The 68,344-nt window shown below is 47.0% G+C and overlaps 5 protein-coding genes across 14 annotated transcripts in view; 3 read left to right on the top strand and 2 right to left on the bottom strand.

The window, feature by feature from the left end:
* LOC117400912 (coatomer subunit zeta-1) overlaps window positions 1–4,602 on the bottom strand; it is a 5,637-nt gene extending 1,035 nt beyond the window's left edge. The window contains exons 1-7 of the mRNA XM_034001267.3: window positions 4,496–4,602; window positions 3,138–3,206; window positions 1,924–2,005; window positions 1,413–1,504; window positions 1,048–1,103; window positions 694–771; window positions 355–406 (exon numbers count right to left, since the gene is read on the bottom strand). Coding sequence (XP_033857158.1) covers window positions 355–406; window positions 694–771; window positions 1,048–1,103; window positions 1,413–1,504; window positions 1,924–2,005; window positions 3,138–3,206; window positions 4,496–4,513 — 447 coding nt within the window. The 5' untranslated portion in view covers window positions 4,514–4,602. The remainder of the gene's footprint in view (window positions 1–354; window positions 407–693; window positions 772–1,047; window positions 1,104–1,412; window positions 1,505–1,923; window positions 2,006–3,137; window positions 3,207–4,495) is intronic.
* A 9,735-nt stretch (window positions 4,603–14,337) lies between these two features.
* Window positions 14,338–22,808, top strand: LOC117400867 (transcription factor NF-E2 45 kDa subunit). 2 transcript variants are annotated; one of them, XM_034001208.3, is made up of 4 exons: window positions 14,339–14,656; window positions 17,943–18,021; window positions 18,526–18,678; window positions 19,864–22,808. In XM_034001208.3, exons 2-4 carry the CDS (start codon window positions 17,974–17,976, stop codon window positions 21,094–21,096), a joined length of 1,434 nt encoding a protein of 477 aa, XP_033857099.3. In that variant the 5' UTR covers window positions 14,339–14,656; window positions 17,943–17,973; the 3' UTR covers window positions 21,097–22,808. The 2 variants fall into 2 exon arrangements, with proteins under 2 accessions (XP_058867601.1, XP_033857099.3); XM_059011618.1 differs by lacking the exon at window positions 17,943–18,021 and having other exon boundaries at window positions 14,338–14,656.
* Window positions 22,809–22,941: 133 nt separating this feature from the next.
* Window positions 22,942–32,765, bottom strand: LOC131709260 (heterogeneous nuclear ribonucleoprotein A1-like). Of its 7 annotated transcripts, XR_009311441.1 has the most exons (13): window positions 32,635–32,765; window positions 31,480–31,596; window positions 30,925–31,071; window positions 30,173–30,383; window positions 29,268–29,363; window positions 29,057–29,149; window positions 28,858–28,929; window positions 28,286–28,339; window positions 27,981–28,139; window positions 27,332–27,469; window positions 26,912–26,987; window positions 23,417–23,490; window positions 22,942–23,060 (listed from the first exon to the last, which is right to left on the bottom strand). XR_009311441.1 is itself a non-coding variant. In XM_059011619.1 (12 exons), the coding sequence occupies exons 1-11, from the start codon at window positions 32,647–32,649 to the stop codon at window positions 26,923–26,925; spliced, it is 1,167 nt and encodes a 388-aa protein (XP_058867602.1). In that variant the 5' UTR covers window positions 32,650–32,765; the 3' UTR covers window positions 25,605–26,040; window positions 26,912–26,922. The 7 variants fall into 7 exon arrangements, 6 of the variants coding, with proteins under 6 accessions (XP_058867602.1, XP_058867603.1, XP_058867604.1 ...); XM_059011619.1 differs by lacking the exons at window positions 22,942–23,060; window positions 23,417–23,490 and adding an exon at window positions 25,605–26,040; XM_059011620.1 differs by lacking the exons at window positions 22,942–23,060; window positions 23,417–23,490 and adding an exon at window positions 25,605–26,040 and having other exon boundaries at window positions 28,864–28,929.
* A 706-nt stretch (window positions 32,766–33,471) lies between these two features.
* LOC117401121 (chromobox protein homolog 5) lies at window positions 33,472–41,893 on the top strand. Its single transcript, XM_034001608.3, has 5 exons — window positions 33,472–33,629; window positions 37,746–37,945; window positions 38,720–38,924; window positions 39,530–39,630; window positions 40,014–41,893. The coding sequence occupies exons 2-5, from the start codon at window positions 37,794–37,796 to the stop codon at window positions 40,171–40,173; spliced, it is 618 nt and encodes a 205-aa protein (XP_033857499.3). The 5' UTR covers window positions 33,472–33,629; window positions 37,746–37,793; the 3' UTR covers window positions 40,174–41,893.
* A 15,624-nt stretch (window positions 41,894–57,517) lies between these two features.
* On the top strand, window positions 57,518–62,349 carry LOC117400999 (single-strand selective monofunctional uracil DNA glycosylase). 3 transcript variants are annotated; one of them, XM_059011625.1, is made up of 3 exons: window positions 57,554–57,646; window positions 58,226–58,701; window positions 60,096–62,345. In XM_059011625.1, the coding sequence occupies exons 2-3, from the start codon at window positions 58,390–58,392 to the stop codon at window positions 60,624–60,626; spliced, it is 843 nt and encodes a 280-aa protein (XP_058867608.1). In that variant the 5' UTR covers window positions 57,554–57,646; window positions 58,226–58,389; the 3' UTR covers window positions 60,627–62,345. The 3 variants fall into 3 exon arrangements, with proteins under 3 accessions (XP_058867610.1, XP_058867608.1, XP_058867609.1); XM_059011626.1 differs by having other exon boundaries at window positions 57,591–57,646; window positions 58,340–58,701; window positions 60,096–62,346; XM_059011627.1 differs by lacking the exon at window positions 58,226–58,701 and having other exon boundaries at window positions 57,518–57,646; window positions 60,096–62,349.
* The last annotated feature ends 5,995 nt before the right edge of the window (window positions 62,350–68,344 follow it).

The raw sequence follows: 68,344 nt of genomic DNA, 5'->3' as shown, positions 1-68,344 counted from the left end.
GTGTGACTGTAATGTGAAGCTGATTGAAGTCACTGTTTGTTAGTCAATGAAAGCAGCTGAACCCTCACAACAACTATTACGTCTGTAAAATATTCAATTTTCAATTGTGTGTCAGTGCCTGTGTGTGTGTGTGTCTCTGTGTTGCAGGCAGTGTGTGTGTGTGTAGCAGTGTGTGTGTGTGTGTCTCTGTGTTACAGGCAGTGTGTGTGTGTGTGTAGCAGTGTGTGAGTGTGTGTCTGTGTTGCAGGCAGTGTGTGTGTGTGTGTGTGTGTTGCAGTCAGTGTGTGTGTGTGTAGCAGTGTGTGTGTGTGAGTGTGTATCTCTGTTGCAGGCAGTCATTGCTTCCTCTCTTACCCTCAGTGCCACGCGATGCACCACCTGCTGAGGATCACTCTCCAGAATCACCCTGCGAGAGACAGAGAGAGGAGAGAGATTCAATCACAGTGTTGGAATAAAGACTCCTGTTTGATAGCAGTTTCACCCAGTCCAGGTTTTACTACAAGCCTGATTAGCCCCAGTGTGATGGTAACAAGCTCAGGCGTGTGTCTTATTAAAAGCAGGAATGGCTCACACTGCTATGCAACGGGGGGTGTCTTATTTCCATCCCTGGATACACATTGGATGGTCACTAAGCAGCCACACATTCACAGCTCCTCTGGCCCATGAGAAAGAATTCCCTCCCCGGTGACTCACCCTCCATCCACGATCTCGTCCACAGCGAGAAACAGCCCCTCCATGTTCTCCAGCAGAGCCCTCTTCTCAACGTTCTTCCTGCGGGACACAAGACAGGGCTGGGAATGAGACAGTGTCACCCAGTCCAGGTTTTACTACCAGCTCAATTAGCCACAGCGCGTATCGCTAACAAGCTCAGGGGTGTGTCTTGTTAAACTCTCAGTGAAGCCAGGAATGGATCACACCGCTCTGCAGCGGGAGTCTTACTTTCATCCTTGTGATCATGGAAACTGTTTTCAATAGAAGTTTATTCTCTTAAATAAACAAACGCATTCCCTGTAACAGCCATTATTACAAAACATCCGAGTCTCTTACCTTAACATCTGACTGAGCGAGTCAAACAGGCAGTTCAGCACCGACATCAGCATCAGCTGAGAGGGGAGGAGGAATGGGGAGGGTTAGAGCACACAAATAAAACCAGCCCCGCACAGTGCATCACACGAGGAGTGAACACCATGCAAAGCACCCCCTGGTGACTCCTGGGTTAACTTAGTGAAACTACAAGACAATTCAGCAGCATATCTGTGAAAAAAAAAAAAAAGCTGCAATACTGTGAACTGGTAAATCTACACAATTACCAAACAAGACTGCCTGTCAAACTAACACTCCTTCATTGAGATTTGTATTTTTTAAACACATTGTGTTCCCTGTTTGATTCCTCTCTGATGGTCTTGCTTTACCTCGTTCTCGTATGAGCTGCCAATCACATAGAAGTACAGATCGATGCTGCTCTTATAGATGACAGTCAGCCCCTCCAGGAGAGCTATCTCACCTGAGAGAGAGAGGGAGGACGGACACACAGTTCTGTTTAATAAAGACCGCGGGGCTGATGTTTGTATTCTATAGTGTTTTGATGCATTTGCTTTGTCTCCCTGCAGGAGGGCAGGCTTGCTTGCAGGGTCGGGATCAATCCTTGTTTTTCAATTCCAATTCCTTTGATAAGATCGTGGTGATTATTATTCAACTGCTTTCATCTGAAGCCCGTTTAACTGACTGAGAAAACAGCGACTTCGGCTGAAGTCATTTGGTTGTCTGCGAGAAGCTCATTTAAACAGAATACCGCCAAAGTGCAATTCTGATCAGTGCGGTGTTGTAACAGATTCATACGGAATGGGAATGGCAATCCTTTTCAAAAGGAATTGGAATTGAAAAAGCAGGAATTGAGACGACCCTGCCTGCTCGCTCCCTTACTGTCTGTGCGGTGCGTCTTGTTGAAGATGTTCTTCTCGAAGGCTTTCTGCTCCTTCACCGTGGGGTAAGTGTCATCATAGTACTGCAGACACAGAGCACAGCGAGGGGGGGTGAGAGAGGGCAGGGCAGGGGGTAAGTGTCATCATAGTACTGCAGACACAGAGCACAGCGAGGGGGGGTGAGAGAGGGCAGGGCAGGGGGTAAGTGTCATCATAGTACTGCAGACACAGAGCACAGCGAGGGGGGGTGAGAGAGGGCAGGGCAGGGGGTAAGTGTCATCATAGTACTGCAGACACAGAGCACAGCGAGGGGGGGTGAGAGAGGGCAGGGCAGGGGGTAAGTGTCATCATAGTACTGCAGACACAGAGCACAGCGAGGGGGGGTGAGAGAGGGCAGGGCAGGGGGTAAGTGTCATCATAGTACTGCAGACACAGAGCACAGCGAGGGGGGGTGAGAGAGGGCAGGGCAGGGGGTAAGTGTCATCATAGTACTGCAGACACAGAGCACAGCGAGGGGGGGTGAGAGAGGGCAGGGCAGGGGGTAAGTGTCATCATAGTACTGCAGACACAGAGCACAGCGAGGGGGGGTGAGAGAGAGGGCAGGGCAGGGGGTAAGTGTCATCATAGTACTGCAGACACAGAGCACAGCGAGGGGGGGTGAGAGAGGGCAGGGCAGGGGTTATGTGTCATCATAGTACTGCAGACACAGAGCACAGCGAGGGGGGGTGAGAGAGGGCAGGGCAGGGGGTAAGTGTCATCATAGTACTGCAGACACAGAGCACAGCGAGGGGGGGTGAGAGAGGGCAGGGCAGGGGGTAAGTGTCATCATAGTACTGCAGTTTCAAAAAGGTGCAGGAACTGACATTTCTAAATCAATTGTGGCACCTGCAAAATTCTCCATAACTCATTGTATTCTGCTACCTAATTGTGAAATGACTCTTAATTTCTAATATATATATATATATATATATATATATATATATTTACATTGGAAAGTTTGGGCTCAGCCTGTGTAATAACATTAAACAAGCCACTGAGCACAACGTGCTGTTAAAATGGAGAGGGTTATGTTTTAAACGAAGGTATCACTGACTGCTCAACACTGAAGAGCAGCCCTCTCTCCTGCATGCTGGTCCACAGTCACTACAGCCCCCCACCCCAGAGTGATAAACTGTGCACCCGGGCACTCTGACACACAAGCCCTGGACTCTGTACCTTTGCATAAAGCCTCTCGCCATCATTGTCAAGGATCAGAACAGCCTTCACTGTGTACAGAGAGGGTTCCTGTTGATAAAAGGGGACACATTATTATTAATTAGCAGACGCTTTTATCCAAAGCGACTTACAGAGACTTGGGGGGGAGCTATGCATCATCAACAACTGCTGCTGCTGCTGCAGAGTCACTTCCAATAGGACCAAGTTTGTTTTACTTCTCATCTGAACCCAGAACCTCCTGGTATCGAGCCCCTTTCTCTAACCACTGGACCACCAGACCTCCTGTGATAAAAGGGGACGCTGTCACTGGCATCTATCATATATATTTTATACACACACACACACAGTACATAGCCTCTCCTCGCTCTCCTGTGCTGGTCAGATCGGTCCCCTCGCTCGAGTCCCATGCAGCTGCAGCACCTGAGCTCCCGAGACAAAGTTCTGTGATGCACTGACTTCCCCAGAGTCACAGTCCGAGTGTATAACAGAACTCCACCTCAAACGCCCGCTCCGCTACGAGGAGGAGGGAGGCAAGACCAAGACCACACACTTTTTATTATAATTTATTTAATATGCGCGCCTTGCGGGGGTTTCCTTGACTTTATTTTGATCTTGTTTTTAACCCTACGCACAACAGTAGTATTTTGATGAAGCTATACATTTTGATGATGATGATTATTATTGTCATTATCATGTTCGACACGGCAAATGCGCTGTGCAGGGATCTGTACACACAGTTCAGGGAAAGTCCACGGTTCAGGTATTCCTGCCACACGATGTCACCTGCAATTTAAAAGCACCCTCGTTTATAAGAATTATTATTACTGTTATTGATACAGGACGTGTTTTAAACACGTAGGACGGCGGCAGGCTATGCCCGGTCACAGCGCTGGATCCTAAGCATCGAGAAACAGAGGACTCCTGCTTTTATATAATAACATTAATACACAAACACATCACGTTTGTGACTCCCATTCATTCCATACAATCCATACAATCGAATCATCCTCGACTTCGGACTTGTGTCGGACATTTCCTCCCTCGGATCATCAGTCTAAGATGATTTTTTTTTTTTTTTTTACAACACCGAAAATTAAACAAAACGACTCCCAAGGAAAAGCGCGACCCTGTTAATCGGTTTCCGAGCACTTCCTCCCCATTTCTCTCCTTGCCTAGCGCCACTTTAGCCGGAGGCTTTACTTAGCGTGCAGGCCACGTATCGAAACAGCGCGCCGTTTGGACCGAACCGAGACATAAACCCGGAGTCAAACCAAGGTGCTTCGACTCCTCGTCCCGGTTATTTTAATAACCTCGAAACCCCGTTTCCTTTCCCCCTTCAGATCCCACAGTTACCCTACCAGTATAAGCGAGTCCATCTTCGAGCAATGCCGACGTGTAGCTGGTCCAAAAGGTAACTTGCTTCCGATTGGGTAGGGTGGCCTGCCAATCACACATTTGTTCTTTGCTATTGGCTGATAGTGGAAGTCAGTCACTATTCCGAACCCGCCTATAAAATACAAGACCCGGCCTTTTCGGGATTGAATCTGGAACACCCGCCCAAGAACCCGAATCCCATCCTTTATTGGATAATATCGCTGTCAGTTAACTGAAAGTGTTATATGATTGGTTGAAGTAGGGTGCAGTGGAACGGCGTACCACCCACCATACGGTTGCCAGGTAACAATACTGTGCGTTCAACGGTGGAAATCTGAACGGTAAAATATTATAATATATATTTGGAAGGTATTTCCGTTCAAATAGCTATAAATACTAACAGACAGTGGCAACGAGTTACTTCAGATGAAGTCTCTGTCAGTCAATTAAATTGGTTTCAAATGAAAGCAGTTGAACGATCATAGCGATCACGTCGCTAAAATATCAATTACAATTCCTTCAGATTGGGGATTGATTTTGGAAATGGAACTGGAACATGGAATATATGGAATCCAGCATGCCAGCCCCATACATTGAGCACACAGCGAGATCAATCAGGGTACACAGATCGCAGGCGCACAGACATGAATTGCTTGTCAATGCTATAGCAGCGATGTTATCAATGTTTTCCATTGGAGGAATCTTTCTGAAGAGAGTTTAAACCCCTCTTCCGTTCGGAGGTCCTGTTTTTTGTGTCCCGTGTCTCCTTGTTTTAGCCAACTGGTCTAAAGGGTCTTATATTGATCAAAGCGTTTACTCCAGGCTTAATTAACTGCTGTTTATTTTATTTATTAAAGAGATGAAACGGCTGTGGATTTTTACAAAACTAGAACCAAACAACTAAGTGATGTCATCAGAGCTCTCATGCCGGTTTTGTTTTTCATTTTGTAACATGTAAATATTTTTTTTCTCCTTTCTAAAAAGAGGAGTGAATTATGGAATGGAGTAAACGCTCTGAAGATAGGTCCCTTGTCAGCCCCCCTCTTCCCCCCCTCCTCTCCTCCTCCGCACACGCACACACCTAGTTTTCTCTGAAAAGGGGATGTTTCTCTTTCAGGAAAAGGCAGGCGACCTACTCTGGTTTTTACGAGACAGTTTGGCGTTGTGAAATCGGACAGGAAGCTCAACAGGCTTCGGAAACTAGCATTTCACAAGAGAGAGAGAGAGAGAGAGCGAGAGAGAGAGAGAGAGAGAGAGAGACAGAGGGAGAGAGAGAGAGAGAGAGAGAGAGGGAGAGTGAGAGTGAGAGCGAGAGCGAGAGTGAGAGAGAGAGAGAGAGAGAGAGAGAGAGAGAGAGAGAGAGAGGGGGGCATGACTTCAGGGAGAGTGTGCAGAGGATCCTGGGATACAGGAGGTCTTACCATGGAAGCTGGTGTTTTGTTACCATTGTCTAGTGTTCTTGTTTCCAGGCTTACGTACTTGTGTTCAAACCACAAAACTGGCCCATCAGCTAGCAGCAGTGAATGTCAGAGAGCAGTTTGCGTTTAAGATGTTGTCTTATAAAAGGTTCCTGCAAAGTGTGATAAAGCACAGTGAAACCATGGTAAAGCATAGGGAAGCATTGTAAGCACAGAGAGGCATGGTATAGCATAGGGAAGCATTGTAAAGCACAGAGAGGTCTGGTAAAGCATAGGGAAGCATTGTAAAGCACAGAGAGGTGTGGTAAAGCATAGGGAAGCATTGCAAAGCACAGAGAGGCATGGTAAAGCATAGGGAAGCCTTGTAAAGCACAGAGAGGTCTGGTAAAGCATAGGGAAGCATTGTAAATACAGAGAGGTGTGGTAAAGCATAGGGAAGCATTGTAAAGCACAGAGGTCTGGTGAAGCATAGGGAAGCATTGTAAAGCACAGAGAGGTCTGGTAAAGCATAGGGAAGCATTGCATAGCACAGAGAGGTGTGGTAAAGCATAGGGAAGCATTGTAAAGCACAGAGAGGTCTGGTGAAGCATTGTAAAGCACAGAGAAGTCTGGTAAAGCATATTCCCATATTGCATAACAATGGGAAAAACATGTGTGCATGCACAGTGGCGATCATTTGATTACAATTTGGCTGCTGATGAGAAAATGTCTTGTGCTTGTCATATCAGATTGTTTGTGCGTTCCTCAAGTGCGTTTCGAAATGGGTGCAGATGGAGGATTGTGAAAGGGCTCCCTGGCATTGCAGCAGGCTCTGGTTAGCCACAGTGCTGCTGTGTTGAAAGGGAGGGGGGGGGGGGGGGGGGGGGGGAGGGAAAGAGCAACTTGATAAAAATAAGACTTACAATTTCTGTTATCAGTTTGCACTGACCACCTCTATCAGTGTTAAAGGAGTGATGATAACTGAGACTTCTAATTCTCTCTCTTGTAATTCTCTCTCTTGTAATTCTCTCTCGTAATTCTCTCTTGTAATTCTCTCTCTTGTAATTCTCTCTTGTAATTCTCTCTCTTGTAATTCTCTCTCTTGTAATTCTCTCTTGTAATTCTCTCTCTTGTAATTCTCTCTTGTAATTCTCTCTCTTGTAATTCTCTCTCTTGTAATTCTCTCTCTCTTTAGCTGCAGTTCAGCTCTCGATTGGTAGCAGTATAAGTGCAGCAGCTTCGAATGCCGTCTGCTTTTTGTTCCACTTGCTTTACTATTTCTTGGTGTTTTGAGTTATTATCGGGGTCCAGTTTGTGCCGGATCACACCGGATTCCAGATCCGGTACCTTTTTATTCTGAGACGAGGAGAGAATTACAGAGTTTGCAAATGATGAACGGTATAAAATATATATATAAGAACATGTACAATAAAAACACATGTTCTGGAACGATATAGTTTAGGATGCAACATCAGTGGGTAAGAAAGTGTATTTAATTTAAGGGGGCATGTCGGAGTCTAGAATTGCTATTCCTTTATTTTTATGGTATTGTGTAAACAGCCATGAGGATCACTGGCCCCTGTGTGTTCTGTAATATATTTTTTTTAATTGTTACACCTGGTTTCCCCTTCATCTCAGCTGGTGAAGTGACCTTTGCGTATAAGTACATATGTATCTATGACTGTACGTGATATTCAACTGGTCCTGTTATAAAGTATCTCAAAACAACAAAACAGCGACACCGAAAACCCCCTAAAGGGTTAATTCCGTTTCCCAGAAGAGAAACAGAAAAGCCCCTGTGAGCAGTGCAGCCTGGGACTGAACCACAGTGAGGAGGTCAGGCGGTCAGGCAGGCAGGCAGGGTTCCTGTAAACACTGCCCTGTGTTATACCCTCCTCCTCCTCCTCCTGTCTCCTCCCTCCCTTCTCCTCTCCTCTCCTACACCAGTGGTTTTCAACGCGTACCAGTACTGGTGCGTGACAGGCTTGCAACTGGTCCACACTGGCAGCTGTTTTCTATGATGATATGATGAGCACAGTACTCCCCTAATCGTAATGCATCAAGCTGTTTGAACCGCTGAAAAACAGAGAAATGAGAAATTATGATGAGAGGTGTTTGTTGTGAACTTTCAAAGTTACTGATGGGGAACCCACGCAACCACTCTGTGTTGTCAAAATAATTTGATGATGCCGTCCCATTTTCAGTGAGAAAACCTGGTTGTAACGGGGTAGGTCTCTGTTTTACAACAGCTGTTTCAGATTGCACATGGTTACTGGTGCACCTGGTGGTCCCCTGCTGGAAACACTGGTACTGGAGATGAAAAGGTTGAAAACCACAGCCCTGCTTCACTGCCCGGAGCCTTTGAGTGTCCCTATCTGTGCTGCACGCTGCTCCCCTGGGCTGTGCCTCGCTTATACCTTGATTCTCGGGACTCGCATTGTGTTTTAAAGTCCATTTCACAGTGTGTGTGCAGACCAGGCAGAACTCAAAGGGGATCAACAGCAAGGTTAGAGGCTTGACAAGCAGCCTCAGTGCCGGTGTGCTGCAGTGTAGAGAGTCTCCCGTCTGCTGTGCCACTCGGAGCTGGGCTGTGGTTACGTTTACAGATTTGGCACTTGTAGGGTAAACAAGCCCAGAGCCAGTAATTACAGTGCCGGGAAGGAGAGCACAATGACTGGCAGGATGGAGCCCGCAGTGACATCACTGCCATGAGGTCACACCAGCCCTGGCCACAGTCCTGTTCAGACTGCCACAGTCTCAATCCGCTCTGGGGTACAGTTCAAGCAGCAAAGGTTGTACCACAGGGCTCCTCTTTCACAGGAACTTGGGTCACCCCGAGTCACACAACCCTACGCAGGCTGGAAAAGGGGCTTGAATTTCTTTTTTTTTTCTTGTTAAAAAAAAAAAAAAAAAAGAAGTTATAACAGAAACATGAACAACCTGATCTTAATGAAAGCCTGCTGCACGTTATTTTTTTAATTTATTTTTGTTGCAATGGGCGGAGTACATCGTTTTTGGGGTACCCTTACCTGCTATTTATTTCGGGTTGTAAAATTTGGGTTCTGTATATTCCGTGATTTCACCGTGCTGGATTCGAACCCAGATCCTCCAGAGAGGTATTTGTAGTGTGATTATAAACATGGTAAACTCCCCTCTCCAGTACAGTCAAACCAATAATCTTTCTTCCTCGTATTATTTTGGTAAACGCTTTTCATTTATTTATTCAAACTCATTTCAATGCCTACATTTCGTTCCTCTATTTGAATTTCCTCTTCTACACAATCCTTGCGCAACCTGGGGAGATGAAAACCTACCGGTGCAAAGAGGAACACGGTCAAAAGGGTCAACGAGGAGAGAGAAAGACAGGGAGACAGAGAGAGGGACAGACAGAGGGAAATGGCTGTTCAATGCTTCTGTTTTGAGGGGCAATGTTAGCACAAGTATACGGCAGCCACAATGGGATGAGACTGGCATGGGTAGAATGCGAACATTTGTTATATTTTTGACACACCAAAATAATAACTGTAAACACCTGTTAGGACCACGACCAGTATATCGCTAACATTGCAATACTGCATTTCACTTCTGCAGCCCTGTTGGCGTGGCTGGCTGGTGATGGGAGTATCTCTGTGCAGTGGTTCGTAGGCAGGGAGTGAAATGACTGTGCGCGGCCCTTTAAACTGCACAGCAATTCACACTGTGAAGCGTGTGAGCTCTTCTCAGCACACACGCTTCCCTTCCCCCTTCTCAAAGAACACATCTTCCCACTCTCTCTTCCAATGAGTAATACCTTTCCAGACTCGTACAGAGTTCCACGCGATGACACGCGCGTCGCACTGCACTGTCGCCAGTATTCTTTATCGTAAGTCCCACCCCCTTTTAATCTGGCAGGACTGGTAAGCTAATTGCAGCCTAATGTTTATTTTTCAGGTGCTCTGGGAGCCTGGAGGTGTGCAGGTGTGTGTGTGTGTGTGAGTGTGTTTGTATCAGCGTGAGTGTTTGTGTAACTGTGTCTGTGTGTCTGTGTGTCTCTATATCTGTTTCAGTGTGTCTGTGTGTCTGTTTTTCAGCGTGTCTGTGTGTGTGTGTTCCAGTGTGTGTGTTTCAGTGTGTATGTTCCAGTGTGTGTGTTTCAGTGAGTGAGGGCTTGTGTTTCAGTGTGTGTGTTTCAGTGAGTGAGGGCTTGTGTTTCAGTGTGTGTGTTCCAGTGTGTGTGTTTCAGTGAGTGAGGGCTTGTGTTTCAGTGTGTGTGTTTCAGTGAGTGAGGGCTTGTGTTTAAGTGTGTCTGTTTTTCAGCGTGTCTGTGTGTGTGTTTTCCAGTGTGTGTGTGTGTTTCAGTGCGTGTGTTTCAGTGCGTGTGTTTCAGTGTGTGTGTTTCAGTGAGTGAGGGCTTGTGTTCCAGTGTGTGTGTTTCAGTGAGTGAGGGCTTGTGTTTCAGTGTGTGTGTTTCAGTGAGTGAGGGCTTGTGTTCCAGTGTGTGTGTTTCAGTGTGTGTGTTTCAGTGTGTGTGTTCCAGTGTGTGTGTTTCAGTGCGTGTGTTTCAGTGTCTGTGTTTCAGTGCACGGATGGGCTGCCAGGTTGAAGCCCAGCCCAGCCACACAGTGACACAATGGGCTGCGGATGAGAGGCTGAGCAGCAGCAGCGCGGAGTGAAGAGCCCCATTGTCTGGGAGCAGGACCCCCGCAGGAGGCCAAATTACAGGTTAGGATCCCCCACAACCCCCCCACCTCAACAGGCAGGCCTTGTCAGAGACTATAAAGTCAAGCATACATAGATAAGTATTCTCAGCGTAATTATAGGGCTGCATATGTAACATGTAACACACAGGCAGGGCATTGATAGCATGCCATGAATGCAAGGCAAACCAAGACCACTGAAACACAGAAATAAAAGAACAGATCATCCGAACATCTGGAGTACGCTTGACCGTGCTTGGGGCTGGTGCATCGTTCAGTTATTATGGTCGGGGTGGGGTGGGGGGGGGGGGGGAGGCGTGGACTTGAAAAGGGGCCGGCGCTCAGAACCCCCCCCCCCCCCCCCCTCATGAAACCCCCGGCTCGCTGCCCGCCTCCCAGGGTACTCTTCCGATCACAGGCCTGTCTCTCCCCCTGCCAGTCAGTGCGGGAAGGAGCCGCAATGATATCATCCAAAAACCAGCGGGCAGAAAAAAAGGGAACCAGGTCGCGTCCCACTCGCTGTCCCACTCAGCCTGTCAGGGGATTGCCAGCCCCACCAGCAGGGTCACCGCAGCGTACTCACTAAAAGAAAGAGAGCGTTTTGTTTGTTTTTGGTTTTAGAAAGCCCACAGCAGTCAGTACATTTGTTTAAATGTGCTTTACAATGCTTCCCTATGCTTTACCAGACCTCTCTGTGCTTTACAATGCTTCCCTATGCTTTACCAGACCTCTCTGTGCTTTACAATGCTTCCCTATGCTTTACCAGACCTCGCTGTGCTTTACAATGCTTCCCTATGCTTTACCATACCTCTCTGTGCTTTACAATGCTTCCCTATGCTTTACCAGACCTCTCTGTGCTTTACAATGCTTCCCTATGCTTTGCCATGATTCCACTGTGCTTTATTACACTTTGCTGTGCTTTTTCTATGGGAAACTTTAGGGTTAGTTTACCATGGTTTGTTTTTTAATATCCCCTTTAGTCTCTGTGTGTAGACTTGCACCATGTTAAGTTTCCTATCTTGTATCTATTTTACAATGCATAATGTTTTTTTTTTGTTTTTTTTTCAAAGTTTTGGCAGGACAACTTCTCGAACTCCGTAGAGTTCACACGAACCGTTTAAAAATTTCTAAAACCTAAAATAAAACCTTGTGACCGAAGGGGGTATGCTTTGCAGTGCTGGTCTGTGCTGAAGCATGCTCCTGTAAGTGTGGGTCTCAGCGGTGTCCCCGGGTGGCTCCAGTGCGAGGATGTGGTTAGGGGAGCGGCGTGCGGAAGACCTGTGCAGGGCTGATAGCGCGGCTGCACGAGGAGAGGCACCGGGACAGGCTCCTCGCACTGCGGTTTGGCACGAGAGCCGAGAGGAATGGAGGCTGCAGGAACCGTGCCGCTATCACTGAGCCACTCCCCTCCCCCCCCCCCCCTCCACCTCCCCCCCCTCCCTCATCTCTCCCTGCCTGAGAAGCTCAAACTCATTGCACAACACTGCAGGACATGGGGCAACACACACACACACACACACACACACACACAGATCTCTGTCATACACACACGCACAAACACACTCACTTGTTTGGAGGTTAGGCAGAAGAGTAGGCTTTTCATTATTCACTCCTGAGGTGCATTGGGGTTCAATGACAGTTAATAAGGGGCAGAAGTGAATGCTGCTGCATTCCGACCCTCATGTGCTGCCACTGCTGGAGACGTCCCCAGTGCTGGCTGGGCAGTGTTGCAATGGGGGACCCCGCTGTGATGGAGCTCAGAGAGGGTCAGTCTGAGTGCAGGCTCATGCTTCATGAAGGTTTGACCACAGAGGAGGTGGGACAGCGTCTAGACTAGAGTCCTCCACCCTGGTCAGTGGTGACACAGACTGGGGGAGACACACACACACACACCGGGCCACTGTCTTCCTGCCTGTCAGACACAGGGAGGGTGGTGGGGATGCAGTAATCCCAGTCCCAGTGGTTTCAGTGTTGGGGCTGGGGCAGCTGTAATCGGCCCAGTGTTCCTGGCAGCTTGTGGTTAGCACTCAGTCCCAAGCCAAGGTCTGGGTGACGAGATAATGACTCCCTTCGGAGCTGCGTCCCTCACAACAGTGTCCTCGCGGTCGGCTTTCATGGCTGTTATGCAGTTAGCCGGGGTTTTCCTTCTCATGCAGGTACTGTTATTGGAGTTTTATTTGACAGTGCTTTGCCATGCTTCCCTGTGATTGCTTTTACTGTACAATGCAATTCAGTACAAAGGTATTTTTATATATATGTTTCTAGAGTTACACACAAAGCAAGAGAGCTCAGTAAACAATACACTGCAGTTACAACCAATGATCTAAAAGCTCATCCCGAAAAGTGTGTTTTCAATTTAGACTGAAAACAATCCAGCGTTTCAACCTGCCTAAATAATGAAGTCCTTTTTTTAACCCTCATGAGAAATTATTTTAAATTTGAGTAAAAAAATGATTTTTTATTGTAAATTCGAGGAATTGATTTTTTTAACAAGTATGCTAAATGTGAGTGTATTAAAATCTGAAGCATCTTACGTCGTTTTTCACGTCAGTTTTGGTTGAAATATAACGTTAGAATTGTTTTGTTCTCACAAATTCCGAGAATTTTTGCCAAGTTTCTCAGACATTTGTCTTCAGTTTAAGGTCAACTTTTATGTGAATTTGCCCCAATGCTACCTGGATGAATTTGAGAGCCCTGCCTCCAGCCCTTCTGCCTCACTGCGAGGGCGAGTGGAGTTGCAGGCTGGGAGGCAGGGAGGCAGCGAGGCTGAGGCTGGGAGGCAGGGAGGCAGCGGGGCTGAATCTGGGAGTCTGGGAGGTAGCGAGGCTGAGGCTGGGAGTTTGGGAGGCGTGGAGGCTGGGATGTTTGGAGTCTGCCCCCCACCCCTCCAGTTCTCGCTTTGCTGGCCAGGCAGGTGGAAGAACAATGCGGCCTTTCTGCACAGCGGAGGTGCACATTCCAGCCCTCCTGAATTAAAGTCACAGCGTCCCCTCCAAACCGACGGACTTAACCCTTTGGAGTCACAATTCCCGGAATTAGATTCTTGGTGATATAGAGAGTTAATGAGAGTTGTGGCTGCCATTGGTAGAATGTGGTGCAGTTATACCAAAGAGATCCAATTGCAGCCACCCTGTACCTGCTACCATTACCCCACAGTACAGAACCATTGCCACTGTCGTGTCTCTGTCTGTCTGTCTGTCTGTCTGCATTGCCATCGAAGATCATTCAGGAAGGCAATAGCTAGCACACTGTGGTCCCATTCAACCAATGGCAGCCTCCCCCCATGGTAGCTGCCCTGTACTTGTGCTCCTCTCATTGCCTGCCTCATGCGTTGGAGATCGCTGGGGAAGGGCAGAGCGAGCATGCTGTTCTATCACTCTGACAGTGTCTGTCAGACCGGCCGGCAGGCAGCCTCTCTGTAGCTGGGGTGAGATAGAGGCTGCAGCAGGACATGCATCTGCTGTGGAATGCAGGATATGTGTGGTTTTCGGGTTTGCTGTGTGTGGAGTGGGGGTTATATTACTTACAAGGGCTTGTGTGACTGTTTCCTTGAACAACCACCAGATTACCAGAAGGGAGGGGAGGGCGGAGAGGGGTGGGGGGGTGGGGGGGACCTTGTGGGTTTAAAAGTTTATGTTTTTTGTCTTTAGCTTATAGATAATGCTGGGGGGGTGTGTCTGTGTGTGTGTGTGTGTGTGTGAGGAGGAAGGCTGGTTATATCATAACCCTTCCCAGTTATGTAAGATTAACCATCAGAGATAGGCAGTGTGGAGAGAGAGAGTTAGAGAGAGTTAGAGAGAGAGAGAGAGAGAGGGAGGGAGAGAGAGAGAGAGGGAGGGAGGCAGACAGGCAGACTCACAGGGGACACACAATACTACAAACACCTGCTGGAAGTTTGCTGTTTGTTTTTTTTTCTCCTGACGGGGAAAATCCACCTTTTTTTTTTCTTTCTTTTCATCAGCCCCTCTCTCGGATTATTCGACTCGTCGGATGTGAAAGTCGTTCGCCCCTCTCCCGGTTCTCTGCACAGTCACCTGCTCTGCGCGCGGCGCTGGAGAGAAATGATTCTCAGGTAAAGACCGGTTTGAAAAATGTGTGCTTGTTGGTGATAATGCTGCTGTGTTAACAAACTGCTTTGCATGGGAACTGCTTCCAAAGGATGCCTAGATTATTATTATTATTATTATTATTATTATTATTATTATTATTATTATTATTATCATTATGTAATAATGAAGTTAAAAATAATATGCTTTCAGAATCAGTGGCAGTTTTCTTATTTTTTACAATAATAATAATAATAATAATAATAATAATAATAATAATAATAATAATAAAGTCCTAGAAGTTCTTCTTTTTCTTTATTATTAGTTGTATATTATTATCTGTAGCAATAATAGTGATACTAGTTGTAGAATTGAACTACTCTGTTTGCAAATTCAGGACGTTCTGGAAGAGGAAAGTAGGTTTTTATGCCTGTGTTCACATCCTTTATAAAGTATTACATGTTGAAAAGAGCGTGCAGGTCTTTATTGGTGTCGGGACCCTGTGTAGTGACTGCAGCACAGGTTTTAAAATACTTTACACCTTCCTGTACCAACACCGCAGCCCCTCAGTGCACTGAGACCACGGACATGCCAGGAACCCGACCCTCTGCATGGCTGGACTCTGTTAGGCTGGGACCATTTCAGATAGGCAGGAACAGCGCTGAGTTTGTGCAGCTGCTTAAGCTCAATGTGAAGCTGGGATCAGCCCGGGTTTGCATGCAGTTAAACGAAAAACATATGATGTGAAAATGAGTGCCCTGTCTAAAGAAAGTTATGTGAAGAATGTTTTGTATTTGTCAAGGTTACAGGATGGGTTTTTCATTATTTATTTTTTTCAGTGTGTCTAATGCTGCAGAACAGTGGATCCAGTTTATTGCTATTAAAAAAAAATGTATGCATTATTAAAATAGATACCTAGCTAGAAAACTTAACCTGGTAGAATTATACACACCGTGACTGAAAGGGGTATTACTGATGCAAAACAGTGCATTTACTGTGAAACACGAATCAAACCCTGAAGATAATAAAACACACAGCAAGCCTGGCGAAGGTGTGCTGGGTGAATGTGCACGCGTTAGGGCTTGCAGAGTGGCACTGGCAGCTCACTAACTCTCCTGGTTTGCTTCGTAGTATAGAGCTATACAGGAACCTCCAGTGAATGCTGTACTTTTGTTGCAACACGCTGTGTTGAAATATCATTGAAACATCGTACAACAGCGACAAACGACTGCAACTGCACCAGGGCCAGCGGAAGAGATGCATAACCTCCTGTTAGATGCTTTTATTATGACGCCTCAATTTAAAATAAGAAACTGAAGCCTAAAAATGATCAATGTGTTTGGGAAGCGGGTAGCCAGCACACTGGGGGCCCATTCTACCAATGGGCAGCCTCACCCCATTGAAGCTGCCCTATGCTTGTGCTTCCTCTGCCCTTGCCCTGCACTGCCTGTATGCATTCACATCGGAGATCTTGTGGAAAAGTCATTCTTCCACAAACGTTTATATGCAACATAATCAAAAAAACATTTATACAAAAGTAAAAAAAAAAAAAAAAAAACAAAGAACGAAATTCCTCTCAATTAAACCTAAATCTCTGTTTACATGAAGCAGATACTTTTTTGGGGATAATTATGAAATTACTGGAACTGAGCTCTCTAAGTAAACACATATTTTAAACCTTATGTTAAAAAAATAAATAAAATACAATTAAAAAAAAAACTGATTGCGTAAATCTTCTTTTCTGCAAAAACAGAAGAAGATTGCAAGGTGACTGGTGGCTCAGTGACTGGGGGGGGAGTCCTTCTACTGTGATATCCTGTAGTAAAAGCACAGCACAGTGTAGTAAAGCACAGACAAGATAATGAACCAGCCCCCTTCTCAAAGCACAGTGAAGAGAATGAACCAGCCCCCTTCTCAAAGCACAGTGAAGATAATGAACCAGCCCCCTTCTCAAAGCACAGTGAAGATAATGAACCAGCCCCCTTCTCAAAGCACAGTGAAGATAATGAACCAGCCCCCTTCTCAAAGCACAGTGAAGATAATGAACCAGCCCCCTTCTCAAAGCACAGTGAAGATAATGAACCAGCCCCCTTCTCAAAGCACAGAGAAGATAATGAACCAGCCCCCTTCTCAAAGCACAGTGAAGATAATGAACCAGCCCCCTTCTCAAAGTTTACTGCTTTGGTATCCCCAAAGCATGGGGAAGCAAAGTAACAAGCTGACTGGAGAATGTAAAGGAACTGAACTGTCAACAAAGGATGCACACAACAGGTTAAACTGTGGGAGGATGTGGTGAAGTGGCACTATCGTAGTGTCAAAGTGAACATGACTGTGGGCTCTGTCTGCAGCAGCAGCGAGGCTCAGTGGAGTTCGGTTTGAGGGTTTCAGTGTTTTTGAGCTGCTTTGCAACAACGTCACGGCTGTTTTCTCTTTCCTTCTTTAAAGCGAGGCTGGGGCAGGGGCAGCTCAGAGGGTTAATGGGTTCAGTACGAAAGCCCAACACGTGGGTTACTGTGACCGGTGAAAGATTATCTTATCAGCAGAGAAACAGCAGCTCTCTGCGAGAGAGATAGCGCCAATCCTGCGCTGTGTGGTAACTCCAAAAAGAGAAGAAAAAAAAAAACAACATTCCCTCCCAATGACATTTCTAAGCAGTTGGGGACAAAAAAACACCTCTTCTGTGCTGCACCCTACACTTTACCATGTACAGCTCCGGACAAAAGTTTTGCATTACCTAGAATTTGAGGATTGAGACATCATTAAATGATATACATTTAAAGAAAATACTAAATGGTATCACAAACAGTCTACCGGAAGCCATACTAGTAGTACAGTATTTCATGTTCACCCAGCATTTTTGAAATGTCACATTTGTTTTCAGCTTTTGTCAGTATATGGAAAACTACAAAGCGGTGTGTAATTCAATATGTTAACGTAACATTATTCAGCAGGTTTCATTCAACCTTTATGAGTTTATGAGCAAAATGAGTTCATTCTAGAGGGTGATGCAAAGCTTTTGGCCAGAGCTGCATAAGCACGTGGCCAGCTGCTCTGGGAGGGAGATGAGGGCGTGGATTGGGAGTAGGGAGAGACCCTTATAAAAGTGTCCCATAGTAAAAGCACAGCAGAGTGTAATAAAGCACAGTGAAAGCATGGTAAAGCATTGGCAAGCATGGAGAGGTATGCTTCAGGAAATACAAAGCATTGTCAATCCACAGTGTATGCGTGGGAGTAGCTTGGGGTGAGTTTGGCATTGCCGTTGCTGTGGTGCAGCGTGTGCTGACACGACCCTGTGCTGTCTGTCCCTGGCAGGAGGGCCCTGGGTGCCGCTGACTCTTGGTGAATGTGTGCGTCGGCGAACTGTGTCCTCCAGGCCCAGAGGAACTTTGAGGTGAGCACCTGGGCATTCCACGGGAGTGGAGAACACTGCTGAACTACGAGAAATCTGCAATAAATACATGCCATGTGGAACAGACTGGGAGGGAGGGAAGCAGTGTGGCTCTAGTGGAGCTGAGGAGGGACTGGGAGGGAGGGAAGCAGTGTGGCTCTAGTGGAGCTGAGGAGGGACTGGGAGGGAGGGAAGCAGTGTGGCTCTAGTGGAGCTGAGGAGGGACTGGGAGGGAGGGAAGCAGTGTGGCTGTAGTGGAGCTGAGGATGGACTGGGAGGGAGGGAAGCAGTGTGGCTCTAGTGGTTAGAGCTGAGGAGGGACTGGGAGGGAGGGAGGCAGTGTGACTCTAGTGGAGCTGAGGAGAGACTGGGAGGGAGGGAAGTAGCGTGGCTCTAGTGGTTAGAGCTGAGATCTTATTTTACTATGATACACTGTTATGCCAGCCCCTTTCATTTCTGTAATCTGCAGGTGTTTCTGTCTTTCTCAATCTCTCCCTCTCCCTATAGGGGTTGGCTCCCCAGGGCAGGCTCCATGCGGGGGTGACGATGGCCTCCGTGGGCCCCCAGCCGGGCCCTCGCTCCAGGATGCCTCACCTGCCTCACTGCGAGCCTGACATGGAGTTCACCTGGCAGGAGCTGATGGCTCTCACTGATCTGCAGGTCAGTAACGCCGCAGAGCAGCACAAACAGGCTTGTATTGTACAGGCTCCACAGGTAACAAAATAAAGTCAAGGCCAGTCAGCATACAGGCAGTGCTGCAGTCTGTACAAGAGTTTAATCGAAACAGACTTCCAAAACGAATAAACTATCTAAATAAATAAATCAATAAAGTCCTCCAAGCTGCCTCGCACACATAGTGAAATGTAAAGAGTACAGCTGTGGCTTGGGTGATGGAAATGCTCCTGGACTGTGACTCCTTTTGAAAGGGAGCGATCCTGTTCAGTGATCTCTCTTATCTAGATATGCAGCAGCAGCAGCACATAGCTGGACACCAGCAGGCCATTGGCTGCTCTCAGGTCCAAATCGCCCCCCCCCTGCTCCCAATGTTAGTGTAACAAAGAGCTTATTGAAGTCAGGAGGGGGGCTGTGCTTGGGGGGTGCAGCGCTATGCAGCAGACAGGCTAACCTGGAACTACACAATGCCCATCTGTTACACCAGGAAACCAGACTCCTTCTGGGACCTCAGCTGGTATCTCCAGGAGGGGGTGGGGGTGGGGGGGGCAAATCATTAGAGAAGAACCCCCCTGTTTAATTTAAGGATCCTTTTTTTTTTTTTTTTTTTTTTGAACTGTTAACAACTAGCTTAACGTTAACAATTTTTTGGCTCGTGTTTTTTTTTTTGGTTAATGGTTAGTTTATATATAGCGTATTCAAGAATTAATCAGCAAAGCAGAGGGACAGAGAGGCGGGGATCAGAATAACAGGAGTGTCGCTGTGTGATAAGAGGGGCTGAGAAAGGGGGGGCTGAACACTGGAACACAGCGAACAGGCTTCCTAAACGAGCTCGCACACACACGCGCACGCACGCGAAGACACACAATCTCGTCTCCATGACAGGTTTTTGTAAATTGCTAAGGTTTTGAAACGCATTGTCACCAACCTTAGCCAGCTTAGAAAGGAAAACAGAAACATACTTAAATCAAAACCAAATTATACAGGAAAATCAACCAGTGATACTCACAACAATACTACTGCTACCAATGATATTATAAAAAACATCTAGAAAACTGTCATACAGTACCTGCAAAGAAAAAACTTAAAAAATGTGTAACAGCTCAGTGTGTGTCTCAGTGTAACAGATATTGACCCTCCTCTCTCTCTCTCTGCCTCTCCTAATCCCCACAGGAATTCGAGGTACCCGGTGAGCCCTCCTACGACCCTGCAGTCTCCTACCTCCCCTCCCCGCAGCCCATGATGCCCCCAGGGGGGTTCGGAGCTGCCCAGCCCCTTGCTGAGCCCACCATGCCAGCCTGCGGGCTCCCCCCTGCCCTCTACCCAGACCTGAACCCGTCCTGCCAGAGACCGCAGATGGGCAGCATGCTGGGGGGGTGCTACGGGGGCACGAGTGCGAGGTACACCAGGCTGCTCCCGGCCCCTTCCCCCTCCCAACCCCCCCCCAGCCTCCACCTGCAGCCCCCCGCCCCCTCCCTGCCCCTCATGGGCCTGCTAGATCACCTTGTGCTGGCGGGGTCCGACACAGGCCAGCCCAGGCAGGGAGTGGCCAAGCCACCCAGCCAGGAGGAGCTGGAGTCGGATTCGGGCTTGTCCCTGGGCTCCAGCCCCGCCCTGCCGTCGCCTGGCAACCCGGGGGCACTGTACCCCCCCGAGAGCGTGTGCTTCAGCGAGGCGGAGAGGGAGGGGGGGTCGTCGGGGAGGATGAGGGCCGACTTTGCAGAGCAGATGTACCAGCTGGAATACCAGCAATACCAGATGGGCCAGCAGGCTGCTTACAGCCCCGTGCTGCCTTCCTACGGAGCTCCACCCCAGCAGCAGCAGCAGCAGCAGCAGCTCCAGAGTCTGTGCAGCTTTATGCCCGGCAGCAGCAGCAGCAGCAGCAGCAATGGCAGTGGGGTTATGGTGGGGGCCAGAAAGCCGTCCCTCAGCCCTCGGCGGGACCTGAGCCGGGATGAGAGGCGCGCCCTGGCCCTGAGCATCCCCTTCCCCCTGGAGAGGATCGTCAACCTTCCCGTGGACGACTTCAACGAGCTGCTGGCCCGCCGCCCGCTGAACGAGAGCCAGCTGGCCCTCGTCCGAGACATCCGCCGGCGGGGCAAGAACAAGGTGGCCGCCCAGAACTGCCGCAAGAGGAAGCTGGAGAACATCGCGCACCTGGAGGGGGACCTGGAGCGGCTGCGCTCCGAGCGGGAGAGGCTGGAGAGGGAGCGGGCCGGCTGCGAGAAGGGGCTGGCGCTCATGAAGGAGAGGCTCGGGAAGCTGTACACCGAGGTGTTCGGGAGGCTCAGGGACGAGCAAGGCAGGCCCTACTCCTCCGAGGATTACTCCCTGCAGCAGACCAGCGACGGCAGCGTGTTCCTGGTGCCGTGCAAGCAGGCGGAGGAGGAGGAGGGGGCGGACTGAGGGGAACAGGACCCCTGGGGTGGGGTTAATGTTCGTGAGGGGGGCTTCACGGAGACTCTGAAGTCTGGGATGGAAATCAGACTCCCGCTGCATAGCATTTTGATCCGTTCCTGGTTTTACTCTGAGCTTGTTACCTGCACACACTGGGGCTAATGAAGCTCGTAGTGAGACCTGGAATGGGTGACACTGCTGTGCGATAGGAGGCACTGAAGGGGACTCTCAAAGCGATTTACTCCAAATGGTCATTTGTGCAGAACTATGAAACACTCAACAGTACGAATGAAGAAATACTAAACCAAGCCTCACAGTCCAGACTTTCGTCATCGAATGCTTTTTTGTGAGCTACTTCTAGTATTTCCAAATTGTCATTGCCTCAAAAGAGACAATCAAGTAATAAATAATAAATCTGATTCTAGTTCAGGCCACTCCCTTTCATTTTTAAATGAAATCAGTCCTTAATGTAATCTGATACAATTCAGGTGTACCGGGCTCCAGCAAGCTGAATATTTACTAAAAGGGACTACAGGACAACTAGGCATGTGTGTGGATACCCGTACATGTGTGTGTATTGGGTGTGGATACCCGTACATGTGTGTGTATTGGGTGTGGATACCCGTACATGTGTGTGTATTGGGTGTGGATACCCGTACATGTGTGTGTATTGGGTGTGGATACCTGTACATGTGTGTATTGGGCGTGGATACCCGTACATTTCTTAAATATTCAGGTCTGAACTGGTTTTGGCTTGATCCAAGCTTAGTATTCTGGTCTCATGGTTGCTGGAAGTATGACTCACAGCAGACAGAAAGCAGGCAGGGTATCAGAGACCAAGCTTGGGACAAGCTGAAAACAGTTCCTCGTTAGTAAAATGAAAAATAAATACTAATATATTACTTCAAAGCATATACATGAAGTTTGCCAGAAGGGGTGGTTCTGTAAAAACCAACCATCATTCACAACAGCAGCTTGGGGTAATAGTCCAAAAATCAAGCCTCACCACCTTTTGGAGACACCGTCACAAACAGGAATTGGAAAGACCCGCCATAACACTGTCAGCAGGATGCAGGCAGCCAGGATTCCATGTGGCAAGCTTGCAAGGAGTTTGTATTGTTTTTGGACTTAAAACAAACAAGGTCTTCCTGCAAGCAACTACAGCAGCAGCAGTTGTGGTGCATGGTTCACCCCCTAATCTCCAAGTCACGCTGGATAAAAGTATCTGCTAAATGAGCAATTAGCTCTTATTCACTTCGTTACATAGCATAGTAATGCAACCCCCCCCCGAACATCTGGCTTCCTTACAGAAGTCCACAGCCAGTTTCATCAAGTTGGGAAGAGTGCTTCACAAGACTGCAGCCTCCAGAAGCTCAGCCAATAAGGTGTCAATACTGTAACTAGAGGAAGCAGTTAAACTCCCTTCCTGTAAAGACCCACACTGGGGCTCTCCCATCAAGTCCGGGTGCTCAAGATACCAGCTTGGTTTGCCGCTCAGAGTTTAGAACCCAGAACTCCTGAGAGACCAACATTCTGATGCCTTTAAAGACCAAGAGCGTAATAATACAAATGAGAGCAAAGAACTGGTGATTGTAACTCAATGTGTTGCATCTCCTACCGAGGTTTAAAAATATATAAAAACTATTTGTTTTATTGTGAAGTACTACGATAAATTGTTATTTAATTATTGGGTGGAAAAATAAAAAAAAAGATAAAACATCTTGCAGCTTTTGCTCGTGAACTTTTTTTTTTTTTTTTTTGTTTGCCCGCTTTTATTCCATAGAAGTGTTATTATAGGTGGACTTGCAGAGAGGGTCAAATCAGAAACATTAGCAAGTACACAAAACAAACCAGTTCACAAAAATTACTTTATTGAAAAAAGTGAATTAAAAAAAGCTGTCCAGCAGCTTGGATTAAAAAATATCTTCCATCCAAAAAAAAAACAATGTAACCATCTTCATGTAAAAGCAGCCCTGGAACAGAAGACAAGGTTTATTAGAAATGTGTATATATGCACACGCACAGTTGCCCAAAGCAATATGAAAAATGCAACAGCTGTTAGATTAAATAGCAATTTTTTTTAAAAAAAAGCACAAATTTCCATTGTGTTCAAAATCAAGCTTTAGGCAAACATCACAAGAGGGTCATCCGAGAACAGCTGGGTGTCATTAAGCTACAGCAGAGACCGTTACAACAGCAGGGGTGTGTCAAATTAAAATGCTGCAGGCAGTCAGTGCCGTGGTTTGAGCATCTTTCCATTGCTGTAGAATAGACCACAATCTGAACTCCACCCCAAAGCAAAGACTTTCAACTGGAGATTAAAACACACCTCTCAGTATTCGGGACAGGGGTACGTGTTTCCACAGCTCAGTCAGTCAAGCCAAGAGATACTCCATGGTCATCCTGAGAAGAGAGCAAGGCGATAGTGAACTCCAAATGCAAGAAAACACTGAAACACACACACACAGAGAGCTCAATAGTTAAAAAGGAGTAGCGACTACGTATCGTTCAAACGAAATGCTTCATCTATAGATCTGCGTCTGACGTTCTGGGCAACTCCAATTGGAATGAATTTTTTTTTTTTTTTGTAAAAAAAAAATTTAAGTGCCAAAATAGTGTTAAACCCCCATTTTCAAAGTACTAGCTCTAAACAGTCCTGGACGAGAAATCCAAAATTGTTACTGTGCTTTCCACAGCTTACTGAAACCATCCAAATTTCCACCGCATGCAGAAGTTGAAGAAAAAAAAAAAAAAAGCCTGATTTACTGCATTACACATTTGACCTTGTGGGGGAAAATCTTAAATCTTGGATGTTCGAGACAGATCAAAACAGTTCATGTTAAGCAAGTTACTTTTACAGTAAATCTAATACAATAATGATAAAAGTCTGTTCTTACCTACTAGCATGGTATAAAAACCAGGCCCCTGTGGAAGCTCCTGACTCTGCTAGTCTCACTAGCTCTCGCTCTGCACTCAAGTCTCGCCCCTGCTTGACTGGCTCCTTCCGATGGCTCTGCTAGTGCTCTCCCTCAGCTGCTCCAATGGCTAGCCTGCAGTACAGTGTAAGCTAGCTTCCTCCGGCACGCTCTCTCACGCTCCTCTGCTGCTATCAAAAGGGCTTTGCAGTTCTACTGTGCGTTTCACCTCCCTCCGCAATACAGGCTAAGCCGTGGCGTGCAGGGACCCCCCCCCCCCCAAAAAAAAAAAACACGTTGTACAGTGTCAAGTCACTGAATGTCTGACTCCCTGCTAAAAATCTGCTCTGAAGTGACTGGGCATGTTACTGCCAATGAGGAATGTAGGCAAGGATGGAGGGGAGGAATAAATAAGACACACTTGCTATCTGGGATAGTTTTGCAATGCCCAATTTAGAGCAGAACTGGAATCCAGCGATTGCATGCTAGTTTAGTTACATGTACAGGACTTGTGGCTTTGTGACCTGCTAGTGCAAGAACACGAAAGCTCTGTACAGCACGTTTGTTACATACACACTACATATAACCTCAATGTGTACAAGCCATCAATTTGGAAATTGGTCTTGGACAAATGTATATGATTTATTTAATATATATATATATATATATATATATATATATATATATATATATATATATATATATATATATATATATATATATATATATATATATATATATATATATATATTAAATTCAAAAACCAGCCATCCCTTGTAGTCAATATCCAAAACAGGCTCTTTAAAACAAGCAAAATAATGAAGTTAAACTCCAGGTGCCTGTTCACTCGAGACAGGACAAAGCCTTGGAGCGATCATTTACGGTTTAAAAAGATCCCTAGTAGAAAGGGATCTGCAATTTCAGCAACTTAATTAATCTGTTCCACTTCACAGCTTGGGACAGAATCAGAGTCAACGAATCTACAAAACTTATTTATATTTACAGGAACAAAAATCTATTCTGTTCAATCCCTGTTTTTTTGGGGGGTGGTGGCAGCAGGAATGTCTCTGGAATAAAGTCTTGATATTCACAACTTTTCCCCCAGTCAGAGTTGAAAGCAAAGCAAGGGACAGTTACCTGGGAGCCCCCGATCCCCTTCCGTCTATGCAACAAACTTGTTCAGGATCCAACGCAAGCAACTGTGCAAATTGGGGCAGGATTGTATGTTTAGGCAACCCAAGTCTGTGCAGTTTCCAGGGATCACTGCTAAAGTTTGCCTGTCTGTCTCTACGCATAAACAGAAATCACTGAAGCTGCCATGGTATAAACTGCACTTTATAACAGAACATCCTGCACTTCAGCACAGCAATGATTCTGCTTGAAGACTTCCACTCCCTGAAACGACACCAGCTTTAGAAGGATCACTCAAGGACCCCCCCCCCCCCCCCTGCCCGCCCCCGGAAATCCAGAACTACAGGATTTAAAACCCTTTCAGGTGTCAAGCCTGATCCACAGGAGACTAAAGCTGGTGTCAGCAACAGTACACGAAGAAAGAAAAGAGAGGAGAGAGAAAGGATAGACACATGACTAAACTGCACAAACTTTGGTAAAAAAATTGAAAGATGATTTTATTTCAAACTTGATTCTTCCTTGCTGACGTTACATTTAAAAAAAAAAAAACCTACGGGTGCATTTAAAAAAAAAAAAAAAAAAAAAAAAAAAAAAGAGAACTACGTAGAACCTTACTGGAATGCTTTACACTTTCACAGAAACAAAAGCAACTACAGAACACCCTGCTTCACAGCAATTGACAAACACAGAAAACATGTTTGAAGCCGTCACATGATTTTTCTTCTCTTTTAAAAGTTCGGTCAGTCTACATATTTATAGTTCATTGTATAGGTTTGCTTCCCCACCCCACCCCTTCTCTTCGTGAAGCAGATGAAAACCTGCAACTGTGCTTGGCTGAGCAGATCTATGGAGTAAGCCTGCTGCTTCCCTGTCACCTCTCTGGCTGTCCTCTCCTAAGTACTGAATCCTGTTGAACAATACGGAACAACATTGTTAAACTGGGCACTGTCTTCAGAAGAGGCTACATTGAGTCTGGGGGCAGCTGCAGCAGTAAACCTTCATTCAAGACCATTGGCTGGGTTGGCATGGAAACGTTTGCCAACGGTTCTGGCTATAGCTTAAGTTGCCTCCCCTGGCTAACAGGCATGGCTGCGGTCGAGCTCAGTGTGGAGACTGGATCTCAGTTCAAGTGAAAGCTACCGTTTCCATGTGCCTAAAGCGAGACACAAGCCAATTGAAAAAAATTACAAGGCAAAGCAAAATAAAGGAGGGGGGAGGTTAAGATTTTGCAAACTTCACCTACCAAATCCAAAAACCATCAGGAAAAGATCTAATCTGGTTACACTAGCAGCTACGCTATGTGAAAATGCAGCCTGTAAAAAAATCACGTTTCTGCAAGATCCACCCACGACTCACATCATGGCTTCCCCCGATCAAAACAAATTCAAGTTTCCTAACTTTAGGTGGTCTCCCAATAAAGGTTTGCTACTGGATGCCCTTAAAGATATTTTAAAAAGGCATTGTTCTTACTCAACTGAAGTTTCACATTTAAAATCTACACAATATACAGGAGCACCTCCTTTATAAGAGACAGGCTGCAGTCTGGTTAAGAGACCGCGCTGTGTATGCTATCGATGCTCGTGTAGCAGCAGGAGAGGACAACTAACACCTGGACTACAAAGCCTTATAAAAACCATGGAGCGCTGCATTTAAACACATTAGAGGAGGTGTAAATGCAGCTGCACTAGCCTGGATAGGAAGCAGAGGAGTTCTCTGGATCTTAGAGACTCTCCAGGTCTGTGCGCTGCAGTGTAGAATTGAGCTCCTAGACTCCTTACCTTGTCCGGGTTTAAAACCTCCTGCCACCCCCGCTGCCTCCATAGCCACCACTGCCAGAGCCGCCACCATAGCCACCTGGAGACACAGGAAGAGAAGGAGGAGTCACAAGCAGCTCGGTGAAGAGTCCAGCCATCCCAGCGTGACCTGCACCTGCATGCAGTCTGATGAGCTTCCATCAGGAAGCGTGCTCACTGCAAGGCAGGACCGGGGCGTGCCGATACACCACCACAAAATCGGAAGAGGAGGTGCGAAACTCACTGCACTGTTATATACACGTATATGAAGTCAAACACATGAAATGCACCGCAGGTTCTGTGCAGTATTAGAGCAGAAGCATTTAAAAACGCCAGAAGTCTGATTAAAATGAAACTCGTTCTCTTTCATTTTGAAGCACACAGCGACCCTCCCCACACACACACCTCCGTAGGGGCCCCCCGCGTTTCTGCCGCCTCCGCCCCCGAAGTTGCCTCCCTTCATGGGGCCGTAGCTGGACGAGGCCTGGCTGTTGTAGCTGCCAAAGTCGTTGTTGTAGTTTCCACCGCCGCCACCAAAGTTTCCTGGGGAGACAACAAAAAGTCGACCGATTAAAAAATCACACGCATTTCCTTGTTAGTTTTACATATTAAATATCTATAGCGGTTGCATTTTAAAATTAGATATGGGGAATGCCTTAGTTTCACAGAACACACACTTTTCAGAATAGTCAGTAAGTTCATGAAGAGAGATTTCACCATGCGATTTGTTCCAAACCACAGCATCGATGCACACCGAGCTTCATGCTACAGCTTCTAGAATAGAAGTCCTGCGTTGTGAAATTGCAGAAAACGTTGCTGGCATTGCATGAACTGCACAAGGATTTAAATCAGCAGTCTAGTGGAGCTCTGTGGAGATGGCATAACCCTTTGTAATGAAGGAATCTCTACACAACAGGACAGCCTTCTGTTCTTCACATTTACACACAGCCTCAGGATTGGCAGCTGGGGTGTCCCAGAGGTTACAATAGGATTCCTGACAGTGAAGGACGTCCGGACTGAAAGGGTTAGAGTCTGGATGTCGAGTCGCACTCACCTCCCCCAAAGTTCCCTCCTGCTCCTCCTCCTCCTCCTCCGTTGTTGTAGCTGTCGTATCCGCCCCCGTTTCCTCCATATCCGCCTCCCTGGTTACCATAGCCCTGTCCTCCACCGTAACCACGGTTACCACCCCCATAGCCCTGGCCTCCACCGTAACCTGAGGGGGAGAGAGAGGGAGACACGGTCTGATATTCTGATGTTGCATCATCACAGGGATGGAAATAAGACTCCCGCTGCAGAGCAGTTTGATCCATTCCTGTTTTTTTTGGTTGTTTTTTTTCTACTGAGTTTAGCAAGACACACCTGAGTTATTTCCATCCCCGCCATCATAAGAATTCTGCCTGGCGGTTGTATTAACTGTTGAGACAGGAAATAAGTGGAAAGCCAAAGAGTCAGAAAACACACTTGCAGCAAGTTAGCATCCCACCCCAATACCCCTCCAGTGTCACTATACAGGGCAAGGCTTGGGGGTCCAGCGGTTAGAGAGAAAGGGGCGTGTTACCAGGAGGGTCCCAGTTCAAATCTCAGCCACCGACTGTGTGACGCAAAACCTATTGCAAGCGACTCTGCATGTGGAGATACCAACTGGGGAGTTCATAATAGAAAACAAGCTGCAAAACTCCCAAAGCCTTTTGTCGATTCAGAAAGCAGAGAGAGGTTAATGTCCGACAGGGGCAGAAGCAGCACATGCCTGCTCTAATGGGAGCACTGGATCACCCACCTCCCCCACGGATAACAGCATGCGAAACAAAAGGACTCCGAGACCAGCTTCTAGAAGTAGAATCCGATTTTTACATCCCAAGCTTATCTACAGCCTTGCCCTCATTCTTATTTATATACAGGTCCTCCCTTTAGTGCATAATTGCTCATATTACCCTCACCGTCTCCTCCGAATCCGTTATAGCCGTCTCCACCGCCATAGCCCCCCCGGCCGCCACCAAACCCACCTGCAAGAAAAGCAACAAGACTCACGGTCAGCACTGCTGGACACACAACGCTTTCACTTACAGAGTTACACCTGGAAGAACAGGACCACGAGAATACAGGGGGGGGTGTGGTGCCGTCTCTACGTACCACGTCCACCGAAGTTCCCATCGCGGCCAAAATCATTCCCACCGAATCCACCGCGGCCACCGAAGTTACCAGAGCCTCCGCCGCCACCGCGCCCTGCAAGAGGAGACACCGAGCTTAGAGCAGGAGCGCCGGAGCCACGGGTTTGAATGCCAGAAATGCAGGAAAAAATAAAAAATGAAAAGTCAGACCATGAGAATTTCCCACAGCCTACCTCTCATCGTTTGCATACCAGCACTCGCCATCTCCTGCTTCGACAGGGCTTTCCGCACTTCACAGTTGTGGCCGTTCACCGTGTGGTACTTCTGAACTGCGGAGACAGAGAGAGAGAGGAGAGCAATGTTAACAAAACCTACAGACTTTACAGGACCGCTCCCTGCCCTTGTAGATCTCCTGATCCGCCCCTCCTGCTCTGGACTCGCCTGACCTCAGCCCCACATTACTGGATCCTCAGCTGATGCACTACAATGTCCTTGTAGAGACAACTTGCTGTGATCCTATCTTTCTGCATCCTAGTTCACATTGTATTCTTGCAGTATGACTGCACTTCCTGCAAGCCACACTAATTTAAATATTAAATCTCATTGTAACGCTGCAGGTCGCCTTGGATTAAAAAGGATCTTCCAAACAAACGGACGACTAGCAAGACTACACTTGCCACCAGTTCCACAGACACGGCTGAGAGGATGCAATATGCAAATCACTAGATGCATTACAGTCAGGGTCAATTCCTTAAATAAAAAAATTTGGGTGATTTACATTTGAGCCACTGCAAGGAAGTAACTAACAGAACACTGCTAACTAACTAATTTTGATCAGTGCGTTGGAATGGAAATTTAAAAAAGAAATTTGAAATTGGACAGGAATCGAGCCCCCCATAGCCCTGGTAAAGGTCTTTTAAAATATCATCGGAGATCAGACTACTGAAAAGGAGATGAAACTTGAAAACAGGAGATGCATAGCCATACCAGCCAATAAACCCTGTGTGTTGCTTATTTAAAAGCTATCCGATGGTGGCTGTGGATGAGTTTTAAAATCAACCTTGCTGACACACAGAACGCACTGCAGTAATGACAGTCGGATGTGAAGGACCTCCGGCGCGCACACACACACACTTACTGACGATCTTGTCCACAGAGTCGTGGTCGTCGAAGGTGACGAACGCGAAGCCTCTCTTCTTGCCGCTGCCTCGGTCGGTCATGATCTCTATGACCTCGATCTTGCCGTACTGCTCGAAGTAATCCCGCAGGTGATGCTCCTCCGTGTCCTCCTTGATGCCGCCCACGAAGATCTTCTTCACCGTCATGTGTGCGCCCGGCCGCGTCGAATCCTAGAGAGGGAGAGGGAGAGGGAGAGAGAGGTGTGAGCAGAGAAGCACGTCTATCACAGACTTCAGAAACAGCACCCCCCCCTTAACTAAACCCTTAGTTGTGGAATTGATTGTCTTAATTAGACCTTGAAAGTCTGCAGCTACAGGAACCAAACAAAACAGACCAGGAGTGGAAGGGCCAGCTTGGGTCACTCTTGCTCTCAAGTCAAGTCCCTATATAAAACTACTTGGCATTGGACTACCCTGACCTCAGCACCACATTACTGGACCCTCAGTGAATGCACTATCCTGGCACTACCAATAATAAGTCATTGTAGACAGAACCTCTTAACTCCAACTTGCTGCATCCCAGTTCATACTGTAGTCTACTGGTATTACTGCACTTACTGTAAGCTACACTAATTAATATGACACTTATTGTAACCCTGTGCTGCTCTGTAACACCTGTAAGGGGTCTGAATTCTAGAGCCTGCTGTCCCACACAGGACAGGCTCAGCTCTGAAATCTAAAGAGCCTGCTGCCCCACACAGGCCAGGCTCACCTCTCGGGACACGGCTCTCTTGGGCTCCACCACTCTGCCGTCCACTTTGTGTGGCCTCGCCTCCATGGAAGCGTCCACTTCTTCCACAGAGGAGTACGTGACGAAACCGAACCCTCGCGAGCGCTTGGTGGAGGGGTCCCTCATCACCTGGGAGGGGGGGAATTAAACAAAACTAAAATTAAAACAAGCAGCGAGAATATGCCATGTAGAATTGCAAGCTTTTTATTTCTTGAAAGTTTTTGCAGGGCAAAATTCATTAACTCCACAGGAGTTCATAAAAACTGGTTTAAAACTTCTAAAAACCGTGACCCAAGGAGATACTGTACAGGTGCGATTGATAAATCGAGTCCTGTAGTGTTACCAGGGGTTACTGCATTCACTCATATTAACGTGTTTTGAACAGTAGCCAAACTGTGATCTCGGTTACATGTACTGAAACACGCACTCCGGTTACGTAGTCTACAGCTATGAATCAAAATAAAATGCCCTCATATAACAACTCAAAGGCTTTGAAAGCACATATTTTAATTACACACAAGATGTGTCGTTTCTTACCACGCAGTCTGTAAGGACGCCCCATTGTTCAAAGTGGGCCCTCAGGCTCTCGTCCGACGTTTCAAAGCTCAGGCCGCCTATGAAAAGCTTCCGCAGCTGCTCGGGTTCACGGGATGCCTAAAAAAACAGAGAAATAAATAAAATTAAAAAACAAAAAACACTAAAATATAAAACAGCGTGGCGCCACGGCCTTGTACAGTAGGCTGAGGGGGGAGGGGAGGGGGGAGTAATTATTCAGGCCGTTCGGCGGCAAAACCAATGTTATAAAGTTTACAAACACGAAATATCAAAACTTGACAATAAAAATAACTAAAATATGGAGATAACTAGTTTGTATAAACAACCGGCTTCGTTTTTAAGCGGTTTTATCCGTGCTTGCGGGTCGGGTGCGCATGCGCAGCTCCCTCACGGAGGCGCGCTTTGTTTACATCTCTTTACCCGGAGAGAGGAAAAAATAAATAAAAAAACAAAAAAGAGAGACTCGGCTACTGTTTATATCATGTAGTCCTCATGTTACTTAGCTTTGGGGTTAATCTGTAGTCGTTGGAAGTTAAGGGAGAGAAATAAGCTAAGTCCAGGGAAACGCCTGGGACGCCATTTTTGTTTCAGAGAGGACAAAAGGGACATTTCTCTACGCAAATAAAACCCCAAAAAACAATGTTTTTACATTTTAAAATCGACCACAGAGCCGGTAAGGACGCGTCCCGGAGCAGCAACGCGTCCTGCGAGACATTGCAAGCCGGTTTTAAATGTGTAATGTGCGCGGAATCCGTTATCCTGCGTTTGCAACCGCATGGACGCAGACTGCGAAATGGCGGACATGCAAAAACACAAGCGCTGCACAATCCCTGAAGAAAACTAAAAGGATAAGAGAAAAATACAACACGCACAATTTAAAAAAAAAAAGGTAAAAGCTTTGTATAAGCGAAACCAAAACCTAGCGCCCCCCTCCCAATTTAAAAAAAATAAATTAAACACACTCTACAGGAATATGGTAGTCATGTTTTACATAACAAACTTATTGCAATGCATACGTAATTAAACTACAAACTCAATTTTAAACAATCGAATAGAAAAAAAAAACAGCAATTGCGCGTTTTATTGTAAGTGTGTTTTACTTCCACAAATGGAAACGGCATCTTTTTTTCCCCTCACCTCGGATTTCGACATGTCGTCCGCTGTCTCTGTTCACGAAGTCTGATCCAGAATAAAAAACAGCCGCCCGAATCTTCCCGAGCCGACCGCCTTCGGGTTATGAAGAGTGCAGAGCCCGCCTACCGGCCACCGCGATTGGATAGACCCGTCCTAGCACGTCACAAAGGGTACAGCCCCCCCCGAGCGTGCATTGGGCAGTGGACTGTCTATCGTGAGCCGCCCCGAGTCTTTCACCAAATCCGCTTCGGAGTTTGATTAGCCCCGCCTGTTTTTACTCGCTCCTGATTGTGTCCAATCCCTTGCCAATCATCTGTTTTGAAAATAATCAAAAAGTGAGGCGTGACGTAGTTCCACTTAAAAAAAAAAAAAAAAAAAAAAAAAAAAGTATTTATTATTTCGTTTTTTTAATTTACAACACAACACACATATATCACAAGATATCACATTATCATTTTTACATACAATTCCCCATTTATGCAGTTGGGTTTTTACTGGAGCAATCTAGGTAAAGTACCTTGCTCAAGGGTACAGCAGCAGTGTCCCCCCCCCCCCACCTGGGATTGAACCCACGACCCTCCGGTCAAGAGTCCAGAGCCCTAACCACTACTCCACACTGTTTATATGATTTATAAACATAAACAATTATGTTTATAAATCATATAAGACCCATAGCAACTTCAAAAAACTCGCATCTGTGAGCAGATGTGTGTGTGTGCGTGTCTGCTATTATTTAACGCCATTGCCAGTAAAATCAGGAGTGGATCGCGGTGCTGTGAACGGGAGTCTGCAAGGGGGGGGGGGGGGGGGGGGTGCGCGTGCGCGTGCGCGTGCGTATTTCAGCGCGCGCGCGCGCGTCTCTCTCTCTACGCAGTCAGGAGTCTCGAGCTCAAGCGGGAGAGGCGGTTTCGGCGGTCGAGGGAAGAGATCAGAGCGGCAAAAAAATATAACAGAAAAAACTAACAAACATCCCGGGTTCAAAAAGTGTATTCCATTTGGTGAGTAAGTCTTTGTAAGCTAACTCGGCACCGGCTTGTCCGTGAGTTTTTTTTTATATTTTTTTAACGGTAAAATGGTGGTTTTTTGTCGCTGTTTTTCAGTCTCTCTCACACAGGGTTGAAAAGAAAGACGAGAGAGAGAGGGGGGGTGGGGGGGTGGGGGGGGACAGCGAAAAAAAAAAAAAAAAATCGCAAGGCGGTTGATTGGCAGCCGCGCTGGCAAATCAGAGGTCGGGATCTCGCTCGACCTCGCGGGCGCTCTCGGGAGCCGTGCAATGAGCGCGCGGCAGGGGCGGGGGGCTTCCTGTCCCTGGCAGCGCCAGCTTCCAACCACGCGTGTTTGTGTTTTGCTGTTAATCGCCATCATTGGAAAACAATATTGGCGCTTGAGAGCCTTAGTTCGAGGTTTTAATTTCACCGGTGGTTTAAATATAAAGAGCCCAGAGCCGAAAGGAGGTTTTTATAGGATATTGACGAGAACAACAACCACAACAACGCGAGGCTTTCCGGTAGCGCCGGGCCGTACCTGGTGGGGGGGTAGTTCTGAGTCAATTTTTTAAACGATAGTTTTTCCTGTTTTTGCTACGATGTATTTGATATTTGACATGAATGTTAAATGTTTTTTTTCTCGCAGTTAGGACGCTTAGCTTAAGACTCTACAGTCAATACCAGACTGTAAGCAGAGCAGAGAAATTTCACAGAAGCGCGCCTCTTTTTCCCGTTTGCTAGTTAAATAAATCCTTTTTATAATATTGCAAACTCTGTTCTTTTCGAATGAACTACTAGATTCATAGTAGTCGTAGCTCGCAGCTAACTTTTTCTTCAGCGGAATAAAACGATCGTCTGTGTTTATCCTGTTGTAATGAAACCATGTATGCGTTGTCTGTATGAAGCGGTTGTCCCCGCCTGTATTCGGGCTGTATTGTATCTATATAATACATTTTTTTAAATGGAAGTAGTCGGGTGCATTTTTAAGTTTTAATGAACTGAATGTTGGTTTATAATTCTGCACGATTTGTTTTTGCCTGGCATCCAGATAATCTTGTCGTGGTAATGCATCGCGCTCCTCAAATCTACTCCTGCGTGAATTGTAACGCACATCACCACCCTTATATACTGTACGCCTCAAACTTCACTTTGCACACTCTTGTTACACCAGGGCTTCTCAAACTCGCTGCTGGGGTACCCCCTCAAACTCGCTGCTGGGGTACCCCCCCTCCGGCTTTTATTCAATCTCAGCGCTCCCTTAATTGAACTGATCATTTCCTTAGACTTTATTTTTAACTCGTTTTCACCTCGTAAACAGTTGCAGAGTTCAAGTTAGCTATAGCATTTTTATAAGTAACTCGAACTTTGCAACTAAGAGTAATTAAGTGGGGTGGGGTGGGGTGAGGTGAGGTGGGGGGATACACCACACCACCCCACCCCAGGACAGAGTTTAAGAACCCCTGCTCCACTCCTAACGCAGCTCTCTGGTCCACATTCACAAAGCATTTCAAATAACTTTTTTTTTTTATATACAAAGCGCACCTTCATTCAGTAGTGTGTGTGTGTGTGTCTCCTCTCTCTCTCTAATCTATCTATCTATCTATCTATATATAATTTTCTAGTTAAGTATGTGGGGGGGGGGACTACAAAGCGGTATGCAACTCCATATGTTAAGGTAACATTGTTCAGCAGGTTTCATTCGACTTTATGAAGCAACATTAGTTCATTCTAGAGGGGGATGCAAAACCTTTGGTCAGAGCTGTACTTGTAAATGCCTTCCTTATCCACATCCATACTTCAAAGACCGCTGTGACCGGATAGTTAGAATAGCTTTGAATTGGAGTCACTTTTTGTAATTGTTAGTTGGCAGCAAAATTTAGAATTCTAAGGCTGCTGTGAGGGGGCTAAAAATACCTTTCTCACCCTCCCCCCTCAACCCAGCCCCAACAAGAGTTTAGAGAACAAACATGCAGCGGTCAAGGTCTGCTGGGAATCTCTGTCTCTCTCTCTCACGCTTCCTCTCTGAGTGCAGGCGGAGGGAGTGGAATCCACACACTGTCCTGCAAACAGTCTGCACACAGGCAGAGCGAGGGAGAGGGCTGGCCGGCTGACTCTCTACTCCTCAAGCTGTGGGAGGGGAGGGGAGGGGTGGGGGGGGGGGGGGGATCTGTCTCCTGCAACTCCGCGGAGAAAGCAGAAGCAAACAGGGCTTTGTGTTTTTTAAAAAAGAAAAAAAAAAATCTAAGCCTTGGGCAGCATTTAACACATACACTGATTTAACGGTGGGGCTTTTGGTGAGGGGTGGGGATAAATAAAAATAAATTCTTCACCTTTTCAAAATCGCAGACGCTCTTTATTTCCAATGACTTTTTCTCATCACAAAGTGAGAAACATGATGCCCTTTAACAATTTCACTTTATTTATTTTTTATTTTTTTACATGCTTATTACAGTAATTTAAGAACGCTGTTTAGAAACGGTGTATAAAATGCACACTGAGATATAATATATAATCTCATAAGTCAATCGGTATTCTAAGATGAAGTAACAAGTCCACAAAGATTTTATGTTTCATTTTAATTGTTTCCTCTTATCGTCCTTGACGTACATTTTCTCAGTCATCAAACTGATCTTTGAGAACCCCAGAAACAGTTTTTTTTCTTAATTAACCAAGCCCTGTTGCTGTACACATCAATTCAGTGCCAGACACACATTCACACCTGTGATGACCTGTGGATAAGAGAGCCCTGCTGAGCACCCTCCCCTCCCCTCCCCTCCCCTCCTGATCGCTTTACAATTCAGATGCACCGGTTCACCCCGCAGGTCTGGGTGCTGCTTTTCACTGCAGGGGAACCAACAAAACAGCAAGTAAGCCAGTGAGCAATTTCATTTAATCACAAATAAATCGGAAGCAGCGCTCGGCTTTCTTCACGCTGCAGAATCCCAGACTCGGGCTCGTTTTTATGTTTGCCCAAATTCTGCTTCTAAAATACGTGGGTGCGCTCGCTGCTTTTTTTGTGTGTTTGGTGCCACATTTGGAGCTTATTGGCTTTCCAGTTGCATTTATGCAGTCCAGTATGTATGGCTAGTTTGGTAAACGTTGTTCAGCTTAGGGTAAAATGTTTGCTGACTTGTGTGTTCAGCTCTGGCCAAAAGTTTTGCATCCCCCTATAGAATTAACTGATTTAGCTTCATAAAGTCGAATGAAACCTGCTGAATAATGTTACGTTAACATGTTGAATTACAAACCGCTTTGTAGTTTTCCATTTGCTTAATAAAAAAAAAAAAAAACTGACCAATAAATAGATGCAACATTTGGAAATCTCACATGAAATACTGCTGTACTGCTATTATGGCTTCCGGTTGACTCTTGCGATATTTTGTAGTTTCTTTGATTTAGCATAATAAACAAAATATCTAAGTTGTGTTCATTTTGCTTTTTTTTTTTTTCATGCATGAAATGATTAAAGTTATGCATGATGGATTGAAAGTACATTTCTGTTTGTTTATCACGTCTGTGACCCGACCCAGGATTTTTAAACAAGGCGATCCGTTTGCAGCACAGATTGTATTAACGCTGAGAGGAGAGAGCTGCGATGCTGCCCTGTCTGGCTGAGGAATCTTAAACCCCTTACAGAGTCCTAGCTGTCTTCCTTTTAGATGTTAATCCAGCGAGAGGCTGTGAATGAGGACGTTAGCGCTGCAGGGCAGGAGTAAAGAGGAGGGGGGCAGTGTCGTTAAGTGTTACTGACTACACAGAGTGTTGGGGTCCATTCCTTTTTTAAAATCTGTTCCCAATCCCCAATTCCCTTTTTTTCAATCCATTCCAAACACGTCGCTGATCAGAATTGCACTCTGCGGTGTTCTGTTAAAAAGAGCTTCTCACAGACAGCGGCAAACCAATCACTTCAACTGAAGCCGCTGTTAACTGAACAAGCATAACAATTATGTTTCTAAAAAATATCATTTCAGTTTTGAAAGAATTTGAATTGGGTAATGAATTTTTAAAAAGGAATTGGAATTTAATTGATTGATTTTATTTATTTTCCCAGGATAAAATGTGTGTGTGTGTGTGTGTGTGTGGTTTTTTTCATCCTTGTAACTTTTAATGCCTCCTCCTGTCCTGCAGAGAGACACTCGAATCCAGGCTCGTCTATTTGTTCCTGGTCACTCCAGCATGGGTAAGAAGACTCTGCCGCGGGAGGAGGAAGAGGAGGAGGAGGAAGAGGGGTCCTCTGAGGAAGAGGAGTACGTGGTGGAGAAGGTGCTGGACAGGAGGGTCGTGAAGGGCAGGGTCGAATTCTTCCTCAAGTGGAAGGGCTTCTCAGAGTAAGAGCTTCTCGGAACACTATTCTTTGTGTTGTGTGTGTGTGTGTGTGTGTGTGTGTGTTTTATAAAAGCAAAGTTTCAGCTCTTCTGTAATCTGGTTCTGGATTCTCAGATATGGAGTCCAGTGAGAACCTTGTTGCTCCTAGTGGCACCAGATAGTATTTACAGTGAATTTAAATATTACCTCGTAACCTTGGAAATATTAGATCAGAACTTTCTCACAGTTAATGAAGACCAAGTTAAGTTGAATGTCTTTTAGTAAATAAAGAAATAGAAAATTTCTAGAAAAGCATGGGATTTTTTTTTTTAATACTGTTTAATGAAATGGAGGCGCTGTGCCGGCAGGACTGCTGCTTTGAACAAGCGCTCTATTTCCTTGCGCACCTTCACAGGTTAGTGCAGGGGTGTCGAGCTCCACCCCTCCAGGGCCGCGCTGTCACCTGGTTTTCATTCCAACTAAAGCTCTCAATTAACTCCAGGGATCGAATTGTTTGTTCAATTGGACGTGTAATATTTATTATCAAGGCTTTTTTACAGGTCATTTAAAAAAAAAAAAAAAAAAATGCACATGATTTCAAGGTATCTATAAACATGAGGAGGCCTGGAGAGAAGTAAAATTAATCAAATACTTCGACCGATTAAGTGACTGAGAGCTCGGGTGGAACGAAAGCCTGAAGACACTGCTCCCCCTCCAGGAGCTGAGTTTGACACGCCTGGGTTCGGTGGTTGTTCTAACCCCCCCCCCTTTTTTTTTTCCCCACTCGCCTCGCGCAGGAAGAACAACACGTGGGAGCCGGAGAAGAACCTGGACTGTCCGGAGCTGATCTCCGCGTTCCTGAAGACCTACAAGAAGAAGGAGAGCAGCAGCGGGGGGGGCAGCAGCACAGCGGCCAGCGGGGGGCGCTCTCGAGACACTGGGAGCAAGAGGAAGAACCCCAGCGAGGATGACGAGGAGAGCCGCGCCAAGAGGAAGAAAGAGGTGAGAGGGTTAGGAAATCTCCCTGGGAGAGACTGAGCCTGTGTGCGGTGACGTGTTCACAGGGTTGGGTCAATTCCTGTCTTTCAGTTCCATTTTAATCCATTCCAAACCGCACATCATTGATCAAAACTGCACTTGGCAGTGTTCTGTTAAAGTGAGCTTCTCGCAGACCGTGGCAACGGGTTGCTTTTAAATTGAAGTCGCTGTTTGACAGCCAATTAAACTGACTTCAAATGAAAGCAGTTGAACAAGCGCAACAATTTTTATTATGTCTCCTAAAATATCAATCTCGGTTCCTTCAAAGGGAGTAGGGAGTGGGGAATGGAATTGACCCAACCCTGCATGTACAAGACAAATTAAAATTGATGCGTTTCAAAGAGAGTGCTTCACGATCCGGCTTGACGAACTGTGGCAGATCACAATACCATCAGCATTCCAAAAATAAAAAATAATGTGTGGGTCAGAAATGAACTGAAGACGGTAGTGCGGGCGTTTGGGGGGTGGGGCTTGTATTACTGAAGCGGTGGAATCCTTTCCCTCTGCAGTCCTATTCAGAATGACTACACTTCTCTGTGTCTAACCGTTTCAAACCTGTGTGTGTTCAGGACGACATCCTGATTGCCAGAGGCTTCGAGAGAGGTCTGGAGCCAGAGAAGATCATCGGAGCCACAGACTCGTGCGGGGATTTGATGTTCCTGATGAAATGGTGAGTCTGACGAGCGCCTGGGGCAGCGAGGAGGGATTCGTCAAACCCCACTTAATAACTTCAGTTGCTGTAGTGCTTGTATTCCTTCATTTCAATTGGACCCTGGTTGTGTTTTTAATGCAGTTTTTATTTGTTGTTAGTTAGCGTGGTCGCTGCCGGTTGGGAGTTGCTTGACTCAGTTTCTTCTAGTTTCAATAACACTGATGAAGGCACTAGCATTAGAAACGCCTGTCTGCTTGACTCGGTTTCTTCTAGTTGCTGTCTCTAACGCTGAGGGCAGTAGCTGCAGTGTCTCTGCCCTGTGTGTGTGTGTGTGTGTGTGTGTGTGTGTGTGTCTCTGTCGCTCTCTCTCTAACTCGCTGCTGCTCCCTGTCCCGCTGCAGGAAGGACTCTGACGAGGCTGACCTGGTCCTGGCGAAGGAGGCCAACGTGAAGTGCCCGCAGATCGTCATCGCGTTCTACGAGGAGCGGCTCACGTGGCACGATGACGGAGAGAAGAAAGGGAAGGAGAAGGAGAAGGAGAAGGAGAAGGGGGCGCTGTGAGTGTCCGAGCCTGCAGACACACCTCCTCGATACCCACCCACACTGACCGCCGACGGGCAGCAAGGTTACAAACAAACGAAACACACTCCGGAAATACCAGGCGAAAGTACAGCCACTACCGCTCCCATTGCACCGGGATCATTCATTCATACATTCTGTCATGTTTAAATATGCGCCTGTGTAATACAGGGCTCAAAAAAAATAAACAAACAGGACGTGAAACTCTGGCTGAAGTCGCCAAGCCGCAGAATTATCCAAGGATTTAAACGGTTCAAACATCTCGTCACTTCTTTCTTTCCAGGAACCCATTACTACCTAAAAATAAGTAAACGGTCCAACCAAACCAATTCATTCTCGTCACTCTCGCCAATTCATTCCAGGGGCGTTATCAAAAAAAAAAAAAAAAAAAAAAAAAAAAAAGATCGCGCTTAAACTTTTTTTTTTTTCATGTAAACAGGATATTGATTTTAAATTGGGTGTCTCCTGCTTTTTTTTTTAGTATGTGGCGACAAACTAAAATACACGAGAGAAAAAAAAAGGGTAGCCTTGGTATTTCTTTCTTGTTTTAATCAGACAACACAGAGGTCAGGCTACAGGTGTCAGTGTGTTGTGTTTGTGTTTTTTCTCCTTTTACCCAACACTGCACTACTCTCCCGGTTGCTTTTGTAAAGTGGTATGATTAAATTGCTCCCTGCCATCTCCACCAGAACACACGCTGATTATGTGATTGGCTGGTTTCACAGACCCCCCCTACCCCCTGTAATGTTCCCTCGGGCAGGGTGGTCGTCCAAGACTAGCGCTATTCAGCGCCTGTCAAACAGGACGGTAGTGTTTTTAAAAACTGTTTTAAACTTAAATCCTGGCACACGTTGGGTCTCTTGCACATCTTTTGTCGGTGTAAGTCGTCCCTTTTCTCTGTTAGTTTTTAGAATCTGCTGCTGGGATTCACGTGACTGCGTGACTCTCTTTTGAAAGGCGAGGGATCGGATTAGACGTGGTCTGTGAGATTATTCTGAGCACATAAACGTGTCTGAGACCCGAGTCTGTGCAGGTCCAGCACTGAGGATTCGCAACAGCACTGATGTGACTATTACAGAAATGATGCTGACTGGGGAGTGTGTGTGTGCCGGGCTTCTGACAAGGAAAAGGGGGAGGGGGGCGGGGGGCGGGGGGGGGGGGTTGAAGAAGAGTCAACGGTTTTTTGAAATGAGGCGAGATGCATTTCTGGTCAATCTTATAAGTAATTAAAAACAAACTCTCGACTTGTGTGGGTTTCTCTTGTGTGGTTTTTGTTTTTAAATGCAGGTTTCCTGCACTTGGAAGTCTGTCACGGTATCTCTCTTTTTGCAAAGGTGTCCTTGGCATGGTGTTCCTGAGCGTGCCGAGTAAACAGGGTTTGACAACTTTTTTGCTGTAGACTAGTGAACAGTGTACCTAGCAGTTTGAGTATTAACATGCAATTCCTTAGATTTTTTTTTTTTTTTTTTATGTAACATTTAAAATTTCACCCCCTTGTAACTCTGAGATCCAGTTCATTGTTTTTATTTTTATTTTATTTTTGTTTTCGATATTTCAACGTTTTTTAAAAGGCGAGCAACGTTTATCATGTCATTGGAAGTGTTAATGTAATAAAAAATTGAAATAAACTGCTCTGCACTTTTTATTTTGTATGTTCTTGTATCAAAAATGTAGTAAACTTTAGTTTTCAACATTCTACAAAGTGAAGTGTTTTTATTTCTTTATTGGACTGGGGGGTGGAGAGAAGCAGCAGCAGGAGGTACAGACTTTCCCCTGCACTCTGCAGAGTGCCTCACGATCCAGCTCACTTAACCCTGCACGAGTGCTGGCCTTTATTATTAGCTGGGAACATGAGGGGCTGTATGTGTCTTTTCTGAACAAACTTGTGACAAGAATATGTTCCACAATTGCACGCAGAGGATACAAGTCACAGCATATGTACACCAGCTGAGACATTGACTATATCTTGGGGCAAGGTGGCGCTGTGTGCCAATTCACTGGCACGGCTGCTTTTCACATGTAAGTCGCTTTTAAAAACTTTTTTTTTTTTTTCAGTGGGGGTGGTACAGCAGGGACTGTTTCTAAGCAAGCTTTGCAGGAGGTGGGTGATGAGGGCAGGTAGATGTGACAGTTGACTAAGTGTGAGGTGCTGGGCACTTCCAAATGGGAGCTTTAGCGGAGTTGTAGGGACTCCCAACCGGCTGCTTCATCTCCGCTGGCCACGACGTCGATATACGAGGGGGTCAAACAGGTGTGCAGCTGTAGGTGGTTATGTAGGTAAACAACATTGGGGAAAACAAGGTAGGCTGTGTGGTCCAGTGGGTAAAGAAAAGGGGCTTAATACCAGGAGGCTCCTTTTTCCAAATCCCGGCTCAGCCACAGAGTCCCTGTGTGTGACCCTGAGCAAGTCACTTAACCTCCTTGTGCTCAGTCCTTCTGTATTGTGATGCATAGTACCCCCCTGTCCTCCCCCCCCCCCAGCTCTGCTCAATGACTAATTCATAATAATGTAATGTAACCGCATAGGAAAAACTACTGTTATTGCAGGTCAGGACTGAAGAGTTCCAATTGAAACCAGCAGAGGGTGCTGTGGGGCAGGCAGAAGAGCAGCGTGCTCAGAAAAGTGCAGCCCTTATAATGCTGTTATAATATTGTAAACAACCTCTATCTGTCTATAATGTCGATTACATATCTATATGTATGTGTAGTTTAGAGAAGAAGTAGCGCATAATCAGTCTCTTTTAAGCTTTATTAATATCGCTGCTCCCTTTTATTGCGCTTAGTCTTTTGGCTCGGTGTGGGCGTGTGTGTGTTTTGTGTTTTAAACTCAGAAATAATAACACGCTGTAAAACTGAAGACGGGCTTTTTCTGATCGGCGCGCACCCTGTGCGGGGCGGCGTCTGCATCGTTCTGCTCTACTTCAATTGCACAGGCTCTTACTGTTTCATCAGCCGTTTTGTTCCTTTCCGTTATGCAACCTTTGCTTATGTTCCCCCTTTAAATGGTAAATAAGTGATAAATCATTGAAACTGTCTGAGCATTGTTTGATTTTTTCTTTCCTGTGTTTTAATGTAAGCTCTGAATCAACGCAGGGTCAAGGAACTCTTTAACCCAAGCTGTACAGAGCTGGTGTGCGTCAGCACTTCACAATCGCCAGCCTTGTCGTTCGACCTTGTGTGCTGCGTGGGTAGAGCGTCTGTGAGAATTGAGCAAAACTCTTCTCAAGTTGTTCTTGAGTGTAACTTTTTGTTATCTGGGTTTCTGCTGATCTTGGTGAAGTGAAGGAAGAACCGCAGATGTTCACTTTTAACGCCTTGTGGATGTATTTGCTTTATTCCTGACTGAACTCTTTTGAGCGCAACTGCCTGATGAAGACGGCTTATTATCTTCAAGAAGAAATCGAAACTTACAGCCGGTAACTTATAAAATAGTCAAAGTCCTGCAGCATCGCCTTTTTATGTATTTTATTTAACTTCAATATCCCTTCAGTAGTCCGGTGCTATTGAGGGCTCACTGTATTTTTGATATATAATTTAATCTTACCCCTGAAACTTTGTTGGAAGCCGTTTCACACCCGAAATGTGTCCAATATTAACAACCTCTTCTGTATTTTACTAAACACTCTTGGCTGTAAACTTGGCGCTCCAGTTGCTTTGCTCAGCCTACATCGTAACATAGTTTCAGATCAAAAACCACGTGGTCAGTACCTGTACTGCACGTTATATAACGTTCTATAAAAGGTGTATCTACGCTGCTGGGAGTCACAGTGGGGCAGCGGACTTTGATGGTGCAGGCGCTCGGTTGGCAGGTGCTTCTCGACTCGAATACTTCACGGTTGATGACGAACGCCCTCGACGCTCTTGCCCTGACAGGGCTGATGTACGATCTGCAGCGGCACACAGTTCACTCTCCATCCAGCGCAGACAGCCTCTGGATCACGAGTTCTGCTACAGTAAGTGCAGTATTGTAAATCAGCAAGCTCCTCCATTAGAAACGCTCGGCTTACTGTGCTTGGCTGTCGTCGGGTGTGGGAACGGTGATGATGTAGTATTGTAACTCGCACGCACGTACCATGACGTTTCTAAACGGTAAATTGTGATATTCAGCCAGTCCCTTTCTGTGTAAGACCAAGGGGTGGTCGCGCTTATAAATGGAAAAGAAAATGTATGCTCTGCAATGGGAGCCTTATTTCCATCCCTGGTGTGTGTGCGTGTACGTGTGCGTGTGCGTGTACGTGTGCGTGTGCGTGTGTGTGTGTGTGTGTGTGTGTAATGCAGTTTTGGGGCCCTTAGCACTAGCTTCGAATAAGTTTGCACACAAACTGGATGCTCCGGTTATTGCCCACGAATGGATGGATGTGTGTGGCTGGCTCTACCCCACAAACATAATGAGGTGAATGCCAAGGGGCCCACTTCGACTGGGGCTTGGCAGGGATCAATGCAACCCCCCCCCACCCCCCACCCCCTTCTCCATCGAAACCTGGCTCGCCTCCTCTCTCATTCTTCATCATCCAGGCTCGCGCATTTCCATGGCAACTCAAAGACTGGAAAGAGAGCCGTGACCGCAGGGTCTCGCACAGCGAGTCGGGGGCTGAGCTGGGATTGAACCAGGCACCTCCTGTCAAACCACAGGAAGCGAGCGATGCTTCATCCTTCTTTTGAACTGCTGCTGAAATCAATTGATTTATTTCAAAGCGGACTGGCAGCCACACATCATGTCACGGCTGAAACAAACGAGAGGGAGAGAGAGAAGCGATGTGAACAGCGACGCCTGTGCTGTGATGCCTAAAGCTCAGGCAACATGAAGGTTTCAGGAGACTGTAGGTTTCAGGACACTGCACGGCACACCAGGGGAGACTTGGGGTTTGATACAGAAGCGAGCCTCAAACGAGGTCTGCCGGTGGTCTCCTGGAACCAGGTTTCTAGCCGCTGCTCCTGAGAAAGTGGCTCCGTGTTCCCTCGGGTTTACTTATGTGACACCCTGTGTTTATTGGTTATATGCAGTTATCATTGTGAGCGGTAATGTTCCCACTGTCCTGAAGAGGGCGATGGTGTATATACGAGTCCCCCAGTCTTGTGTGTGAATGCAGGATGCTGCAGCCTCAGCTTCGAGGGAGATTCAGAGTGGTAAAGGGAGCTCGTCCTCTCCTCGCTCCCCTTCACAGACGCACAGCTCTCCGAAGCGCCAAGAACTCCCAAAGGATTTGGTTCCCTTCCCTTTGTTTCCTCTTTTCCACAGCCGCGGATGAGTTATGCCCGCCATAAAAAGGCAGATGATGCATTGTTAACTAACCCTGTCTGCACGTCGCTGATATATCCCCGGCGCTACATTTCCATCCCATAATAGAATGCTAATGCTAATGGTCGTCCTCGCAGAGTCTGGATCATTTTTCATATCCTGGGGGGGGGGGGGGGGGGGCTCTGTAAAGCACAGAGAGGTCTGGTAAAGCATAGGGAAGCATTGTAAAGCACAGAGAGGTGTGGTAAAGCATAGGGAAGCATTGTGAAGCACAGAGAGGTCTGGTAAAGCATAGGGAAGCATTGTAAAGCACAGAGAGGTGTGGTAAAGCATAGGGAAGCATTGTAAAGCACAGAGAGGTGTGGTAAAGCATAGGGAAGCATTGTGAAGCACAGAGAGGTCTGGTAAAGCATAGGGAAGCATTGTAAAGCACAGAGAGGTCTGGTAAAGCACAGGGAAGCATTGTAAAGCACAGAGAGGTCTGGTAAAGCACAGGGAAGCATTGTAAAGCACAGAGAGGTCTGGTAAAGCACAGGGAAGCATTGTAAAGCACAGAGAGGTCTGGTGAAGCATAGGGAAGCATTGTAAAGCACAGAGAGGTCTGGTGAAGCATAGGGAAGCATTGTAAAGCACAGAGAGGTCTGGTAAAGCATAGGGAAGCATTGTAAAGCACAGAGAGGTCTGGTAAAGCACAGGGAAGCATTGTAAATCACAGAGAGGTCTGGTAAAGCATAGGGAAGCATTGTAAAGCACAGAGAGGTCTGGTAAAGCATAGGGAAGCATTGTAAAGCACAGAGAGGTCTGGTAAAGCACAGGGAAGCATTGTAAAGCACAGAGAGGTCTGGTAAAGCATAGGGAAGCATTGTAAAGCACAGAGAGGTCTGGTAAAGCATAGGGAAGCATTGTAAAGCACAGAGAGGTCTGGTAAAGCATAGGGAAGCATTGTAAAGCACAGAGAGGTCTGGTAAAGCATAGGGAAGCATTGTAAAGCACAGAGAGGTCTGGTAAAGCATAGGGAAGCATTGTAAAGCACAGAGAGGTATCTTTTTTTTAAAGAGCTAGCGCCATCTAGTGGTCTGCCACTTTGGCTCAAGTCTCCTTTTGTCTGGTTTTGCTGGCAATACACTTGCTGATATACAGACCCTGGCTGCTCTAGCCTACATGACACACGGCCCCTGTGTTGGTGCTGCACTGTGGAGATGTCCCTGTGCTGGCCCTGCGGACACAATACAATACCTGCTTCAGGATGAAATGTGTTCTTTCCAGTTTTACGTCATTGAAATGCTTCTGTTCCCTTCAGCAAGTGTTGCTCTTGCTCCCGGGGTTACAGTGTAAACAGTTACAGCACGAGCACACACGATGACAAAGCCGCGCTGTGCAGACGAAGCCTCTGAATCCGGCTCATGCATTTTATTGCATCTTCTCTCTCGCAGCCCCCACGCCGCACAGGGACAGACTGGATTATTAGCAAATAGGACGGGATGTACCTCTGCGGGTACCAGGGTTAGTAATAATCACAATTGAAACGCACTGCAGTTACATCCTTCCTCCACCAGGAGGCTCCCGAGCAACGGATTGTGACTGATTGACGGATTGTCAACCTGAAAGGCGAGGGAACAGGAACAGACAGCACAGCTCAGTGCTGATGTTTACAAAAACTAAAAGAATCCAACGACAAACGTTTCGACTGGAATGTATTCATATCTATGAATATTTCTAAATGAAGCTGCATTCCGGGTTAATAGTTACGGGCGTGGGCGTGTGCAGTAATAAGAGTCCGATCTGAGTTTTCTCGTGGTTCACAGGAAGTCGTGCAGGGAAGGGAACGTGTCTGTCTCGGGCTGGAAAGCACCGTCTTCAACTGCTATTCTTGGGTCACTGTGCAGCTTTTTTTTTTAAAAAATTAGTATTATTTTAATTAATCTAACAGATTGGCGCTGTCAGCAGCATTGTAATTAGCCATGAGACGTGCGGGCTTTCGGCTCAGTTAAGCAGCTCGGAGTTAAGTTATCTTTTCACTTCACTCGCCCGGCGGGCTCTGCATTGATCCCTCGCTCTGTGGAACCTGCTCATTATCATGACACCGGGCGCGTTATAAATGGAGCCGCGCCTGATGACTTCACCGGCCCCGGGGGCTTCCCAGCAAGACCCGCAGAGAACATGCGTGCGGGCGCAGGTCCCCTTTTAACCACCAGGCGGCGCACAAGTCCTTTGAAAGATTGCGCTGTGCAAACTTTGCTATAAATACAGTACGTTATACTGACTGAGGAGGGAGGGAGGGAGGGAGGGAAGCAGTGTGGCTCTAGTGGTTAGAGCTGAGGAGGGACTGGGAGGGAGGGAAGCAGTGTGGCTCTAGTGGAGCTGAGGAGAGACTGGGAGGGAGGGAAGCAGTGTGGCTCTAGTGGAGCTGAGGAGAGACTGGGAGGGAGGGAAGTAGCGTGGCTCTAGTGGAGCTGAGGAGGGACTGGGAGGGAGGGAAGCAGTGTGGCTCTAGTGGAGCTGAGGAGGGACTGGGAGGGAGGGAAGCAGTGTGACTCTAGTGGTTAGAGCTGAGGAGGGACTGGGAGGGAGGGAGGCAGTGTGGCTCTGGTGGAGCTGAGGAGGGACTGGGAGGGAGGGAAGCAGTGTGGCTCTAGTGGTTAGAGCTGAGGGACTGGGATGGAGTGAGAGAGAGAGGGAGAGAGGGAGAGAGAGAGAGAGAGGGAGAGAGGGAGGGATGGAATCATCGCTCCCACCTGTTTGGCATTGTGTTGGCTTCCTGCTGCCCTGGAGTGAAATAAACACGCAGATTAATGAGTTTGAAACGGATGCTTTGAACCTGAGGAGTCACCCATCCCGTCACTCCTCCCTGTGTGAGTGGACGTGCAGGCGGGCCCAGACAGAGACCCCCCACTCTGGGGGGGGGAGTTTTTAGTTTGAAAAAAACCAGGCCAATTCACAAACGTAGCAATTTTGCAGTCTTCCCATGGCTCTGTGGTTATACAGCACAACGCATTTGCTGTAGTTTACCCTGGCTTACCATGGCTTGCAATATGCTTTACCAGACCTCTCTGTGCTTTACAATGCTTCCCTATGCTTTACCATACCTCTCTGTGCTTTACAATGCTTCCCTATGCTTTACCATACCTCTCTGTGCTTTATAATGCTTCCCTATGCTTTACCAGACCTCTCTGTGCTTTACAATGCTTCCCTATGCTTTACCAGACCTCTCTGTGCTTTACAATGCTTCCCTATGCTTTACCACACCTCTCTGTGCTTTACAATGCTTCCCTATGCTTTACCAGACCTCTCTGTGCTTTACAATGCTTCCGTATGCTTTACCATACCTCTCTGTGCTTTACAATGCTTCCGTATGCTTTACCGTCCCTCTCTGTGCTTTACAATGCCTCCCTATGCTTTACCATACCTCTCTGTGCTTTACAATGCTTCCCTATGCTTTACCAGACCTCTCTGCTTTACAATGCTTCCCTATGCTTTACCATGCCTCTCTGTGCTTTACAATGCTTCCCTATGCTTTACCAGACCTCTCTGTGCTTTACAATGCTTCCCTATGCTTTACCACACCTCTCTGTGCTTTACAGTGCTTGCCTATGCTTTACCAGACCTCTCTGTGCTTTACAATGCTTCCCTATGCTTTACCAGACCTCTCTGTGCTTTACAATGCTTCCCTATGCTTTACCAGACCTCTCTGTGTTTTACAATGCTTCCCTATGCTTTACCAGACCTCTCTGTGCTTTACAATGCTTCCCTATGCTTTACCAGACCTCTCTGTGCTTTACAATGCTTCCCTATGCTTTACCATTTTGGATGCATTCAGAAAACGTAATGATTCAGAATCAACGTGTAGACCTGTCACTAGAGCCTTCCGACTGTAATTTCCGTGCGTGTCGTCATACTGTGCCTGGTCAGATAATAAATGCATTGAGGAAGCCTGCCTGTGCTTGTAATATAATATTACAAAAACAAACAAAACCACAGGGGTAGGCAAGGCAGCTTCTGTAATTTCAGGGCAAACACCTGTGCTCCCCCCCTCTCACACTCCCCCCCCCCCCCCCCAGGCAGGGAGACATCTGTGAGGCAGCGGCCTGTCAGAATGCAGCCTCCTTCAAAGAGCAGCTTCATTTTTCATCTTTCTTTGAGGAATGAAGATGAAATTAGAAGAGAAGAATTCCTTTTGTTCATGAGTCCCGACAAGCACTAATCTCAAGCGAAGTCTTCACTCTGCCCTTGCAGATCTCCTGCCCTGCGCTGGACTCTCCTGACCTCAGCACCACGTTACTGGACCCTCAGCTGATGCGCTCTCCTTGCGCTACGAATACATCTCTGTAGATCTAACCTGTTGCATCCTAGCTCATATTGTATTTTGGTAAACTGCACTGTATTTAAATGTTAAACTTGCATTATAACCCTGTCTGTACTGCCCTGTAACAACTGGAATTCATAGCATGAAACAGTGAAGGAGGAGTTTCTGGTTTTAGAAGGTCCATGTCAACATACCTCTGTCCACTAGAGGGAGCACCCGAGGCGTTCTCATTCTCACACGTTTTTTTTTATGAGGGCTTTGCATTGACTCCCTTATAGGGCAGATTTCCCATTCTACCCTTCAGAGGGGCCTGCTGAGGGATCAATGCAATAATGAGAGTTTCATCACAAGGACATGGCCTGTGTCTTCCTAAGGTAGGGTTCGTCAGGGTTATCCAGTAGATTCGTGTCTCTCTGCTCTAGTAGATTCGAGTCTCTCTGCTCCAGTAGATTCGAGTCTCTCTGCTCCAGTAGATTCGTGTCTCTCTGCTCCAGTAGATTCATGTCTCTCTGCTCCAGTAGATTCATGTCTCTCTGCTCCAGTAGATTCGTGTCTCTCTGCTCCAGTAGATTCATGTCTCTCTGCTCCAGTGCAGTGTCTGTCACCTCGCTCCAGTACATACAGATCACACACAGAGCCTCGCGGGGAAACATTTCTTGAGCTGAAACCTTTTGGTGTTTCTTGCTAATTATCTGCCAATAAATTAAGCTCTTCGCCCAAAGGGATGGCTCCGTTTGAAAAGCCCTAGAAAGGAGATTTACTGTCTCTCTCCTGAAACGCTGCTCTTGAAAACCAACAGCCAGGGAATCCCGTGTTAAAAAACAGGGTGCTGACAGCGGCTCCGATTCATCTCTTGTCATGTGGGAAGTATGTTGTGGCCAAAAAATATATATTACAATTTATTAGCACTGTGCAAAGTCTGGGGAAACTCAGGAGCTGCTCGTTCTGGGGATTACAAACTACTTGGATTCAATTTCCATGGTTTTTTATATATTATTTTTATTGAACTACAGGAAGCTATCGGGTTTCACAAGATTTCTAATGGCCAAAACAAACCACGCACACACACACACACACAAAATAGAAATACAAAGTGTTTTATTGGGACCCTAACAGGTTACAATCTTCAATGATAGGGCAGCTTCAATGGGGTGAGTCTGGCCGTTGGTGGAATGGGACCCCAGTGTGCTGGCTACACCCTTCCTCAATGGTCTGTATTGTATTGTATTGAGGATGGCTGGTGAGCTGGAGCCTGGCTCTGAAACATGGATTTCCTTCCCGCTGCATGTTATTGTAAGAGATAGGGACGCTGTGAATTATTTGGCAGTGTTATTTATGACGAGGGTGTCCTGTGGTTAGGTGTTGCTGTGAGGAGCAGCTCAAACCACTTACTGTGCCATAAATTACAGAAGAGCAGCAGTGTCTCCTCAAACCCAAAGAGGCTGCCCTGAGATAAACCCAGATAGCAACCTTCCTGACCCTGCCTGTCTGTCTGTCGCACTCAGCACTAACCACTTCACCCCACTGCCTCCCTCACGCCCACTCTTAAAACACTGCAGTTTTGTCAAAGTGTTTTTTGCCATAAACATAACAGCACCAGACTGGCTGAACCTGAGATCAGAGAGCAGTCCTGTCTGAGATCAGAGAGCAGTCCTGCCTGAGATCAGAGAGCAGTCCTGTCTGAGATCAGAGAGCAGTCCTGCCTGAGATCAGAGAGCAGTCCTGCCTGAGATCAGAGAGCAGTCCTGCCTGAGATCAGAGAGCAGTCCTGTCTGAGATCAGAGAGCAGTCCTGTCTGAGATCAGAGAGCAGTCCTGTCTGAGATCAGAGAGCAGTCCTGCCTGAGATCAGAGAGCAGTCCTGCCTGAGATCAGAGAGCAGTCCTGTCTGAGATCAGAGAGCAGTCCTGCCTGAGATCAGAGAGCAGTCCTGCCTGAGATCAGAGAGCAGTCCTGTCTGAGATCAGAGAGCAGTCCTGCCTGAGATCAGAGAGCAGTCCTGTCTGAGATCAGAGAGCAGTCCTGCCTGAGATCAGAGAGCAGTCCTGCCTGAGATCAGAGAGCAGTCCTGTCTGAGATCAGAGAGCAGTCCTGTCTGAGATCAGAGAGCAGTCCTGTCTGAGATCAGAGAGCAGTCCTGTCTGAGATCAGAGAGCAGTCCTGCCTGAGATCAGAGAGCAGTCCTGCCTGAGATCAGAGAGCAGTCCTGTCTGAGATCAGAGAGCAGTCCTGCCTGAGATCAGAGAGCAGTCCTGCCTGAGATCAGAGAGCAGTCCTGTCTGAGATCAGAGAGCAGTCCTGCCTGAGATCAGAGAGCAGTCCTGCCTGAGATCAGAGAGCAGTCCTGTCTGAGATCAGAGAGCAGTCCTGCCTGAGATCAGAGAGCAGTCCTGTCTGAGATCAGAGAGCAGTCCTGCCTGAGATCAGAGAGCAGTCCTGCCTGAGATCAGAGAGCAGTCCTGCCTGAGATCAGAGAGCAGTCCTGTCAGATCAGAGAGCAGTCCTGCCTGAGATCAGAGAGCAGTCCTGTCTGAGATCAGAGAGCAGTCCTGTCTGAGATCAGAGAGCAGTCCTGCCTGAGATCAGAGAGCAGTCCTGCCTGAGATCAGAGAGCAGTCCTGTCTGAGATCAGAGAGCAGTCCTGCCTGAGATCAGAGAGCAGTCCTGCCTGAGATCAGAGAGCAGTCCTGTCTGAGATCAGAGAGCAGTCCTGTCTGAGATCAGAGAGCAGTCCTGCCTGAGATCAGAGAGCAGTCCTGTCTGAGATCAGAGAGCAGTCCTGTCTGAGATCAGAGAGCAGTCCTGTCTGAGATCAGAGAGCAGTCCTGCCTGAGATCAGAGAGCAGTCCTGTCTGAGATCAGAGAGCAGTCCTGTCTGAGATCAGAGAGCAGTCCTGCCTGAGATCAGAGAGCAGTCCTGTCTGAGATCAGAGAGAGAGAGGGAGAGGGAGAGAGTGTGTGTGCGTGTGTGTGTGCATGTGCGTGTGCATGTGAAGTAGCAGAAAGTAGTGAATTACACATTAAGTAAAAGTCGCCCAGTTGTAAAATAATCTTCCTAGTTGGAGCAGCTCTGTGTTACTGAGCTTCCCTCTTCCTCTCTACCTGCCCCCCCCGCGTCGAACACACCGTCTCTGTGTCAATCTGAAAAACAGCTGGTGACCTTCAACCCTAGTGTCTGAGGCCAGGAAGAGAGAGAGACAGGAGAGGGACGCACACACACACAGAGATACGCACACGCACACACATACACACGCAGACAGATTGAATGAGTGTTTAGCAGAATAAAAATGCCAGAGATGAAGCACTGAATAATATTTTCATATTTGATGCTACTGAGTGATATATATATATATATATAGATTAAGCAGCTGAATCACACTGCACCAAACTGATCTCAGTTTGCATTTTTAGGCCCTTGCTTGATCCCAGCAATCCGTGTGTTTTTCTGGACAGAAAGCCCGGGGATGAAGGGGTGAGCCTGAGAAGGCTGCTGGCATTGCAGCCTCCTCTCCACAGCCTGGCTGCCTCCGTGTCTCACGTGGGCCGTAAACATTTCACAAAACGGGTGTTAATCACACAGCATGAACCCCTGAGGCACAGCAAGGACAGAGCAGCCTGAGAGTCAACACTGATAAAGAAGAAACAGAAAGAAAAAACCTCCGGGGGAAAGAAGGAAAGAAGGGAAGAAAGAAGGGATGAAAGAAAGAAAGAAGAAAGAAAGAAGGGAAGAAAGAAAGAAAGTATTTTTTTGTATTTGGAACAATTTATTTTGTACAGAAAAATACACACTGTGTTTCAGGTTTATGTTATGGAAGGGAAGTGTGTGTGTGTGTATCAGTGTGTGTGTGTGAGTATGTGTGTGTGAGTATGTGTGTGTGAGTGTGTGTGTGTGTGTGTATCAGTGTGTGTGTGTATATCAGTGTGTGTGTGTGTGTGTGTGTGTGTGTGTATCAGTGTGTGTGTGAGTATGTGTGTGTGTGTGTATCAGTGTGTGTGTGTATCAGTGTGTGTGTGTATATCAGTGTGTGTGTGTGTGTGTGTGGGTGAGGCCTGCTGTTTTCTATAAGCCTGGGGCTCGCATTCTTATCCAGGGCAGGTGAAAGGGGGGAGGACAGGGGTTTTGTTTATGGCTGTCCAGCCTTTTTTCCTTCTATTTTTTGGTTTATTCGTTTATTGCTCTTGATTCTAGGAAGTGCTTATTTTGAAGAGCACAGCTGCTGCTGAATTGCCCTGCCATAAAATGTGTTTGTGCTGTAAAACATTCCGTTTGAGAAGCAGTTTGAAAGCCCAAGGCTGCAGAGCCCCGTCTACAAGACGCAGCAGCATGTCATACAGACACAGCCACTGGAATGGGTCTCATATCGAGAGCGTGAATGTCTGTGTAAGATGTTCAGAAATAAGTGAGGGTGCTTACCAGGGCATCAGAAGACTAGCAGTACAGCCACTGTGTGTTTACAAGCATGCTTTCCATTGACAAAGGCGTGTGAAACACTGAGAAACTGGCTCTTCTGAGCAAAAACGTGCGTTATGTTTCAGATATCTTTGTAATGCAGCATAATTTATGATAGAAATGTATTTTTAAATCTATTCTAGAACGAAAAAAAATCATTTAAATAAGAATATATTTAAAATTATTAAAAGTTCGAATTTTGTATGTATTTGAAATATGTTGCAATGTTAAATGCAGCCACATTTCATATATTGACATGCATTCCATCTCTCTGTATGTATTTGAAAACATGTGTGGATTGTCATGTGGATATTTGGTCATGCATTTTATTGAATTTACACTCAATTTACACATCCTACCAATCATTCCAGCCTCCACCTTGAATTTGACCAGTCATTCCTCTCTCTTCCACTAGAGGGCGCAGCTCTGGAGCCGAGTCAGCCCCCACCCCCGTGAAAATAAAATAAATGCCCAGCAGGGGGAGCAAGTGGGACAGTTTCAGAATTTAAATGGTTTTATGAGACATCAGTCTTTCTTTCTTTCTTTCTTTCTTTCTTTCTTTCTTTCTTTCTTTCATTCTTTCTCCTAAAGATGTTATATTTATATAATATATTCAATTCTGATTATCAGAAGTGTAGTACCTCGATCTCTCCCATATAAACCTATCAAAGGAACAGTGCATGGGAACAGCTGCAGCCGAAGACCATTGGCGCGCGGTTTTAACAGGCAGGTAAACCAAAGCCAGATGGAAAAAAAAGGGCTGATGCTGTAACTCGGTCTCACCGCAAGGGGGCGCGTTAGACCCACGCTGAAGATTTAAGGTGACTGAAGCCTATGCGAGAGGCAAGTAGACAGAAATCGTACAATGTATAAATAACACACGCACATACACACACACACACACAGGTTCAAAAGTTCAGGTCCATCCCCTCTGTCTGTCTGTCTGTCTGCATTGCCACTGAAAGCCATTAGTGAAGGGTAGCACGCTGAGATCCCATTGCATTGCCTTGCAGGTGCTGTATATAAACTCAGGCTGGGGAGCTCATGAACTCTGGGCTGTAGAGATCAGCATTGAGGGGTTTAGCTGAAATAGCAAGCACAGGCCACAAGAGGGCACTGTCTGAATTACTGCAGCCAAGAGACCCAGCCACAGCACAGGCGGACAGGCAGTGCTGCTTCAGGGCAGCGCTAGTCTCATTTAGTCCCTCGAAGAGAGCCTAGACAACAACAAAACAAACCACTGACCTCCGAACTGGAAACCAGTTTGCATCTCAATTGGACATGAAGTTCAGTAACGGTTTCATTAGCGTTACTGAAACTAGAAGAAACTGAGTCAAGCAGACAGGCGTTTCTAATGCTAGTGCCTTCATCAGTGTTACTGAAACTAGAAGAAACCGAGTCAAGCAGACAGGCGTTTCTAATGCTATTGCCTTCATCAGTGTTACTGAAACTAGAAGAAACCGAGTCAAGCAGACAGGCGTTTCTAATGCTAGTGCCTTCATCAGTGTTATTGAAACTAGAAGAAACCGAGTCAAGCAGACAGGCGTTTCTAATGCTAGTGCCTTCATCAGTGTTACTGAAACTAGAAGAAACCGAGTCAAGCAGACAGGCGTTTCTAATGCTAGTGCCTTCATCAGTGTTACTGAAACTAGAAGAAACCGAGTCAAGCAGACAGGCGTTTCTAATGCTAGTGCCTTCATCAGTGTTACTGAAACTAGAAGAAACCGAGTCAAGCAGACAGGCGTTTCTAATGCTAGTGCCTTCATCAGTGTTATGAATGAGATTCCACCCTCAGAACTGTTCTTTATGTCCCAGAGGAAGACAGCAGCTCGTCTGCTATGACCCGCCTCGTGTCCGCACAATGCGAGGATTCACCATCCTGGATCACAAACCTCCTCTGTAATTTGTGTCATTTCAAGAGTAAAGAACAAAACCAAACAGAATTTTAGGAAGCCCGTTTACAGGACAGGCCGACCCTGACAGGAAAAGCATTTTGTAAGCCCCGCTATAGGCAGCCTCCTAATATTCCCCCATTAATAATAATTAAATCCAGCTTTCATCTGCCTCCCCCCCTCCTCTTTCTCAGTTCTGCTCCGACTGTAACCCCATCTGCAGCAGCTCATCTTCCTCCTTGCGCACCGACCCTCCTCATCCCTCAACGTCAACACTGCGCTCCCAGCCATCGACCTCCGACCCCCGGCTGGGTTCAGCGGCAGGTCAGGGGGGCGTTTCCTCCCTGGGTTTCAGCTGCAGCTGCTGCCATGGTAACAACAGAGAGTGCGGCCTAGCGCCTGGGACACTTCCCCCCCCCCCCCCCCCCCCCTCTCTCTCTCTCTCTCTCTCTCTCTCTCTACAATGCTGTAGCATGCTTTTTTTACAAGGAACTTTTATAAGGGGAGGTCGGTTTTGCCTTGGGGCAGTCAGGCAGCCAGGGTTCAGCTCTTAAGACCAGGCCAGCACTTCCACTTGAGTCTGTGGCTTCATACGGGGCCTTTCACTGTCTGAGCAATAGGTGGAGCTGTCTGCACAAAACAGAGAGAGAGAGAGAGAGAGAGAGAGAGAGAGAGAGAGAGAGAGAGGGAGAGAAAGTACGATATCATTGGAGGGAGGTGGGATAGAGGTGTGCAATATATGTATGTATGTATATGTATATTTTGTTTAATTGCAATATATTAGCTCTTTGAGCTTATATATATATATATATATATATAGAGAGAGAGAGAGAGAGAGAGAGAGAGAGAGAGAGAGAGCGAGAGCGAGAGCGAGAGCGAGAGCGAGAGAGAGAGAGAGAGAGAGCGAGAGAGAGAGAGAGCGAGAGCGAGAGAGAGAGAGAATTAGCAAAACATTTTTTTTATTAAAAAGTAAATAAAAATAATAATTAAAATCCTGTAAAGTTGCAGTGGAAGTAACACGCAGCTCCAGTGTGAATGCGAGACGCCAGCGCAGGCACGATGATTCATTCCCGGGATGATAAGAAAAGCGCTTGTAACCAGGAGGTCCCCGGTTCAAATCCCACCTCAGCCACTGACTCATTGTGTGACCCTGAGCAAGTCACTTAACCTCCTTGTGCTCCGTCTTTCAGGTGAGACGTAATTGTAAGTGACTCTGCAGCTGATGCATGGTTCACACACCCTAGTCTCTGTAAGCCTTGGATAAAGGCGTCTGCTAAATAAACACATAATAAAGCCCGTCACTCCGCTGGTGTGTGGAATCTGGAATTCCTTTTCTGTGTGGCAGAGCAACAACACGGGCTTAACTACAAAACTACAACCCCCAGAAGCCTTCTCGGATGTCTTACTTAAACGAGGCTTTAGTTCGGGACTTGTAGTTTTATCCAGGTACCGCATCCACACCAGTCGACGCGGCTGTCGGAACAAAGAACTACAACGCCCAGAATGCAACGCTCACGAAGGGGCGGGCGGCCGGTTCATTGTTGCCGGAAGTTCATTGTTAAAGGGACCGAGGTAAGTGTCTGTGTTCCGTGCATTTAAATGTAAATAAAATGACCCCGCTGTACTTCCCGTTCTGTATGAGTGAGGATTTTAAATTAATCAAAGGAAAGAGAGGGGGAAAAATCCCAACAAAGAACCACACAGATACGTAAAGTGCGATTGTTAAGCCCGGTGAAGGACACTCGCCCTGAAATTAAAAGTGTGCATCATTAAAATACATTTCTCCGCTTTCCCGCATGCTGTGGACAAGCCGGCAGTGTGCGTTCAAGTTTTTAAACAAGTACGTCGTGTCTGCAAACAGCACGGGCTGCATGACTGTCGTTTTTAAGCACAGACTTGAGTGAATGCAGTTCAGCATTGTGCAGCGCGCGTTAAAAGATTATGAAACACAGGGACGGCAAGAAGACTCCTATTGCACAGCAGCGTCACCCGGTCCATGTTTTACTAACAGCTTGATTAGCCCCAGTCATAGATGACATTTACACAAGGGGGGCGGGGACGTGTCTCAAGAGGACTGACTGACTGGATGAGACAGCTGTGCGGGAGGTGCGAGTCATGTGACTGAGCTTGCCTGGTGTTATTTCCTTTCAGCTCATCTGTACCCCTGATAGCACCAGAAGCTCCTCCAGGCTTTGCTGAGGCTGGCAGCCCATACAGCTTCGGAGTCCTCAAATCTTAAGCGTTAGTGTCTGGATTCCTTTGCAGCTGCGGCTGAGGGCTCCAGGGAGACTGGTTGTTGGGTGCAGAGCGGTCCGATGGAGGCTGGTCAGTCAGCTGTCCTGCCCGGTACAGGGGGCTGCGTGGAGGGGGGGTCAGCGCCTCTCTCTCCGGAGCTGGAGGCTGTGTTCCAGGGCTCCAGCCCTGCCTCCCTCTTCCTGCAGGGGGAGCTAGCGCTGAACGCCCGTCTGCGGGAGCTGTCGTTCGGAGCGCCCGTGGAGTACGTCTACAATCCCCTGGAGTACGCCTGGGACACGCACCAGTGCTACGTCAACAAGTACTGCCAGAGGAGCAAAGAGGTGCTCTTCCTGGGCATGAACCCAGGGCCCTTTGGCATGGCACAGAACGGGGTAGGTGCGGCTAGCCGCTTAATCAGAGACCCCGTCCCCCTCCCACACACCACACCATTCCATTCCATACCACCCCATTGGGTTCCAGAAAAAAAAAAAAAGCAAAGTGGGATTAATCGGATGGGAATAAGGCTCCAGTTGCACAGCAGTGTCACCCATTCCAGTTTTTACTACCAGCTTGATCAGCCCCAGTGTGTGTAGGGAGCAGGCTCAGGGGTGTGATTAAACTCGTAGTGAACCAGGAGTGGATCAAACTGCTGTGCAACGGGAGTCTCGTTTCTATCTCTGAAGTTACTGCACCGATAGGTTTAAGAATGAATAAATAAATAAATAAATAAACCAGCCAGATGCAATCCAAAATGTCTATAGAAGTCTTAGCGTCTGTCTGCCTGTCTGCCTGTCTGTCTGTCCGTCCGTCCCATTCCCCTGTCGGCCAGCTGTTGGTTGTGCTCCCCTGACCTCACTCCCCCACCTTCAGGAGAGGTCGAGGTTCAACAGATCAGCTAAACAAATGAGTCAATAAAGGCTTTCATTTCTCCTGAGCGCTGCATTCATCAGGCTGCTAATTGGCAGATCTGTCGATGGCTGCAGGTGAACTATTGTTGTGACATTTGGAGGGGGAAGGAAAAGGAGGGGAGGGGAGGGGAGGGGTCTGTCTGCAAAGTGTCCAGCTGCTGTTAATAGCGGTTAGGGAAGCGAGCAGCGGCCATTAGCCAGTGGATTAGTAATGTCTCTCTGTGTGTGTCTCTCTGTCTGTGTGTGTCTCTCTGTGTGTGTCTCTCTATCTGCGTGTCTGTGTGTGTGTCACACTGCATGGTGAACACAATGATTCTTGGTTTCTTCACCACACTTTGATCATACACCCTGAGCCTCCTCTAGACGTTTCGGATTGCATTTGGTTCGAATCTGATTAACTGTCCTGGGTTTGAGAACTCCCCTTGCTTAAGAAAGAAAGAAAGCACTGGGCTGCAGTGTGGAAGGCAGGGGGTTTGCGTGAATTTCAAGCCCTTTATCCTCTCCTCTCCCCTCTCTCCTCTCCCCTCTCCCCTCTCCCCTCCCCTCTCCTCTCCTCTCTCTCTCCTCTCCCCTCCCCTCTCCTCTCCCCTCTCCCCTCTCCCCTCTCCTCCCCTCTCTCTCCTCTCCTCCCCTCTCTCCTCTCTCCTCCTCTCTCCCCTCTCTCCTCCTCTCTCTCCTCCCCTCTCCCCTCTCTCCTCCCCTCTCCCCTCTCCCCTCTCCTCTCCCCTCTCCCCTCTCTCCCCTCTCCTCTCCCCTCTCTCCCCTCTCTCCTCCTCTCTCGCCTCCCCTCTCCTCTCTCTCCTCCTCTCCCCTATCCCCTCTCCCCTCTCCTCTCCCGTCTCTCCCCTCCCCTGTCCCCTCCTCCTCCCTGCCTCCAGGTCCCCTTCGGGGAGGCGAGCATTGTCCGTGACTGGCTGCAGATCAGTGGGAAGGTGGGTCGGCCTCCCTCCGAACACCCGAAGCGTCCGATCCTGGGGCTGGAGTGCCAGCAGCGTGAGGTGAGCGGAGCCCGTTTCTGGGGCTTCTTCCGGAAGCTGTGCGGAGAGCCGGAGGTGTTCTTCCGCCGCTGTTTCGTCCACAACCTCTGCCCGCTGGCCTTCGTGAGCCAGACCGGCAGGAACCTGACCCCCGTCGACCTGCCCGCGGAGCAGAGAGACAAGCTGCTGAGGCTGTGTGACCTGGCGCTGTGCCAGGCTGTCCGAGCCCTGGGAGTCAGCACTGTGGTGGGGGTGGGCAGGCTGGCGGAGCAGCGCGCCCGCAGGGCTCTCTCCGAGGCAGGGGTGGAGGGGGTGAGGGTGGAGGGCATCATGCACCCCTCACCCAGGAACCCGCAGGCCAACAAGGGCTGGGAGGAGATAGCCAGAGCTAAGCTGGAGGAAGTGGGAGTCCTATCCCTGCTGAGTGAGTGACTGTGCCATCAGCGAGAGGGCTGAGGAGACTGATGCAATGAAAAGACCATTAGGAACTACTTCTGTAAGAACGATACAATGAAATGCTCACCAGGGCGACAGCAAGGAGGGGGGCAGTCCTGTTTCTGGGGTAGAGCGCCCCCTAGCCTTCTCTTGGAGAAGCGCACCTTCCTGTGTTTAGTGAGTGTTTTGTGTTTGTGTTAGAGGGGGATTGAATTCAGAACTGCAGAATTTGTGTTTGGTGGCTTAATAGTCAGGGGGGTATAACCTGGTGGTTGGAAGGATGAGATCAGGGTTCCAGACAAGCGGAGTGACTTTGAATCATTCTTTCTTTTTTTCTTTTTAAACAACTTTGAATGTAATTTTACAAGATATTTCTTTCTTTCTTTGTCTTTTTAAAATGTAATTTAATAATTTTACAGCATTAATTCATTCGTTTAATATTTTTTAATTGCATAGCATTAATTCTCTCTCTCTTTCTCTCTTCCTTTCTCTCTTTCTCTCTCTTTTTTTCAATAATTGTATGTGTTTTTTCTCATGGCATTCATTGTTTAAGAGTCCATCCTTGTAATTTTCTTTGCAATGATTTTTCGTGCTGTTTGTTTGCAGTGTTAATTGTTTGCTTGTTTCCTGTCACTGGGAGAGTTTCAGAACACTAAGTGCTTTCAGGGTCTGCCTTTTAAGAGCGGTCGATATTTCAGATGGATTTCACTCGTTCACACCCACAGACTTGTACAGATACGCACTGATACACACACACTGATACACACACACACACACTGATACACACACACTGATACACACACACACTGATACACACACACTGATACACACACACTGATACACACACACTGATACACACACACACTGATACACACACACACTGATACACACACACTGATACACACACACTGATACACACACAAACACACTGATACACACACACTGATACACACACACACACACACTGATACACACACACTGATACACACACACACACACACACTGATACACACACACACTGATACACACACACACTGATACACACACACACACGGGGCATTGGGGTAGTATTAAGATAGTTATATTATTAGTATAGTATTAGTGTAGTATTAATGTAATATTCGTATAGTTTAGTGTTAGTGTTAGTGTTAGTATAGTATAGTATTTGCATATTATTAGTGTAGTATTAGTGTAGTTTAGTGTTAGGGTTAGTATAGTATAGTATTAGTAGAGTATAACTCATAGTTTAGCATCATGCCTGACTGTAGCCCATGCTGTTAGTCCCTCATCCTTCATTAACACTAAATAAAAAACCAAGCTCTAGAATAACTTTATCATTGAAAAGCATGAAGCAAAGAAGCCCTCTTCACTGGAGCCTGTGAATCAGAGCTGAGGGCGATCACAGTGTAACTGTGCAGCTCCTAATCCACTGCACTCACAATGTAACTGTGATTATCTCTGACTATTATTTATAATAAATCAGGTAAACATGTTAATGTGGGTCATGGTTTGTGCTGCTTTTTTAGTGTAATTCTGTTTCTAATTGACCTCAGGTTGTGAACATTATCATAGATCGTTGTGCTCGGCCACATCATATATGCATTCAGAAATCCGTATTTAAATGAGAAGCAAAAACGATTCACAATTGATCAACTGACCAGTCATTGTTTAACTGAGGCAAAACAATCAATACTTTGGTGCATCTCGAATTTCAACGCGGGAACATTTTGCTTTCCAAAACTGCGTGAGGTTTAAATAAATCATGTGTCCTTCTTTCTGTGTATGATCACAAACTCTTCACCAGTCAGGATACAAAATAAAAATGAAAGAAGAAGTCATTGCAGCTTTGAAGACAGCCTTGCGAGTGAGCGTGTGTGCTGCACTGGGGCTCGCTGGGAAAGAGGCAGAGTTATCAAGGAGCAGGTGGGGCGGCAGAATCCGTTACTGGAAAAACAGAACAAGAAAAATGCTGGTTTCGCACGGAGAGGGTTAAATGTTTAGCGTTGTCTTCTGTGAGCGTGGCACATCAGACGTCTCTAATGACAGCCATTCCTCTCCCTGGCACGGGATTGTTAATTAACTCAATGATCCGTGCTGGGGGGGGGGGTGCAGACCCTGTCTTCATACCTGCCAGTCACCCGGGTGTGTCTCTGTGATGCCATGCAGAGAGCTGGGTTGCAGTGTGGAAGGCAGCAGGGTTTGAGAAGCTCAGTGGTTGGAGAAAGAAAGATTGATTCAGAGCTCTGTTCAGACTCGTTTTGTCTTCCTGTGGTTGGCCAATCTGTCCTTGGCTGTGTCTGACAGTCCTCGCTCTGACCAGTCCAGGGGTCACTGTGCTGATCAGATGGGGTCTCTGGACACATTGGGGGTGAAGCAGCTGGACAGGAAACCCAGAGCTCTTCCCTTGACCCCTGCAGGGCTGAAAGCCAAGGTCAGGAAGTTGTTGACCTTGCCAGATCTGTTGTGTCCGGCAGAGAAATCTGTTCAATAGCAGCACAGTATGCTGGCTCTACCCTTCCTGAATCATCCTCAATGGCAATGCAGACAGACAGACAGTGGCCCTACAATAGCAGTGATTCTGTACTGATGGTAACACAAGAATATGGCGGCTACCATGGGGTGCCACTGCTATAACTATACCCTTCCCAAATGATCTTCAGTGGCAATGCAGACAGTGGCACTGCAATGGCTATTCAACGACTCTGTACTGATGGGCAATGGTAGCCCAAGTATAGGGCCAGCTACAATGGGGTGAGGCTGGCCATTGGTAGAATGGGACCACAGTATGATCTTGTATGTCCTTCCCAAATGATCTTCAGTGGCAATGCAGACAGACAGACGGACAGGGGCACAGCAATGGCAATGGTTCTGTACTGATGGGCAATGGTAGCACAAGCACAGGGCAGCCACATTATGAGCTGCACCGCTGTGTGACCCTTTCAAGGAGGGAGCTGTGATGTCATCCCCATGCTGAGTGCATTGGAAGCACTGTGTGAAACATTTGGACCTTTCTTGTAATGGCAGCTGGACGAGGTGCGGGTATCGACTCCCTGACCTCCCTGTGACCCCGGCGTGGTGAGACCGCGGCCGCATCAATATCGTGATGAATGGGGGGGGGGGTTATTGAATCAGTGTCTGGAGAAACAACGGCCCTCTCATTGATTACAGAGTGTCTCCTGCATTCTGTCTGGATCTCAAGATCACCTCCTCCAGTACTGCACAGGCCCCTTGAGGAACTCTCAACAGAAACTTTACAATGACAAGCGTTTCCACTGGAAGTCTTTCTCAGTGTCTTCAGTGTAAACTCAGTGACAAGCGTTTCCACTAGAAGTCTTTCTCAGGGTCTTCAGAGTAAATCTTATCTTCTCTGTGCTTTACTGTGCTGTGCTTTTACCAGGGGGATACCAAAGCAGTAAACTTTGAGAAGAGGGCTGGTTCATTATCTTCACTGTGCTTTGAGAAGGGGGCTGGTTCATTATCTTCACTGTACTTTGAGAAGGGGGCTGGTTCATTATCTTCTCTGTGCTTTGAGAAGGGGGCTGGTTCATTATCTTCACTGTGCTTTGAGAAGGGGGCTGGTTCATTATCTTCTCTGTGCTTTGAGAAGGGGGCTGGTTCATTATCTTCACTGTACTTTGAGAAGGGAGCTGGTTCATTATCTTCACTGTGCTTTGAGAAGGGGGCTGGTTCATTATCTTCTCTGTGCTTTGAGAAGGGGGCTGCTTCATTATCTTCACTGTGCTTTGAGAAGGGGGCTGGTTCATTATCTTCACTGTGCTTTGAGAAGGGGGCTGGTTCATTATCTTCACTGTGCTTTGAGAAGGGGGCTGCTTCATTATCTTCACTGGATTTTATGTGCTGTGCTTTTACCAGAGGGCTGCTGTAAACATTTTAAAGGGTCTCCTTTCTTTCTTTCTTTCTTTCCTTCTCTCTCTTTCTTTCTTTCTTTCTTTCTTTCTTTCTTTCTTTCTTTCTTTCTTTCTTTCTTGTGATGGGACTGAAGGGGTTAAGCCCGCAGCGGGCTCTGCTTTCCTCCTCTGTCCTTTGTCTGGATATTTGATTCTAATGTGGACAGATTGTCATGTTCTTGTGCAATCGAGCCATGCATAGCCACTAATCACTTTTTTAATTAGTGTTTTATTTATTGATGTTTCAGTTAATGTCTCCTTTAATTTATTAGCGCCTCTGTCTTTGTTACAAAGGCAGCTCTGGTTACTGCACTGGCAGGGCGCAGTGTCTCTCTGCACAGTGCTGGCGGGGACACTCATCTGTCACAGCCAGGTTTCGCTGCTCTTTCACGAGAGGAAAATGGCAAATCCTACAAGAAGGAAAGGAGGAAAGCCAGTCCTCTCCTAGCAGCAAGGAGATGATACAATTCAGACAGCAGACGTGTGTGTACCTTTTAAGGTGTGATTAATGACCTTGAATTTTTTTATAAGCATGTTTTTATAGACATGAGTTCCATATCTGGTATGTAGAAAGCCTAAAAGAAACCTGAATCAGTGAGAAACGTTTCGGTCTTCTTTCGATGTCTTGAGTGTGGAGTTTTGATTCAAGTCACTGGAGAAACCGGGCGAGCGCTGAGGGGCTGAACGGCCTCCCCTCGTTTCGTAACATGTTCTTATTTTCCGATGATCTTCTGCACCTGCGCTGTCGTTGCCACGCTTGCATTGACAGCAGAGAGTTCATCGTAATCCCCTCGCTGGCGGCTATCCTGTCTCTCACACCCACCTCGCACTCTCACGGTCACAGAAACGCCCGTGCGGTCCCTGTCTCTGCCTTTGATGTAAAGCATTGTCGGATCCCATAAATCTGGACGTGTAAGAAAAAAAAAAAAAAAAAAGAGACAGTGGGGTTTATTGACTGAACATTAAGCCGACATGATCTCCTATTCTGCAAGTTATTTACGAGCCTCCTGCAAATATGCTGGCGCGTGAGTTATGTGTGAACGAATCACAGAGTGCATGGCACTCGTAAAGCAGTACCCACACTGTCACCAACGGGACAGAGCGCTTAGCAAATCAAACGATGATTATTATTATTATTATTATTATTATTATTATTATTATTATTATTATTATTATACAGAGTATAATAGCACAGTTGATGCAGATAAGTCAGGCAGCAGTTTCTGTGGCTATGACTTTAGAGACAGGGCCTGAGTGTGTGTGATTATTCCATTCTGTGAAATAATGACTCATGATGTGTGTGTGTGTCTCCCCTCCGTCCTCCCCCCTCTCCTCTCCTCTCCCCTCCTCTCCTCTCCCCTCTCTTCTCCTCTCCCTTGACACAAACAGGATCAACAAACAGAAAGCAATTATGCTGTACAGCTGTCGCCTGGGAGTGGGTTAATTAGGGTGTTTCACAGACAGCTCCATTTTCTAAACAGGTAGTAAAAGCATCATAAATCATCGGCTAGGTGACGTCTCTCTCTCCCTTTCTCCCTCTCTCCCTCTCTCTCTCTCGCTCAGAGGTCATGTGACTCCTCCCTCTCTCTCTGCTAGGCTGGCCGAGGCTCTCTGCTCATTGGCTGATCGTAGTGGTCGACCTCAGCGTGACCCCGTGGTGACCCTCTTGTGCCGATTGACCTCTTGCTGCTTCAAACACAGACGATCAGGTGACTGGAGAGGGAGGGAGAGAGGGAACTAGAGAGGATGAGAGAGAGAGGGAACTAGAGAGAGTGTGAGGAGGGTGAGGGGGAGTTAGGGTTGTCCCTTAGAAAAGTTTCCTACTGCAAAAGCAGAGCAAATTGTAATTAGGGATAGGGAAAGCATTGTAAAGATCATTAAAGAAAAAAACACGGGAAACCAAAGTAAACTATGAGCACACACACACTGATACACACACACACGCACACACACACACTGAGACACACGCACACACACACACTGAGACACACTGAGACACACTGACACACACACACACTGAGACACGCACACGCACACACACACACTGAGACACACGCACACACACACACTGAGACACACTGAGACACACAAACACATACTCACGCACACACACAGAGACTGACACACACACAGTAAATTGGAGGCAATCTTGGACAGGAGAGCTCTAATCCTCCTTTGAACTCCTATTAAGCTTCCTCAGCCCTCCTGCCTGATACACGCTCCCTCCCCAGTCATTAATCAACGCCTGTGCTCCTTGACTTGCCATCAGCTGCTGACACGTTCATTAGAGAACGCCTCCCCAGGTCCCACAGCCCAGCCCGGAGCCCGCGCAGATCTGCCGGGGGGGGGGGACGGGGGACAGAGGGACATGACAATTAATTTGTGTGTCGAAGTTCACCCCTTATAAAATGGTAAAGCATAGGGAAGCATTGTAAAGCACAGTGTGTGTGTGTGTGTGTGTGTGTGCGATGCATGTGGCATTTTCACCCACACGCTTGCAGATATCAATCTGTTTCCAATTCTGGAACTCCAAATATCATAAATCTACCAGCGTCTGCAGAATTATTTCTGGATCTGTTTATTTTTTGAATGCCTTTTCTTGTTCATGTTTCCCTTCTTTATTTTTGCAGCGTGCGAATGGGCGCTTTCAGCTTTAATTTAAATAACAATCTGGAACTATTAATGAATAATAACTGCAAGCTGTATCATACATAACTGTTAAAACTTAGGTGCTGACTTTACAAACACATGCACGCACACACACACACAGAGACACACACAGACATGCACGCACACACACACATGCACGCACACACACACAGAGAGACACACACAGACATGCACGCACACACACAGAGAGACACACACAGACATGCACGCACACACACACAGAGACACACACAGACATGCACGCACACACACACACACACACACGCACACACACAGACACGGACACACGCACATACAGGCACACTCACGCTTTGAAAAAGATTGTTGACGTGAATTTTGACTTTTTGTTTTGTTTTGTTGGCATGGCGATGATCAGGGCCAGCTGAGCTTGCATTGGTGGGTGTCTGCGGGCAGCGGGAGGTCAGAGGTCAAGGCCGGTGGGCCTGCTTGGCTCGGAGGGAAAGTTCATGAACCCGGCTCCATTCAGTGGGGGCTGATGGGAAACGCGGCTGCACGAAGGAGGCGGGCCTCTGCACAGAGGGATGCTGGGAGCTGCACAACCTTGAATAGAGCTGTCTGTCTGTAACCAAGGTAACCGAGATGGGGGGGGGGGGGGACTTTGAACTGGCAGAGCTAGAGGTGTGCTGGTTCATTATCTGCTCTGTGCTTTACTATCCTTACAGAGGTGTGCTGGTTCATTATCTGCTCTGTGCTTTACTATCCTTACAGAGGTGTGCTGGTTCATTATCTGCTCTGTGCTTTACTATCCTTACAGAGGTGTGCTGGTTCATTATCTGCTCTGTGCTTTACTATCCTTACAGAGGTGCGCTGGTTCATTATCTGCTCTGTGCTTTACTATCCTTACAGAGGTGTGCTGGTTCATTATCTGCTCTGTGCTTTACTATCCTTACAGAGGTGTGCTGGTTCATTATCTGCTCTGTGCTTTACTATCCTTACAGAGGTGCGCTGGTTCATTATCTGCTCTGTGCTTTACTATCCTTACAGAGGTGTGCTGGTTCATTATCTGCTCTGTGCTTTACTATCCTTACAGAGGTGTGCTGGTTCATTATCTGCTCTGTGCTTTACTATCCTTACAGAGGTGCGCTGGTTCATTATCTGCTCTGTGCTTTACTATCC

This window comes from Acipenser ruthenus, chromosome 42, assembly GCF_902713425.1.
Source record: "Acipenser ruthenus chromosome 42, fAciRut3.2 maternal haplotype, whole genome shotgun sequence".
In the NCBI taxonomy this organism is placed as follows: Eukaryota; Metazoa; Chordata; class Actinopteri; order Acipenseriformes; family Acipenseridae; genus Acipenser; species Acipenser ruthenus.
This window is presented reverse-complemented; position numbering and strand designations above follow the sequence as displayed.

What these genes read in the sequence shown, in the direction of transcription:
- LOC117400867 (XM_034001208.3), top strand. Translation starts at nt 17,974, where the DNA reads ATGTGTGCGTCGGCGAACTGTGTCCTCCAGGCCCAGAGGAACTTTGAG. An exon ending in AGGCCCAGAGGAACTTTGAG is followed by an intron (nt 18,022 to 18,525) that starts GTGAGCACCTGG and finishes CTCTCCCTATAG; the next exon opens with GGGTTGGCTCCCCAGGGCAG. An exon ending in TGGCTCTCACTGATCTGCAG is followed by an intron (nt 18,679 to 19,863) that starts GTCAGTAACGCC and finishes TAATCCCCACAG; the next exon opens with GAATTCGAGGTACCCGGTGA.
- LOC131709260 (XM_059011619.1), bottom strand. An exon ending in AGAGAGCCGTGTCCCGAGAG is followed by an intron (nt 30,384 to 30,924) that starts GTGAGCCTGGCC and finishes CTCCCTCTCTAG; the next exon opens with GATTCGACGCGGCCGGGCGC. An exon ending in ATTCGGAGGAGACGGTGAGG is followed by an intron (nt 28,340 to 28,857) that starts GTAATATGAGCA and finishes CTGTCTCAACAG; the next exon opens with TTAATACAACCGCCAGGCAG.
- LOC117400999 (XM_059011626.1), top strand. Translation starts at nt 58,390, where the DNA reads ATGGAGGCTGGTCAGTCAGCTGTCCTGCCCGGTACAGGGGGCTGCGTG. An exon ending in TTGGCATGGCACAGAACGGG is followed by an intron (nt 58,702 to 60,095) that starts GTAGGTGCGGCT and finishes CCCTGCCTCCAG; the next exon opens with GTCCCCTTCGGGGAGGCGAG.
- LOC117401121 (XM_034001608.3), top strand. Translation starts at nt 37,794, where the DNA reads ATGGGTAAGAAGACTCTGCCGCGGGAGGAGGAAGAGGAGGAGGAGGAA. An exon ending in AAGTGGAAGGGCTTCTCAGA is followed by an intron (nt 37,946 to 38,719) that starts GTAAGAGCTTCT and finishes CGCCTCGCGCAG; the next exon opens with GAAGAACAACACGTGGGAGC. An exon ending in GCGCCAAGAGGAAGAAAGAG is followed by an intron (nt 38,925 to 39,529) that starts GTGAGAGGGTTA and finishes GTGTGTGTTCAG; the next exon opens with GACGACATCCTGATTGCCAG.